Consider the following 72,089-nt stretch of genomic DNA (forward strand, 5'->3'; position numbering starts at 1 on the left):
ACATGGAGGAGAGCAGAGCCACATGGAAGAGAGCACAGCCACATGGAGGCCAGCAGAGCCACATGGAGGCGAGCAGAGCCACATGGAGGAGAGCAGAGCCACATGGAAGAGAGCAGAGACACATGGAGGCGAGCAGAGCCACATGGAGGCGAGCAGAGCCACATGGAAGAGAGCAGAGCCACATGAAGGAGAGCAGAGCCACATGGAGGAGAGCAGAGCCACATGGAGGAGAGCAGAGCCACATGGAGGAGAGCAGAGCCACATGGAAGAGAGCAGAGCCACATGGAGGCGAGCACAGCCACATGGAGAGTGGAGCCACATCGAGGAGAGCAGAGCCACATGGAGGTCAGCAGAGCCACATGGAGAGCGGAGCCACATGGAGGAGAGCAGAGCCACATGGAAAAGATCAGAGCCACATGGAGGTCAGCAGAGCCACATGGAAGAGAGCAGAGACACATGGAGGAGAGCAGAGCCACATGGAGGCCAGCAGAGCCACATGGAGAGCGGAGCCACATGGAGGAGAGCAGAGCCACATGGAGGAGAGCAGAGCCACATGGAGGAGAGCAAACCCACATGGAGGAGAGCAGAGCCACATGGAGGCGAGCAGAGCCACAGGGAGGAGAGCAGAGCCACATGGAGGCGAGCAGAGCCACAGGGAGGAGAGCAGAGCCACATGGAGGAGAGCAGAGCCACATGGAAGAGAGCAGAGCCACATGGAGGAGAGCAGAGCCACATGGAGGAGAGCAGAGACACATGGAGAGCGGAGACACATGGAGGCCAGCAGAGACACATGGAGCGCGGAGCCACATGGAGGAGAGCAGACCCACATGGAGGAGAGCAGAGCCACATGGAGGAGAGCAGAGCCACATGAAGGAGAGCAGAGCCACATGGAGGCGAGCAGAGCCACAGGGAGGAGAGCAGAGCCACATGGAGGTCAGCAGAGCCACATGGAGGTCAGCAGAGCCACATGGAGAGCGGAGCCACATGGAGGAGAGCAGAGCCACATGGAGGAGAGCAGAGCCACATAGAGGAGAGCAGAGCCACATGGAGGCCAGCAAGGCACATGTAGGCCAGCAGAGCCACATGGAGGCCAGCAGTGCCACATTAAGGAGAGCAGAGCCACATGGAGGAGAGCAGAGCCACATGGAGGAGAGCAGAGCCACATGGAAGAGAGCAGAGCCACATGGAGGCCAGCAGAGCCACATGGAGGACAGCAGAACCACATCGAGGACAGCAGAGACACATGGAGGCCAGCAGTGCCACATGGAAGAGAGCAGACCCACATGGAAGAGAGCAGATCCACATGGAGGCCAGCAGAGCCATATGGAGGAGAGCAGAGCCACATGAAGAAGAGCAGAGCCACATGCAGGAGAGCAGAGCCACATGAAGGAGAGTAGAGCCACACGGAGGAGAGCAGAGCCACACGAAGGAGAGCAGAGCCACATGGAAGAGAGCAGAGCCACATGGAGGAGAGGCGAGCCACATGGAAGAGAGCAGAGCCACATGGAGGAGAGCAGAGCCACATGGAGGAGAGCAGAGCCACATGGAGGTGAGCAGAGCCACATGGAGGAGAGCAGAGCCACATGGAAGCCAGCAGAGCCACATGGAGGCCAGCAGAGCCAATGGAGGCAAGCAGAGCCACATGGAGGAGAGCAGAGCCACATGGAGGAGAGCAGAGCCACATGGAGGCCAGCAGAACCACATGGAGGCGAGCAGAGCCACATGAAGGAGAGCAGAGCCACATGGAGGAGAGCAGAGCCACATGGAGGCCAGCAGAGCCACATGGAGACCTGCACAGCCACATGGAGGCCAGCACAGCCACATGGAGGCGAGCACAGCCACATGAAGGAGAACAGAGCCACATGGAGGAGAGCAGAGCCACATGGAAGAGAGCAGAGCCACATGGAGGAGAGCAGAGCCACATGGAGGTGAGCAGAGCCACTTGGAGGAGAGCAGAGCCACATGGAGGCCAGCAGAGCCACATGGAGGCCAGCAGAGCCACATGGAGGCCAGCAGAGCCACATGGAGGCCAGCAGAGCCACAGGGAGGAGAGCAGAGCCACATGGAAGAGAGCAGAGCCACATGGAGGCGAGCAGAGACACATGGAGGCGAGCAGAGCCACATGGAGGAGAGCAGAGCCACATGAAGGAGAGCAGAGCCACATGAAGAAGAGCAGAACCACATGAATGAGAGCAGAGCCACATGGAAAAGAGCAGAGCCACATGGAGGAGAGCAGAGCCACATGGAGGAGACCAGAGCCACATGGAATAGAGCAGAGCCACATGGAGGAGAGCAGAGCAACATAGAGGAGAGCAGAGCCACATGGAGGAGAGCAGAGCCACATGGAAGAGAGCAGAGCCACATGGAGGCGAGCAGAGCCACATGGAGAGTGGAGCCACATGGAGGAGAGCAGAGCCAAATGGAGGATAGCAGAGCCACATGGATGAGAACACAGCCACATGGAGGAGAGCATAGCCACATGGAAAAGAGCAGAGCCACATGGAGGAGAGCAGAGCCACATGGAGGAGAGCAGAGCCACATGGAGGAGAGCAGAGCCACATGGAGGAGAGCAGAGCCACATGGAAGAGAGCAGAGCCACATGGAGGCGAGCACAGCCACATGGAGAGTGGAGCCACATCGAGGAGAGCAGAGCCACATGGAGGTCAGCAGAGCCACATGGAAGAGAGCAGAGACACATGGAGGAGAGCAGAGCCACATGGAGAAGATCAGAGCCACATGGAGGTCAGCAGAGCCACATGGAAGAGAGCAGAGACACATGGAGGAGAGCAGAGCCACATGGAGGCCAGCAGAGCCACATGGAGAGCGGAGCCACATGGAGGAGAGCAGAGCCACATGGAGGAGAGCAGAGCCACATGGAAGAGAGCAGAGCCACATGGAGGAGAGCAGAGCCACATGGAGGAGAGCAGAGCCACATGGAGAGCGGAGACACATGGAGGCCAGCAGAGACACATGGAGAGCGGAGCCACATGGAGGAGAGCAGAGCCACATGGAGGTCAGCAGAGCCACATGGAGAGCGGAGCCACATGGAGGAGAGCAGAGCCACATGGAGGATAGCAGAGCCACATAGAGGAGAGCAGAGCCACATGGAGGCCAGCAAGGCACATGTAGGCCAACAGAGCCACATGGAGGCCAGCAGTGCCACATTAAGGAGAGCAGAGCCACATGGAAGAGAGCAGAGCCACATGGAGGCCAGCAGAGCCACATGGAGGACAGCAGAGCCACATCGAGGACAGCAGAGACACATGGAGGCCAGCAGTGCCACATGGAAGAGAGCAGAGCCACATGGAAGAGAGCAGATCCACATGGAGGCCAGCAGAGCCACATGGAGGAGAGCAGAGCCACATGAAGAAGAGCAGAGCCACATGCAGGAGAGCAGAGCCACATGAAGGAGAGCAGAGCCACACGGAGGAGAGCAGAGCCACATGAAGGAGAGCAGAGCCACATGGAAGAGAGCAGAGCCACATGGAGGAGAGCAGAGCCACATGGAGAGCGCAGCCACATGGAGGAGAGCAGAGCCACATGAAGGAGAGCAGAGCCACATGGAGGAGAGCAGAGCCACATGGAGAGCGGAGCCACATGGAGGAGAGGCGAGCCACATGGAAGAGAGCAGAGCCACATGGAGGAGAGCCGAGCCACATGGAGGAGAGCCGAGCCACATGGAGGTGAGCAGAGCCACATGGAGGAGAGCAGAGCCACATGGAAGCCAGCAGAGCTACATGGAGGCCAGCAGAGCCACATGGAGGCAAGCAGAGCCACATGGAGGAGAGCAGAGCCACATGGAGGAGAGCAGAGCCACATGGAGGCCAGCAGAGCCACATGGAGGCGAGCAGAGCCACATGAAAGAGAGCGCAGCCACATGGAGGAGAGCAGAGCCACATGGAGGCCAGCAGAGCCACATGGAGGCCTGCACAGCCACATGGAGGCCAGCACAGCCACATGGAGGCGAGCAGAGCCACATGAAGGAGAACAGAGCCACATGGAGGAGAGCAGAGCCACATGGAAGAGAGCAGAGCCACATGGAGGAGAGCAGAGCCACATGGAGAGCGGAGCCACATGGAGGAGAGCAGAGCCACATGGAGGAGAGCAGAGCCACATGGAGGAGAGCAGAGCCACATGGAGGTGAGCAGAGCCACATGGAGGAGAGCAGAGCCACATGGAGGCCAGCAGAGCCACATGGAGGTGAGCAGAGCCACAGACAAATCCTCTCATCAAAAAGCCTCACTGTACTGGTCCTTTACTTATTCACTGCAAAGGATCCTGACTGTCCCATAAAGAAGATTTTTGTTGATCAAAGAGACAAACAAAATAACCCACAATTTATAATGTGAGAATAATAATTATAAATTAAAATTCCACCGTGTCTATTCCCTGAGGCATATTTTTTTCCTAACAGTTGGCTGCTGTGTTTCTGTTAAATCTCAGGGCAAAACTAGGTCTAGATAACTGTCTTGTAACTTTCAGGGCAGAGGAAACACTTCACTGTGAAAACATTGGTGCACAGTGAGAAAAGTATTGCAGTTTTATGAACTTTACTATACAACCTTGGAATTAAGTCATACTCATTTGAAAACCATCCAAAAAAGGTTAATTATAAAATTGCTAATTAGATGGGCTGTAATGGTGCACAGGTTTAAACACAGTGGTTAAGAGGGCAGGGGCAGGTGGATCTCTAAGTTCTAGGCCAGCTGTTCCACAGAGAGTGTTTCAAGACTGTCAGGATTACACGGAGAAATTGTGTCTCAAAACCCCAAAATAACAACAACAATAATAATATAAAACTGCTGGTTGAGTAGCTCATTATTGAATATCTAAATGAATTCTAATTTCCTCTTTATTTTCTTAATTTAAAAAGTAGAAAAACCTGTGTTGCTGTCAGTAAAGATGCTTTAAAGTAGTTAGGAAAGTCCCTGGTAGACAGAAAACAGTCAACAAAAAGGAGAAGGATAGAAATGATGTACCTGAGTTTTCTTATCAGCTGTCAAAATCAGTTTATCATTACTACACTGTAACTGGGATTTTTAAATAATCCAACCGACTTGGGCCATTGTTTCTGCCTTAAAATGGTCTGTTGTTTACTTCAAGCCAATGTAATTTAATATATACATTAAATATATATTTATATATAATATATATTAGATATATATACACACATATATTTAAATAATATCGACACTAACCATGCAACCAATTCAACTCTTTCCACAAAGACTATACAAAGTTGAAGGTGAAAAAAACACACGGATAGATACAAGGCCAGGGAAAGCACAAGCTTCAGAACATTCAAGAATAAATGATTGCTAACAGAAGGATGCATCTTAAATTCTGATCCCAACAGTGTCGTGAAGACATGGAGTCTGAAATCAAGGGTCTCTCACACACACGTAGACACACACACTCCCTCTCTCCCTCTCTCCCTCTCTCCCTCTCTCCCTCTCTCCCTCTCTCCCTCTCTTCCTCTCTCTCTCTCTCTCTCTCTCTCTCTCTCTCTCTCTCTCTCCCTCTCTCCCTCTCTCTCTCTCTCCCTCTCTCCCTCTCTCCCTCTCTCCCTCTCTCCCTTTCTCCCTCTCCCTCTTCCCTTTCCCCCTCCCCTTCTCTCTGGCAAGATTTTGACAGGTGCCGTTAGAGAAATAGCATACCATGAACCAAAAGCCAGCAGGGATACCCAGCTTCCCTGGAGCACAGGGGCAGTGTAAAGCTGTAGAAGCACAGCTGAAGAGGAGTGTGACGTGTGATGCCCGCCTTACGCCTGAAGATCCACACTTTTCAGTAGGTAGTAGAAAGGCATTTAGGGTTTGTAGGAGTCAGGGTCGGAGACAAATAGCACAGTCAATCAGAATCTATAGTTGAGTTGGCGGGGACACTGCCTCCGAGGGTGTGGGCATTCGAGCTAGAGCGTGATGCTAGAGCACTGACCTAATATGCACGAGGCCCTGGGTTCCATCTCCGGGAAGCTCATGGTTATGGACACATAACTAAGGCCTTCTGAGGAGGAGCACAGTCAAGCTGCACTTAAGTGAGAGCCACGGGAATAAGTAGCCTCGCACCCTTGCCTGCTCCCCCTGAGGTCCTGCAGAAGCCTCTGCACGAGTGGGACCTGCAGCTGGACGCCAAGAGGTGAGAAGACACGGAAGCAGGAAGGGACAGAGCTCCAGACACCTTGCTCCTAGCTGCCGCATAGTAAGACACAGTGGCAAGAAAAACAGAAATGCCCAGCACAAACCTTGTGGGCAAAAGGAGACAGGCCTCTCTGCCAGGCAGGATGGGATCAGGAGAGAGGCACTAGAGACAGGGCATCTGACAACACGGGCCGTTATCTGAAGGGATATGGCTCGACGCTGCAGGAAAGACACAGTGAGCCGCATGGCAGCAGGAATCTGTGCCTGCTGAATTGCTCACATTTTACCCAAGCAGAAAGCAAGGCCAGCCTCTAATACCCGAGGCCCTCCTGAGGGACCCGCCTCCTTCAGACTCCACCTCCTGAAGGGCTCACAGCCTTCCAACAGCACCAGCAGACGGCGACCAAGAGTTAAGACATCTGGGAGAGACAACTTCACATCTAAAACGCAGCAGCAGCAGCAGCAGCAGCAGCAGCATAAACTAGGAAGCAGAGAGAGTAATAGAAATGATGAGTAAAAAAAAAAAAACAGAGACTAGATCATCTGTGGGAAACGTCATAAATAGATAAACCTGAGGGGTCCTAAAGGATTAGACGTAGGGCGGGAAGACAAGTTCCGCATCCAGAACTTTGAATCTTGAGTTCTCAGAGCTTAAGGTCATCATTAGCAACGCAGCACAAGTGCTGTATTTCAAAGAGCTTGGCCCCTTCAAGCCCTGCACGTAAGCAAGTGACACTCTTGGAGGATGTGCGTGTACACGAGAACCAAATACATGCCAGGACAGAACTCTATGAAAACGCACAGCGATAAACACGGGAAGAGAAGGAACTCAAATCAATTTCAGGCAAACTTTCATCTACAAAAATCTCCCTGGAAATCCTACTTTTAAAAAGCCAGCAGTGTTGCTGGATACGTAGCTCAGTTGGTGGAGTGCTTGCCTAGGGTGCGCAGAGCCTTGGTCTCCATCCCCAGCGCCATATAACCTGGGAGGAGTGGGGCGCATCTGCGATCTCAGCGTTCAGAAAGTAGAAGCAAACGGATCAGGAGTTCCAGGTTATTCTTAGCCATGTGTCCCTTCTGCCAGAGGTAAGGGACTCGTCTCCTTTTGGCAAGGGGATAACCACCGGGATGTAATGTGTGACTACATTATGATAAATGTAAATAAATAAATAACTATATATAATGAAGTAAGGAGAGACAGTGGAAGTATCAATGTTAACTAATAGAGCAACAGAGTCACAGAAGTGAGCGATAAAAAGAATGCATGCAGAACAGCAGGTGCCTGGATGTACAGGGACACCGTGCCTATACACTCTCCCTAATGCTGACGGAGAAAATGGGTCACTCAATCACCTGGAAACAAGCAGCCCTTTTAAAAAACATCGACAAGAGATGATCATCAACATCAACTGATGTGGATTGAGTGTTTGTATCCTCCAAAGTCCACCTGTTAGAACCCTGGGGGTCGTGGTATTGAAGATGATAGCCTTTAAGAGGTAGCTTGGCCCTGAATGCAGAGCCCAGCAATGAAATCCATGCACTTATGAGAAGAATCAGCAGAGCACCTGCCTCCCCTCTCCTCCCTCTGCAGGTAGGACTATCCCCAGAAGGCAGCTACCGACACCTTGTCTCCCGCCCACTGTACTTTCCCAGCACGCCTGTGGTCGTTTGCCAATGGCGGAACTAGGAACTAAGTGTGCTCCCGTCTGCAGAAGCCCAGCTGAGAGCTGTTTGCATAGGCGAGGTTCACAGGACACATCCGCCCCTGCTTCCTGTGTGGTTCCAGTGCGGCCAGCAAGCTTCCTGCTCCCGCAGCCATGTCTTCCTGTTCTCCCATGACGGACGCTCTAGGAATGTAAACCAAAGCGAAACCTTTCTCTCTCAGTTATATTTGGTCAGGGTGTTTTGTCACAGCAACAGAAAGGGCACTCAGCACTCAGTTTTCTCCTGCTAATGCAGATTTTAAATGTGTTGTAAATGTCCACCTGTACAACAATAATTCTGCATATTCAACAGTAATAATGCACAAATCCTATTCATTTCCTAAGATTCCCACAGTGTTACCCAGCCTATCGATAAAGACATCACTGCTGTAAGGTATTCTTGGCAACCCACATCCGCTGATTAGTGCTCCAATACTGAAATATTGTCTGTATTACGGGGAAGTTTAACTACAGCCCGGCTCATAAATTGCATCCCAGCTTGTTGTTTTTCAGTCTTCTATCCTGCTCTAAGCTTGGCCAGGGCAGGAGAGATCTATGCAGGCACTCAACAGTTTATACTTCACCACAGTGAAAGCCCTTGTGGGTTACAGGCAAGGAAGTGACAGTGAGATTTGCCTCTTACAGACTGCCTGAGTCTAGAGGGAAGACATCTGGAAAGTGTCTTTTTATTATAAACATCAAACCAGCTACGAGAGGAAGGAAGAACCTCGGGGAAGGAAGGCCTAAAAAAGGCTAAGAGCAAAAGGTCTGATTTAGGGAAGTGATTGTGTGGAGGGAGAGAAGAGAGAGGAAATCGTACAGAGGAAGAATCAACAGAACGCGATGGCTGCTTGAACGCATGCCAGGGGAAAGGAGCTGAAGAACGCTTAATTAAGTTCTTCGATGCCTCACCTCACACAGGTGTTTCTGATCTTGTTGGCCTGCTTCTCTGCTTCCTGATGGCTGAAGATGTGGTCTTAACCATCTTGGCACCCACAGATAAATATTTAAAGCCAACAGTGACCGAATCAGGCTGCCACACCGCCTTAATGAATGCCTAACCTAAGCTGTCCTCAGTTTTTGCCATTTAAGAGGAACCTAGTTCAATCTTCTGAGATCCATGTGGAGAAGAAAGAGTCAGGCTTGGAGGTGCGCAGTTGTAATTCCAGCCCTGAGGAGGCAGAGCTCGGTAAGCCCCAGGCCCAGGTGTCTCAATAACCAAGATGGAGGCTGGAGACTCAGCTCACTGCTTAGACACACGTGTTGCTCTTGCTAAGGACCTGTGTTCAGTTCCCAGCGCCCAAGTGGTGGCTCACATCTCTCAGTAACTCCAGTGTTGGGGGATACAGAGCTCTCTCTTCCGGCCTCAGAGCGCATCAGGCACGCATGTGGTATACACATGTACAGGCAAGCAAAACAATAATACTTATAAAATAAAATTTTAAATCTGAAAAGAAACCCACAGGTTGAGGAATGACACCTGAGGCTGACCTCTGGCCTCTGCGTATAAGCTCACAGACACAGGCACCTGTACACATGTGCATCTGCAAACACATGAACACACACAATTTTTTAAAATAAATACCTGTAAAGTAAATACCTAGTTCATTTGCCATTTCAGAAGATGACAAACTGATCAAATCTTTTCTGTCATTAGTAATCATTAGCGTTGTTTTACATGGGTATTAACTAGTCATATCTAACTGATACTTTTAAAGATTGTTTTCTTATGTGTGTGGTTTCTCTTCCTGTGTGCAGTGCTGGAGGAGGCCAGAATAGGATGTCAGATCTCCTGGACTAGAATTATAAGCAGTTGTGAACCACGGGCCTCTGAGAGAGCAGGCAGTGCTCTTAACCACTGAGCTCTCTCTCCACCTGTTTCATTGTTATTACTGTTGTTATTTACAGTGTGTGAGTGGAGATGCATGCTTGTTACAGTGCATGTGTGGAGGTGTCAGTGCTCTTTCCACCATGGAACCCAAGAATGGAACTCAGGTTGTCCGGCTTGTGTGGCACGTGCCTCTACCCACTGAGCCATCTCACCAGCCCAACACACCTATTTTAAGCTGAACAGGTTACCTAACTTAAGACCTCTATCAATGCCTCTTCTGGTGGTGTGGAGAGAGATGGGGTCTCCTGGAGCACAGGCTCTTACCTTGTAGTTAAAAATGACCTCAAAGCTCCTGATTCCTCTGCTCCAACCTGCCTCGTGCTGGGATTGTAAACATGCAGACCCACTGCGGGCGTCTAGCAATGTGTCCTGCACAGCAGTGCGCTCAAAAGCACCTACGGTGCTGTTAAAATTATAGACAGCAGAGGTTTTGACTCAGTTGTCAGCTTTTGAAACTGTTGTCTTTGAACGTTGATCATATAAGTCCTCAGGAGCGCTCTTTGAAAATGTGGAGCCCCTGGCCCCGCCCTGATCTCCTGACTAGGATCTGGCCTCATCTTCAGGGGTGGTATGGAGGCATCTGAATATTTTCACATGTTTCACATGGTGTATAGTCAGCCAAGACTTATAAGCATTGCCTCACAGCAATCCTAGGATATGGGTGCCTCGGTTTTTCTGTTTTACAAAGAGATGGAGGCTTAGTCAACCTTAGTTCTGGTAAATGTACTTAGCCTTTCCCCTGGAGAGTTCGCACCACACTCCATACTAAATGTGAAACACACTTGGTATTTGTGCTAAGCATCTGGACAGCAAAGACATTAGAGGCACAGCCTTAGCATCTGCAGGTACAGGCACTGTCTTGGGATCCGCAGGTACAGGCGCTGGCTTGGGGTCCGCAGGTACAGGCACTGCCTTGGGATCCGCAGGTACAGGCGCTGGCTTGGGATCCGCAGGTACAGGCGCTGGCTTGGGGTCCACAGGTACAGGCACTGCCTTTGGATCCGCAGGTACAGGCGCTGGCTTGGGGTCCGCAGGTACAGGCGCTGGCTTGGAGTCCACAGGTACAGGCGCTGCCTTGGGGTCCGCAGGTACAGGCGCTGCCTTGGGGTCCGCAGGTACAGGCGCTGCCTTGGGGTCCACAGGTACAGGCGCTGCCTTGGGATCCGCAGGTACAGGCGCTGCCTTGGGGTCCACAGGTACAGGCGCTGCCTTGGGGTCCACAGGTACAGGCGCTGCCTTAGGGTACGCAGGTACAGGCACTGCTTTGGGGTCCACAGGTACAGGCGCTGCCTTGGGGTCCACAGGTACAGGCGCTGCCTTGGGATCCGCAGGTACAGGCGCTGGCTTGGGGTCCACAGGTACAGGCGCTGCCTTGGGATCCGCAGGTACAGGCGCTGGCTTGGGGTCCACAGGTACAGGCGCTGCCTTGGGATCCGCAGGTACAGGCGCTGGCTTGGGGTTCGCAGGTACAGGCGCTGCCTTGGGGTCCGCAGGTACAGGCGCTGCCTTGGGGTCCGCAGGTACAGGCGCTGCCTTGGGGTCCGCAGGTACAGGCGCTGCCTTGGGGTCCGCAGGTACAGGCGCTGCCTTGGGATCCGCAGGTACAGGCGCTGCCTTGGGGTCCGCAGGTACAGGCGCTGCCTTGGGATCCACAGGTACAGGCGCTGTCTTGGGATCCGCAGGTACAGGCACTGCCTTGGGATCTGCAGAAATGTAGTTTAACTGAGTGCACAGCACTTAGCTGAAAGCTATTTTCTCTCAAACATCTCATGATGGCAATATATGCAGTTCCTCCTAAAACAATTTCTGGCACATATTTTGCACGTGTTTCTTAAAGCATGAATGCCTGGGTGGATAGATGGTTGGATGGATGGATGGAGGGATGGGTGGATGGACGGACGGACCGGTAAGATGTATTATTTCCGTTTTGTCCGTGCTTAGCCCTGTCTTCACCTTCACGTTCCTCTCTCTCCTTTCATGCAGAACCTCCCTGACTCTCCAATATACAGCCTGTGCTTGATCCTGTTCCAGAAGTGAGATCTGAGAAGTCACTGAGGTTCACAAAACACAATTTCCTCAACTACAGCCTCAGCTCCACCTGGGAACTTGGCCCACGTGCAAAGATTTTCCTTCCAGTCTGCTAACGGCACACTGATTAGTCTTCCTTCCGGCGCTGCTAACAGACACGGGCTGTGAGGACCACAGTGGTAGGGCTGCCCTTGGAAGGCTTCTCTTGGGGCAGATCTGGGTCCGGTGCCCAGACAGTAGATCCACAGCTGCTGGTGTGCAGACTCTGTCCTCGGCTATGAGCGGGCAGAGCCGCTCTTTGACCACTACTGTGGGTTGATTTTCCTCCCATCCCATAAACTCCCATCACCTGGAGCCACCTGAGGGCATCTAAAATAGTGCTTCCTGGAAGAACCTGACAGCACAGAATGAAATTACAAACACTTTACCACGGTTCTGTCATTTGAGTAAACCCTAAACAAGCTTGGCGTGGTGCTTAGAAACCAGCCCAGCATGCCTAGCTGTTGACTCTTCTCTCAATAGCCACTAGGTGTCGCCCTCTGCTGCTTATGTGGCTTTCCTTTGGGTCTAAGGCTGGAGTTCGGCTTCCTGTCATGTTCCTGTGTTTTGAGAACTAGCTCAACTTGTTTTCCTTTTTCTTGGCGACTCTGTCAGAAGTTGCGTCCATTTTTACTTTGTCCTGGGGGGAAGTCTGACAACTCCTGGATGCGGCACAGTCGTCTGTGTTTAGGGCTCCACTGGCTAGTTCTACTGTTCAGAGGGCATTTGACTCTTCGCAAAACAGCTCCATAGAATGTGGTTAAACTTAGCCAAGGTTTCTGAAAACGAATACCTCAAGATCTTCACAGAGACACAACAATCATTAAAAATTTTGGAGAAAGGCTGGTCTCACTGACTATCCAAATCAACGTGTCTTTGATCTTCAGATAACTTTTTCTTACTGGGAAAGATTTTTCTATGGATTTATCTTCAAAATGTCTGTGTGTCCAATTTTTCCTCACCCTTTGAGAGCCAGGTCCTGTCATGCTACTCTGTCAAAACCTCAGCAAACCACACTCTACCCTTAACTCCTCCGTGCTCTGTCCTCGCTCTCACCACTGACCTTCCTGTAAGTTAGAAGAGGGACTGTGTCGGTTATTTTTGTATGAGAGGCTTTAGGCATCAGATGTATATGAGAGGGCACAGCAAAGAAACTGCTGGCGCAACCACTCCATTATTCGGGAATTTTATTATTGTTGTTGTTGTTATTTATTTTTATTATTATTTTATTATTATAGCTATGAGAGAGAGAGCAAACAACCAGAAGCATCTAGAAGCGTCAGGAGCAGAGAGAAAAAGCAGGCAGGACACAGCCAGGCCTAGGGGAACAGGGCAGTGGAGAGAACCGTGGAGAAGTCAGGGGAGTAAAAGACAGAGAATAAAGCAGAAATGGGGGCTGCCAGAGTAAGAGATGCACTCTGAGAGCAACCAAGACTAGCGGGTTTAAGGAGGATGAGCAGCTAGGGCCAGGAGACCGGCATGGGGGCTTTGAACCTACGGAAGCCTGGAAGCAAGCATATAGCCACCGGTACATGTCAGTGAAGCCATGCACCCCCTCTGCCAGAGGTACGGGCCGTGTCTCCTTTTGGCACGTGGGATGGTTTCACAAGTTCCCGACTGAAGCTGGCCTTGATCTAAGCAGCAGATGTCCTCCTAGAGTCCAGGTAGAGCTCATTTCTGGATAAGCCGGCAGCCTGAGAGAGACCTAACAACGCCCGTGTTGAGTTTCTACAGTAAACGCTTCGATAGCAGCCCCAGTCTGAGATACTGAGTTATAGGAATGGGAAACAGACTAAGGCAGAAGCCAAACCTATTTGGCTGGCTTAATGGGTTACAGCTACCAGCAATCATGTGACAACCATTTTTGTATGTTCCACCCAGCCTAAATGTTCATCCGCCTGTGGACAAGGATATGCACTTGATCCCTGTGGTCTGGTAAGGATGCCGGGGTGGTCAGGCCTGTTGTGAGAATTCCTCAAACCCAGTCCATCAAGAGAATTGGTCCCCCGCGTATAGCAACAAGCATTGGGATAAGTATGGAGCAGGTGTGAGGTGAATGAATCATCTCCATTTAAAAACTCAGGAGTAGAATTTCTAACTTCACAGACACAAACGCTTTTCCATAAGGTGGAGAAGGTTTTCCCTGGAGTTGATTTGCACAAGTTTGACCATAGCCTGGAAGTTTCTTTTGGACTGTGATGCTCTAGAGATTTAATTGGGTGCAAACTTGAGTAGTTTTCTTCTGTAAAATTGGGTGATTTTTTTTTTTTTTTTGCCTCTGTAGAGCTGGTGTGGGATCCCCTGAGTCAGGGGACACACCTTTACAGTAGAGAAGCACTGGCAGCTAGTGTCGTCCGGAAGTCAGACCCTGTGGTGGGTGAGTCAGGAGAGCAGCTGGGTTTTATCTCCCATGTTGCCTGAGAGGGTGAACAAAGAGAAGAATCATGGGGTGCGCGGGTTGGTACACATGAGCAGAAAAGTTAGTTCCCAGAAGCCTTTGATTTGCTAAGCTCCAAAACTGTCTGTTCCCAAAGTGCGGCTTCTTAACTATCAGGAGAAGAAAAAAGTGAACTTTCTCTGCTCAGCTGAGGCAATCAACAGAGAAGATACGATCTTTTGGAATGCTGGAATGCCTAGGTCCAAATGCCAGAAAGGGCCTGACATGGGAAAGCTTACCAGAGGGGTCCTGGGAAAGCAAGGCAAAGAGGCTCCTCAAGGCAGGAATAAGTTTGGCTTGAGTAGTGAATTAAATACATTCCTTCTCGGCCAGTAAGCAGCCAGACAAGTAGAGCTTGATGAAGAAGCCGGTAGCGCAGTGGCTAGGCCCACGTGAGCCAAACTGAGCTTTTCCACTGCATCCCTAAGTGCTAGGAGAAACAGGAGGACTGTGTCTGTCTGTTTGTTCGTTGTGTTGAGACAGGGACTCACTGTGTAACTATGGCTGTCCTGGAACTCACTCTGTAGACTAGGCTGGCCTTTAGCTCACGGAGATCCACCTCTCTGCCTCCCGAGTGCTGGGATTAAAGGCGTGCGCCACCACTGCCTAGCCTACAGAAGATTTGATAACAGATCAGTACATCATCGATTCCTAAATCCCTGACTGGCATGGTAGTCATAGCGAAAAAGAGATGAAAAGGGACTGAGGAGAGATTTTGAAGTTTTTCTGGTGAGTTGAAGTGAAGGGTGAAGTTACACAGTGCTGGTTGATGTCCCCCCCCCTCCTGTCACCCCCCCTGCCCCTCCCCCCCCACCCCCCCACCCCCCGGCATATGTCATGACCTGGCTACACCGTGGTGGTTGGCGCACACCTCTGCCCTTTCTCATGTTTTGCAACTGGGTTCCATGTTTGCTGCACTGCCCCCACAGACATCCCTCTTTATCTGCAGTGAGTTCATAAACTCCACAGTTCTGAAAGGTCAGGGACACAGCGGTCACTCACTGGGAGCCTTGTGTGGTGAAACGGAAATGCGTTTGCTTTGGACTTGAGCAAGTTACACCTTACTGGGGGTGGGCGCTCCAGTGGTTTTTACTTTTTTAGGGAAATACAGAAAGAAATGGAAATTTTTCTCCAACAAATAACTTTTAGTATGCTAAAGAATGAGCTATAATAAAAGCTGACCAGATGTCTAAGTATAAAGAGATATTAATGACTCCGTGCAGTTGTGTTGGATGAAAAATGCTAATGGAGTCTAAAAGAAGACAGGACAGTAACCAGTGGCCTCACTCAGCTTTATGCATACAAAATGTGTAAACACAACCCAAACAGACTGTTGGCCTAGAACCAAGCCGAGCTTTCCACCCTCTTCACCGGCTTCCGTAAAAACCAGACAGTTGCACAGACAAAAGACACAGAGCCACAGTGGGGCTACGAACAGGGACAACAGTGGCCCTGACTCCACGTCCCTGTGGCACATTCCTCTAAACAACTTGTCTGTGAGCTTTGGGTGTCTGAACGATAGGACCGGTGTCTGTTACCGACGCCTCAGACACCATATGCGGTGCCTGGGTCAAGTCCCAGAGCCGGCATGACCTGGCCATGGGGCGCGCCGTCCTGAGGTTCTGTCTCTGAACTAGGGTTGATGGGAAACTGCTCTGCAGAACTGAGTCTGCAAAGCGAAAGCTGGAGCCACAAGATCTGCATAAACATCCAGAGAGTGAACGGAAGCTATGCCCTTCCTGGTGATCTAGTCAAGGGATCTCACGACAGCTTTCCTTTTAGAGAGGGAGAATAAAGAGCTCTGAGTTCAGTCACATGAGTAACTAAATATCACCTCTGAAGAGGCAGCAACACCTGGAGAGAAAAGTGGCCAAAGGCCAGGTTTCCTCACAGAACCGGAAACCGCAGCTTTGAACTTTGTAACCAAAGTCGGCTCATGGGTGTGTGTTCCTGAGACCCAGCTTGCAAGCTTTCTTCAGAAAGTCTCTTCAGTTAGGGGTGGGGCCTGGTGCCCACCTTTCAGCCCTCACGCTAGGATCTGTGTCTGGCTCCAGCTTGCAGAAGTGTTGTAGATGCTATCAAGATCACTGAGTTCATTTGTGCAACTTCCCAGCTGTGTCTGGAAAACACTGCTTCCCTGGAGTCACCCACCACCTCTGGGTCTTACAGTCCTTCTGCCTCCTCGTTCACAAAGACCCCTGAGCCACTAGAGGGAAAAGGCATGATGCAGATGATCTACTTGGGGCCAAGCATTCTGCAGTTTCTTATTCTCTGTACATTGGCCAGTTGGGAGTCTGTGTTAGTCACCGTCTATGAAGCTTCTCTGATGAGGCTGAGAGAGGCACTAATTTATGGGTATAGCTGTGAGTCATGAGGAGTCATCTTAATACTATGTCCATTTTTGAGGAAAAACAGCATTAGGTGCCCCGCCCCAGGGCCTATGACCTGTCTAGCCGTGGATCTTGGCCCTGATAATAGTGTTGAGTATGGGTTCAGTCTCGTGAAGTGAGGATCCCCAAAGGTCTTATAGAACTGCAGCATGGCAGCGCATGCTGTAACCTTGGCCTCGGGGAGGTTTGCAGGGCCTTGAAGTTCACTGGCCGGTCAGCTTAGACAGTCAATAAGCTTCAAGTTCAGCGAGAGACCCCTGTCTCAAAAAACAAAAAGGGGAGAGTCTTGGAGGAAAAGAAACCCAACATCAATACTGGGTGTCCACATGTACACACACACACACACACACACACACACACACACACACACACACACACACTGAGAGACACTCCCTACACACACACACACACACACACACACACAGAGAGAGAGAGAGAGAGAGAGAGAGACAGAGAGACAGAGAGAGAGAGAGAGAGAGAGAGAGAGAGAGAGAGACAGACAGACAGACAGAGAGACAGAGAGAGAGAGACAGAGAAAGAGACAGAGACAGAGACAGAGACAGAGGGACAGAGAAGAGAGAGTGGGGCGGGGGGAGAGAGGAGTCATGGGTCCTAGCCCCCTTCCAGGGCATGCCTCCAATAACCTAAAGGTCTCTCACAGACCTGCTAATTGGAGATAGCACCAGCCCCTGGTAACACCTTTCTGAGATGAAGTCTTTAAAACACCACCCTTTGGGGCACGCTCCACATGCAATGACAGCACATGGACATGTTCTCACGGAACCCAAGATACCAGACAATTTTACATACAAAGTTTTTAGTGTGTACTTGTAAAAGATGTCAGTCTTAAAACATATTGTGCCTGTGGCAGAAAGCAGGCCAGGGCTCTCGTGCATGGGTTGTTGCCATGTCTTATTCAAGCTGCATAGTATTAAAAGACAGAAAGTGTTCAGTCCAGCGCAGAGCAAATGCCATCTGTCGACAGCAGGTATGTCCCGAGATGTTCCACTACTTCAAAGTGCTCTGCGAGGAGCTCTTGCCCACCTCAGCCCCAGGAGGCTTCCACCAACAGAACTTTCTTCCTGAGTCCTTGCTTCCGAACAGTGCGTGTCGCAGGTTAGGGGCTCCATCTGAGCCTCTGTCTTTACCTTCCGGAGTGACAGAACTGAGTGACTGGCTCTAACACGCTGGTCACACCAAAGCATGTAGAATTTCTTGGGTTTGTTTACAACAATCTACACTTTTATTGAGAAATTAACGAGGCTGCCAAAGCACGAGCTGTAAAGCCATTTTCCTTCGTGGCAGCATTGCTAGGAAGATGGACTCAAAATGCTATTGACTGCAGTGACAGTCAGTTCAAACTCAGAATCACAAAACCAAGACATAACATTTTCAAATCATATAAAGTAACTGGATAAAAACTCCTGGAGGGATCCTACAGTGGTTTCATTTTATCCCCAAGTACATTTCAAAGTCATCGAGGCTGAAATGAGTAACTGCACAAACAGAAACCCTGATCTTCTTCAGGAGTCATTGTCATTAGCTACCTTCTCTAAGGCCGTGGAGGCGTTCTCTGGGAAGTCACTCACTTTCCAGCACCGTCTGTGTCCACGGCTGGAATGCCCATGCCCCGCACAGACAGAAGCTTTGCCTCGTCGGCATCCAGGCAGTGATGTCTTCCAGGGCCCTTGCTTCTTGCCTTCTGGATTATGGCACAAGATAAGCTCTTTCCAGCAAAATATTGGCAATTTAGATATACTTGCCTAATTGTCCTTCTTGACATAGTCAAGCCCACTTTTAACCCACTGTATACCATCCAGGGTAGTGGGGGGTTTCCATGCGTTCCTGGGGGGCTTCTTGCCCCTAAGAACTCTTCAGTAGCACCTCTTGTGAAGAACTGCTTTACTGCAGAAACTTGGGTTCATTTCTTTGTTTTTTTTTCAAGATAAAAAAAAAAGAACGGAAGAAATAAACAACATATGTTATCAGGCTTTTATGATGTTGCCAGGGTAGTATGGACAGTTTTCTAGCAGTGACCACACAAGCACATGTGTATTCTTCACCATATTTATAAAGCCAGCCAACTGGCAGAGGTTGCTTCCCTCCTTCCCTGCTCTCTGCTGTGGGAACTCTGAGGGAGCATTTCTGTGGCTTGTACACACACACACACACACACACACACACACACACACACACACACACACACATATTCTGCTCCTGTGCTAGACCTATTTAGATAAATAATTTTATCAGTTTTATTTACTGTTGTAATTCTAGCACCTCCATTCATGCCTGGCATATAGTAAAAATGCAATACCTATTTATTGAGTGCATTAATTAAAAAAAAATAAAAACAACTTGCCAGGCAGTGGTAGTGCATGCCTTTAATCCCAGCACTCGGGGAGGCAGAGGCAGGTGGATTTCTACAAGTTGAGGCCAGCCTGGTCTACAGAGTGAGTCTAGGACAGCCAGGGCTACATGGTGAGACATTTACTCTATCAATGTCTTGAATTTTTAGCTATTTCCCTAAGCGTTTCTGAACAGTTAAGCGGCAGCCATCAATTGTGTTCTGATCTGGATGGCTCCATCTCCTAAGTATATACCTTTTATTGTCTTGCAAGAAAGTCTGACTAGGAGCCAATGACCTGATAGGAACTTTACTTCAGTGTCAGAGCTGCCAGTGTAATCATGTCTCCGATGGTGGAGACCAAGAGGGTATCTGGATGGACCAATCCCTGCGCAAACAGCAACTCCACAAACAGAAGAAATCATGATTCTTCCTTCGTGGTGACTGGATCCCTGACCCAGTCTGAGGAAGCATGAGGTGGGCGGGCGCCAGTCTTGCAGTTGCTGAGATGGGAGTAACCTTCTTCCCATTCTGAGTTTAATTTACTCTGACTTCAAGATGTTATCTGTGTCAATGGGTCAACAACCATTAGCCCAATGGTTCTCAGGCCAATTGCCAGGTCTACCTCTTAAAGACCAACGTGTATAAATGCCTCGATGACTTGCCAAGGCCCCACCTTATGTGGTTAAGTAGCCCCAAGCTGTTATAGCCCCAGCACTTGCCAGTCTAAACCAAGGATGAAATATAGGAGAAGTGATGAAGCCAAACATTTCTTTCAGTTCTCTTTTCCTTCTGTTTTCCTGAGACAATCTTGCTACATAGCCACAGTGGTCTTGTAGCTGAGAACTTGAAATTCTGTCTCCAGCTTCCAAGTGCTGGGACTGAAGTGTGTGCCACACGGCTCTTCTGGCGTCTTGTTGCTGCTGCCGTTGCTTTGTCTTTAGTGCTGGAAGTGGAACCCAGGGTCTTGGGTTTGCCAAACAAGACAAACTCTCTACCTCTGAGCTACATCACCAGCCCTTGAGGAAGCAAAATACAAAGATAAAGTCAATGCTTCACATCTTGGTTTTCACACTCCTGCCACCTTTGCCTGTCAGTGGCTGTTCTCTCCCATAAGCTTAGAACAGCTGAGAGAGGCAGGGGTGAGGGAGAAGGAGGGAGGGAGAGACCCTTGCCAAGATGTTAATGATAGCCTACTGCTTTATTCACATACATATACACATACACATATACGTAAACATACATTTTAAAATGTGCTATGTAGTGAACTTCTGATTTCTTCTGCCACTGTCTCCTGAGTGCTGGAATTAGAGGCATGTGCTACCACGACCTGTCTATGGGGATTGAACTCAGGGCTTCAAGCATGCTAAGCAAGCCTTATATTGACTGAAGCACTTTCCTCCATACCTCTACACACATTATTTTTAACCAGGAAAATATTAATTCTTTAGTAATGTAGTAATCTTTCCTGAATTCTCTGCTGTAGATTGAATGTTTGCAGCACAGCCCCCGACTTTTACCCCTATTCCTATCCCTACCCTCATATGTTGAAGCCCTAATCTCCAGTGTAATGAGACATGAGGTTGGGCCATTAGGAAATAATTAGGATTACATGAGGTTACGGGGTTGGAGCCCCAGTGATGGGGTTAGACGTCTCGCAAAAACCCTATGTGAATAAAGTAGCATCCCAGCAAGCGTGATGGAGGCTCAGCGTCTTAGAAGGAAGGCCAGAGTGTCCTGCAACATCCGGTGAGCTAATCGAATCATTTAGTGAATTTCATTATATCATTTCAATGCCCTCATTTCAACACCAGATGAAACTTTTTCGGTTACTAAGAGTGGTGGCAACAAAAGATAAAAGAAAATCTGGTTTGTTTGGGTGACCTTTTTATGCACTGTGTAAAGACTGTCCTTGTACCCAGAGAGTACAGGCTAGGCTTCAGTGTTATCATTTTAATGAAGCATTTTCTGCCTCAGTATTTTTTAAAACATTGGTCTCCACCACCTTCTGATTGATTGATTAATGAGCTGACTGGTGTATATAGCAAAGGTGGGAGAGAGAGGCACGGGAGGACTTGCCTACAAGACGCAGAAGACGGACATATGAAAATGGAGGAGAGGTAAAGAAGCACACGGCAGAACATAGAGTGATACAAATGAACTAACATAGGTTAAAAAGAGCCAGTTGGAAACAAGAGGAAGCTAAGCCCAACACTATTATAAATAAAGTCATAGTCAGGGCGGGCATAGAGAACTCCTGTTTACCCCACGGGAGGGAGCCACCCCCTCACACTATTAAGGATACTCTGCTGTGCTTGCAGACAGGAGCCTAGGAGTTTCCTCTGAGGCTCCACCCAGCAGCTGTCCAAAACAGGTGCTGAGACTCACAGCCACACATTGGGTGAAGCATAGGGAGTTTAGTGGGAAAGTAGGAGAGGGGCGGGGAGTTGAGAAAAGGACCTAGAAGTGACAGGAGCTCCACAAGGAGGCCAGCAGACCCAGCTAACAGGGCCCAGAGGGGCCTGTAGAGTCTGAAGCACCAACCAAAGGGCATGCATGGATTGGCCCTAGGCCCCCTCCACAGATGTAGCAGATGGGCAGCTCAGGCTTCGTGTGGGTCCACCAGTAAGGGGAGCAGGGGCTGCCTCTGACATGGACTCTGTTACCTGCTTTTCAATCACTTCTCTCTGACGGGACTGCCTTCCCAGGCCGCAAGGGAAGAGGATGAACTCAGTCCTGATGCAACTTGATGAGCTGGGGTAGGGGTGAGGGTGGGGGGTGCCCCCTTTCCAAGGTATAGGGGAGGGGGGAGGGGAAGGGAAGGAGGACTTGGAGGAGAGGAGGGAGCGGGCTACGACTGGAATGTAAAGTGAATAAATCAATTAATTTTAAAAAGCAAAAACAGAAGAAGGTGGGGGAAGGAAGAAGGAAAAAGAGAAAGGAGAGAGAGGGCAGCAGCCGAAGAGAAGAGCGCAGGAGAGGAAGAGAAGCTGGAAGAAAAGCAAGGAGCAGGGAAGGGCTTGCTCGCGGGACCAGCACAGGTCTGTGTTTTAGGAGGCTCCACTGTCCCCCAGTTTTCCACCTCTGCTTTATTATCTCAGATGGGTGCCCCCTTCACCGTGGGGAGGTGGCTTTGCTGATACCCCTGGCAGGCTGAAGCCACAGAGGATGAGAATGTGCCTTCTCTGGTAACCTCCAAAAGAACATGAGATTTGACCTGTGACCTTAGACCTCTAGGCTCAGCTAGAGCTACTGTTAGAGGCAGGAGGATAACGGTGGGTTTCTGAACATCTGTGCACATCACGAGAGCTCTCCTGCGGACACAGTAAAGTATCAGGGCGTAGTATATGTTGCCCAAAGAAGGCTCGCATGGTTTTATACACAGTCAGCATTGGGAGGGCCACACTGATTGTTTAACAAAATGACTCCGCAGTTTGGCATGTTTTTGCCTAGCATCAAATATTTTATTTATTTATTCATTTGCAGTACTGGGGATTGAACCTGGGGCCTTGCACACACCTAAGCACATGTTCTACCACCAAAATCCACCTTGGTAAGTGTTTCTATAAATCTGTAGGTTTACAGCTGGAAGAGAGAAGGCCTAAAGCAAATTCCATTGTGTTGTAATTCCAGTTTTTTTTTTCAATTTTTAATTTAATTTTTTAAAAATGTATTCGCTTTACATCAAGATTGTAGCCTCCTCCCTCATCACCTACGGCCCCTCCCTTCCTCCCTCTTCTCACACGATAACACTGCCCACGGTGAACTAGCCTTCCCACACCAATCACCAATCAAGAAATTGCACCACAGGCCAGCCCCCGGCAGGAATGTTTTCTTTGTTAAGATCCCTTCTCTCAGATGACTAGACCTGTGTCAGGTAGACACAAAATTAGCCAGCACCATATCTTCATAAGTTTCCTTTTAATTCTGGGCTAACTCCTTAAACTCTGCCGAAAAGAAACATCATAAGAGAAGGGCACGCATTATATACCGTGCACCTATTACGTGTTACACACCACACTGTGTACCGTAACCAACACATCTCAGGCGTGGCTGCTGGTTTAGACTGGCTTGGAAGAGTTGATGGTAATGGCGCAGCTTGGTAATGGCACAAGCATTGCTTGTGGTGTGTTAATCAGGACCCATGATTAGACCAGTGTCCACCCTCAGCGGTCCAGAGCTACCCTGCCAGGGAAGTCACCTGGGACTCCTCTATCTACTCTGTCTTGTTGGCCCCAATGCCAGGGTACATTTACTTCAGGGACTGCCTCACCTAGGAGCAAACCGAGAAACACACCCATGTCACCAGCCTACCCTTTCCCAACCGGAAGCTGAGTGGTTTTGTTAGGAGGCTCTGAGTGGAGTGTGGCTTGCTAGCCTATTGAGAGTCCTCGATGCTAGTCTAAGAATTCTGTGTTGAGCAATGAAACGAAAGGTCAGGAGACCAGTGCTCAGGTGATGTAGGATGAGCTTCTGATGAGCTGTATTTGCAGGTGTGTGAACAACTGTGGGGGCTGAAAATCAGGCCTCAATTACTTTTCCTAATGGAAGAAAAACAGTAAAGAAGCTAGACCCTGTAATGCCCCAGCTGCATTTCATGCCTTGTTACAGGCACACTGGTCCAGGGAAGGAGTTCCTGAAACACCTGAGGGCATGGCATCACCAGATCGAACTTAACAATTATTTTGTGAGAAGTAGATAAACATCTAACTGAATGTGTTTATTTAGAAGGAGGAGGAGGAAGACAAAGAGAGTAGCTCTTTTCTCAAACAGTCTTTAATTCTTATTTAGAAGCATACAACCTTTTCATCACAGAAGTCTGATGTTGATGAAGCAAATGAAACTAAAGCTACTATTAAGAGCTCATCATCATGCCTGGCACGGTGGCACATGCCTTTAGTCCCAACACTCAGAAGCAGAGGCAGGTTCAAGGCCACACTGGTCTACAGAATGAGTTTTAGGACAGTCAGAGAAACCCTGTCTTAAAAAAGAAAAACATCAACATACAACATTCTATACCAATGAATTAAAAGTAACCTTATTTGTGAGTAACAATTAAGGCCTTGAGTTGAGGAGTAGATTCAATCATCTACCTTTTGTTCTATCCTCCCTCTATATTTCCAGATCCCCCTTTCTTTCTTTTCAGCTCCCATCTCCTTACCTACGAAAGAAGATAAAGGAAAAGAGAGATGTCTCTGAGTCCAACCTAGTTTTCTCTCTGTATGAGACCAATAATAACTTATAACCACCTCCTGATGAAAATAAGCATCTGTAGACCAGGAGAGCAAACAGAAACCTACCCAACCCCCCTTAGAGGAAATGGGACATCGTTCTCTTAAGGTTTCTTCAGGCTGATTTAGGGCGAATAATACCTTTGAAGGGGCCCAAATAAAATAGGTTGACTGTTCAGGTAGTAAACTGCCTCTGTCATTTTTTCATTTTGGAAGCTGCTAACCTGCACTTCGGGTTCACTCAGGTAATTACATTTTATTCCTTCTCAAGGATCTGATGGGGTTGAAGACCAGATAGTTTAGTCTTACAATTAAGCTTAGCTGTTTAGGGCTTAAGATGATTGTAGATCTAGATAGATGTTTTAAGTTAATAGAGATGAGATATGATAGATAATGATTTTCACTCAGAATTTTAGACTCAACAAGATAGGAAGATGTTTACTTCAAGTTTACCAAGTACAAATAGCCAAATCACTATGAATGTAACATTTATATAATTCCTGATTGTTTCATGATTCTTCCTGCTGTATGTAGGTTATTTTATTTATGTGTAATAATATAAATGTATATGCTTTAAAAAGCATAATAAATAAAAAATGGGGAAAAAAAGGAGTTCATCCTTATGCAAGATTGGTCTTATAGTTCCAGGCTATTCCTTGTCTCCATAAATAAATCAGGTCAGTTAAGATCTGCTCTATCATTAAAAATGCATTAATTTAGCCAGGCAGTGGTGGCACTTGAGAGGCAGAGGCAGGTGGATCTCTGAGTTTGAGGGCAGCCTGGTCTACAGAGAGAGTTCCAGGATAGCCAGGGCTACATGGAGATGGAGATATTCTCTCTCTCTCTCTCTCTCTCTCTCTCTCTCTCTCTCTCTCTCTCTTTCTCTCCCAAAAAAAAAAACAGACCATTTTATATATTTTTTTGCCTTTAATAGAATTCACTGGAAAACTTAATTATTTTAGTGTTTGAAGATTCAAGGGCACTGAGAAGCAAGAGTTCTTTCTTCTGAAAGTAAATGCAAGGAAGAGATTAGTTATACACACACAAACATACTGAACACATGAAGTCCTCAGTCTCCACAGAATGTTTCCTCGAACATCTGAGTGGAAGCACAGATGCCTTGGAGTGCCTGTTCAAGTCAGGCTGGGACTTGCTCTCAGTAGTGCATGGAGGGGGCCTTGTGCAGTATGCTGTATGAAACGGCTCAGTGGGGGGGGGGAACCCCGGAAGTCCGACCTCAGCAGACTGTCCCCTCCACAGACAGACGTACTTACTAAGAGGGAAGGTAGAGAGGGCTTTAAAACAGAATCATTACTTCAGTGTGAAAGGCTCCTGGAGGGAGGTGTGGTTACAGGGAGCCCAAAGCTACAGTTTTGTCTCTAATTACCCTAGCAGTCCCATTTCAGACTGAGGGGCCGCATCTGCGGCGTGGCTGTGATGTTTACTCAAGTGTCAACTGGGGTTCTCTCAGTTGTTTGGTCAACACCAGGCTAGATATTGCTGTTAATATAAAGGATATCAACCCTGCAATGGAAGCCTTCCCCTACCAGTAGATATTATGACCAACGACAGATTTCCTTAAAGAAAAATTATTTCACCTCAAATCCTCAATACCTAAATTCTACCTGTTGCCAGTTTGCTGGAATGTTCCAAAGACTTGAGACTCAATCTCTGTGATCCTATGAATCACACAGACACACAGGCAGAGGAAGTGCGTGTGCCTGCACATGTACACACACACACAGGCATGCACACACATCTCTTAGTCTATACATCCACTAACAATCATGATAGTAGTCACTTAATTCTCCCAGAAGTCCTGAGACACTGAACATACAATGGCTGGACCCTATGTAAATGGTACGATTTGAGCCAATTTGGCCAGGAAATCAACCCCATTATCTGGAATCTACATCCATCCTGTCAGCTGGACTTGCAGAAAGCTAGACTGTTCTCTCAGAAGCCACCCAGAAGGCGAGAGCTTCATTAGCCCTCAGCCCCTAACATCCAAGACTTGGTTAGTAACTAATGGTTGGCCTTACTTTACACTGCTTGTGACTAAGCAGAGAAAGCCAAGTACGCTGGTTACCCACTACAAAGACAGCCTGCTTCCAGTGAGAACCACCAGCAGCTGCAGCCAACAGGCTGTGTTGTGCATACCTGATCTACAGCAGAAAGCTTCTGGCTAAAACACAGTTTAAAAACTCTAATTGTTGAACTCACAGCCTGTCCATAATCATTTACTCATGATGCAATGCAACGTGCCTAACTATGAAAAATTGGGAGTTGTTTTACTTTGTTTTGTAGCAGAGTGTGTGTGTTGATTCATTAAGGAAAAATGAGAAAGAGCTCTTGTTGCTGGAGAAATAACCCAAAAACTCTGGTTTTAAACATACCTTCCTTTATCTCAATAAACTTACCATTTCAAATAAAAATATGAAAAGTATGAAAAAGTACCATGCGTACAATGTGCTCCTACTATGCAACTATTAAACCATAACAATAAGAGTCACTCAGACACACTTATAAAAACCAATAGAGTTTGCAGCCTCTAGATCAGCCATTGGAAATTAAAAAGAACCCAGAGACAGCAAAGTATTATCAGGATGGGGTACATTTGATAATTAGATTTATTTAAGAAAAGTAAAAAGTATCAAGTACAATCTTTAATCACTAGAATTTAACAGTAGGTTTTCAAATATTTGATTTCTGGCTTATGGTAATTAAATAAAACCTCTCACTTTTAATAATTTTTCAAAAAAAAACCCACAGTTGGTTTGAGGTCATTCATTTAATAATTTGGTTTCACAAAACATCAATACTGAATCATGACTTTGTAAACATGATTAAAATATATCTTAGGCTACCAAAAAAGAAGAAAAAACAAAAGCAACATGATTCCCCAAAACAGCACAATTCTCACTTTGCAATGTAGCAAATGTCACAAATGTAGCAAAATTACCAAGATGATACTAACAGAACCAACCTGTCAGCTAGAAGACAAACAGAAGATAGTCCTTAACAGGGCAGATCTCCCTGGAAGGTTACAGCCATAAAAGTCATTAGTGTACTGTTTTAAAATGTTCACTGGGAAATCCTGCAAATGCTCCTGAAAGGCCTGTCCAGTTATTCAGAAGATCTGTCCCCTTGGATGCAGCTCCTGGTGGCAGCACTGGAATGCCAACTCTGATTCCAACTTCAGGGATGCTGTATCAGCAGTGCACAGAAAAAGAATGTCAGTGACCTCCACACTCCTACCCTGAGAGCCTGAGAACTGCACACTCACCATGTCAGCTGTGTGAAGGGGACACCTTTAAGCCTGACTGTGTGGACACTTTTTCTTGCTTTAATTTTAGTGATGAGGATCAAAGTGGAACTGGGGTGGCCCTAGATTGGGGTTTGTGGTAAATGGATGAAGGAGATGGGAGTCAGGTGTCTATGTTATGCGGACCCAAGATGCTGGAGATGATGCCAAATGCGGTCCAGAAGTCTGAATCATCAAATGTGCTCTGAGAGTCTCATGTTACGTGAGATGATGTTGTGAGGCTTGAGTTTTGGGGTTTCTTTCTTTCTTTCTTTCTTTCTTCCTTTCTTTCGTTCTTTCTTTCTTAGAAGGGTAAAGACCTGCTGATAAGTTGACTTGAGACTGAGGGGCCAATAGATTGGTCATCTTGTCACTCAGGGACTTGACAAACTCATATATGTTGTTTAGGCAAATATTGGGCACACTTCCCTGAGTATGGCTATCTGGTGAGGTCCCTCTTTATAAATGTAACCTCTACCCTCATGACTGGACACATGCTGCCTGAGAAGCACTTACAAGAAGTGTTCAGCATCTTCAATCACCAGGGAAATATAAATCAAAACCACTTTTGAGATTTCATTTTATACCCATCAGCATGGCCAATATCAATAAAACAAATGACAGCTCATGCTGGCGACAGTGTGGAGTAAGGGAAACATTCATCCACTGCTGGTGGGAGTGCAAATTTGCACAGCTGATACAGAAATCAGTGTGGTGGTTTCTCAGAAAGATGGAAATCAATCTACATCAAGATCTAGTTATACCAGTTTTGGACATATACCCAAAGGACATGTCATCGCACCACAAGGACACTTGCACAACTATGCTCATTGCTGTTATATTCGTAATAGCCATAAATTGGGAACAACCCAGATGCCCCTCAGCAGAAGGAGGGATATAAAGGAAATGCTACATGTTATACAATAGAATATTACTCAGCCATTAACAAAAAATTAAATTTGCAGGTAAATGCATAAAACTAGAAAAACATCCTCCTGCATGAGGGTGAGGTTAATTCAGACACAGATATACTATACATTCACTTACATGTGATGTTCACTGTTAAGTCAGTGACATGCAAACTACACACCATATAACCACATAGGTTAGGTAGTGTGTCAGGGCTAGGGGAAGGGATAACTCTCCGTAGCAAGGGGAAATAGGAAAATAATTATGGGTGGTCGGGTGTTGGGAGCTGCAACAGGAAGTTCAAACACGGAGAGGGAAGGGAAAGAAGGGTAAGGAAGGGAATATAAGGAGGAATGGCTAAAATGAAGGGGCCATTTGGGGGGCTGTATGCAAACCTAATATAGGAGATGCTTCCCACAAAACATCTACTGTATATACGACAGTGATCTAGATTGGTTGCCAAATAAAAGGGGAGACAGAGCCCTGACTGTACCTCTCTTGTTACCAAGTGAAGTTTCCAGTGCCAGAAATGGGTTACATTTAATTGAGTTCTTGGCCAAAATGGTCCTGTGAGAACCCCCCCAAACAACCCAGGCTATTGCCAAGGCTACTGATAGCTCTCCATAAACTGACAGCAAGGTCTTATCACTGAAGACAACTCTTACAAAACTCCCCGAATATAGAGAAGTTGAGTTAGTGCCTACCTAGATTCTCCACCTCTACAGACTAAGTATTCATAGCACCGGAAGGTTCTCTGCATGCTGCCAGAAGAGGAAGGTACAAACTCTTTGATCTACAGGGGTGACTCGCCTACAGGATGCACTGGTGCAACAGTGGCACAAAGTTCGTGGAAATAGCCAACTAATAATAACTAACTTGAGTCGAGGCTCACTCCATGAGATGGCACCCATGCCCAGTGCTGTTTGGGTGGCCAATAGTATGTAATTACATAGGGCAGGGACCTAGGGGAAAACCAATTACTACTGTTCTGCTAAAGGAATGTAGCAATAAAATGGCTCCTAGTGACATTCTGTGACACTCGTACATAGTCCAGTGTCCTGCTCAGCCATCAGAGAAGTTTCCTCCTGCTGAAGTCAGGAACAAACACTAGGAGATTCCTGGGCAGACAATATGCACAGTGAAAAACCTTGGAACATTCACCCTGAAGGGGATGTCCTCCATCAAATCCTTCCCCTCGGGGCTTAGGGAACTGTGTAGAAGAGCAGGCAGAGCCAGAAGGGATGGAAGATGTTGAGAAGTCAAGGCCTTCTGGAGACAACAGGGCTGGCATACATAGGGACTCACAGAGACTGGGGCGACCTGCACAGGGCCTGCTTGAGTCTGTACCAGATGGCGTCCTAGACCTGAAAGAAGCGGATGCTCGTGCTTATCCTTAAACCCAGAAGCTAGCTCCACTTGACAGCCACTTGCTAATGAAAGATTCTCATTGGGGAAGCAAACCATTTTTTTTTTTTTTCGTTTTTCGAGACAGGGTTTCTCTGTGTAGCCTTGGCCATCCTGGACTCACTTTGTAGACCAGGCTGGCCTCGAACTCACAGCGATCCGCCTACCTCTGCCTCCCGAGTGCTGGGATTAAAGGCGTGCGCCACCACGCCCGGCCTGCAAACCATTTTTTTAAACTTTACCATATATATGTATATATTATGCCTTCCAGTTTGAGGGTTCTATAAGATTCCTATGTACGCAGAGGAGTATGTTTCTGTGTCTTATATGCATTTCTAGTGCATTTTCTTTGACTTTTTATTCTTTGGTTGTTTTGTCACATTCCAATTTGCTTATTTGGATTTAATTTTATTATTATTATTATCCCTATTCCTTAGGATGCCTGCTTGTTTTTTTAACAAGAGACAAAAAAAAAAAAGTGTGGATCGATCTGGATAGGAGGGGAAGTGGAGATGAACTGGAAGGAGTAGAAGGCGGCGAAACTATAACCAGAATATATTATGTGAAAAATTTATTTTCAGTAAGACAGAACAGATTCCACACACGCATACGCACGTGCACACACACACAAAACTCACCGCTGCCTTTAAAGCTTGACCCAGGTCTTCAATAAGGTCCTTCTCATCCTCGAGGCCCACAGAAAGTCGGATCAGTGTGTCGGTGATTCCTAGGGCAGCTCTGTCCTTCTCAGGCACGGATAAATGGGTCATGTTTGCTCTGGAAGCAAAAGTGAGCAATTTTTATCACTGATTGTGCCAGTCAGTGGAGTGTGTTTCCAGCTCACCATTGGAAGTTACTTTCAGGTCTCTTCCTGCTCCTACTTTGTCAAACTTATCTCTTTGTATCATGATTTTTTTTTTTTTTTTTTTTTTTTTTTTTTTTTTGGTTTTTCGAGACAGGGTTTCTCTGTGTTGCCTTGGCTGTCCTGGACTCGCTTTGTAGACCAGGCTGGCCTCGAACTCACAGCGATCCGCCTGCCTCTGCCTCCCGAGTGCTGGGATTAAAGGCATGCGCCACCACGCCCGGCTCTGTATCATGATTTTTAAACGAAAAGCCAGACTGCTCACAACATTACTTACATGTCATAAAAATGGGCTGAAAAGACAGCAGTTTGGAGCCCAGGCAGGGAAAAGACCAGCAATCCCTTGATTTGGCCATCGAATGAGGCTTTGGCTGGGAATAAACTGCTCCTAGGCTGCTTTTTACAAGAAACGTCCTTCTGAGGGCAGGTTCATGAAAGACAATCCCAGGCCTCCTCCAGCCACCACCTTCACAACAGCAACTCTGGTACAGAAGCCGTGGAAGAAAGGCCGGAAGAATTCTCCAAGCTAGAGGCTAATCATCCTCAGCAGGTGTAAAGTCAGGCTGCCATCGCATTGCGCACAATAAGGAGAACCTGGGAGACACTAGGTGTCCTCTCTCTGTTAGTGGATGAAGGAGACATTAAAGAAAAAGCAGACACACCGACCCAAGCAGTCCAGGCAGGAAGGTTGTGGGAGCTCAAAAGAGGGTCCGAGTATCCCGAGAACCACACAGGGAGGCTCAGTCGCTCCTAACCTTGGTGTGTACTGCTGCCGGTATGCTCTTTCCCTGTGCTCTGCAAGCGAACCAGGAACCCACAGACCCGGGTTGAGTTGTCTAAGTAGAGCACACAAATAGGATCTTCTTTTGTTGCTCTAAGGAAATTTTATTTTCATTTTTATGTACGTGCATAAGATTGGTGGGAGGGCCAAGGATGTGTGTGGAGGTCGGAGGACAACTGTCCCGTGGGTGCTGGGACTGAAGTCATGTAGCCAGGCGTACTCAGCAAGTGTCTTTATCTGCTGACCCATCTTGCTGGCTCTCTAAGGAAGTGTCCAGGTTGTTTTTGTTTTTTGTTAATTTGACACAAGCTAGAGTTATCTGAGAAGAGGAAACCATAGTTGAGAAAATGCCTGCATAACATCGGCCCGAAGGCAAGCCTAGGAGGAATTCTTTTAATTAACAAATGCGCTGGGCCCATCCACATTGGTTATTAATTAGGAGGTGCCATCCCTGGGCAAGTCATCATGAGACATAAGGAAAAAAAAATGCTGAGGAAGCCATGAGAACAGGTCAATAAGCAGAACTTGTCCACGGCCTCTGCCTCCAGGTTCCTGCCCTGTGCGCCTGTCCTGGCTTGCCTCAGGGATGGAGGTGTAATCCAATAGTTAGAAAAGGAAGTAAACCCTTTCCTCCCCACATTGTTTTGGTCCTGTGTTTATCACAGCAACAGAAACCCTGAGACCGGAAGTTTTTACGCATGAACATTAACCTAAAAACACTCTGCCCCAGCAGGTCCTTTCTTCCCTAAGGGAGCAGGCGCATGACCAAACAGTCAGAGACTAATACTCCTAGGAATGAATGCGATTCCAGCCAGCAGGGTGTCTCAACAGGCAGAGACCTTGTCTCCTGATGGCCTGAGTTCTATGACGAAATCCACGTAACACGAGTATGACTCCACAGTGTGTCCTCTGACCCACACACGCCGCTCCCCCACACAGACCTTGCTTACATGCACAACAATAACCTCAAGGGGCCTAGCAGTGTACACGCCTGTAACTGCTGTTCTTGGGAGGCAGAGGCAGGCAGATCTCCATGAGTGTGAAGTCAACCTGGTCTACAGAGCAAGTTCCAGGACTGCCAGAGCTACAAAGTGAGATCCACACAGACAGGCATACAGGCAAAACACCAATGCATATAAAATAAAAATAAATAAAGCACTTGAAACAACAACAAACAAATCCCCACATTCCCTTTCAAAGCAACCTGAGCTGGAAGCCTCTTTCCTTAGTAAACAGACAAAGCTGGGGGTGTGGGGGGGCTTGTGCAAATTCACAGGGTCTCGCTGTGTAGCTCTGGTTGTCTTAGAACTTACTGGGTAGACCAGGCCCAACCACTGTTTTTTGTTTTTTTGTTTTAAATTTAGAAAAGCACCATTGATTTTTTTAAAATAATAAAATAAGACATAATCAAATAAGACAGAAATGAATACAGAATATAACAAAACAAACAAGAGTTAAAAGACTCCAAGAGAAGGCGTAAGAAACAGAGGAGACCCAGGGCTGAAGAGATAGCTCAGTGGTTAAGAGCACTATCTTCTCTTCCAGAGGTCCTGAGTTTAGTTCCCAGCAAGCACACGGTGGCTCACAACCATCTATAGTGAAATCTGATTCCCTCTTCTGATGTACATGAAAACAGAGCACTCATATACATTAAATAAATAAATAAAAAAGAAACAAACCAACTCGTTTGCACACTCAGAGACCCATAAAAACACTAAACTGGAAGCCATAATATATATGCAAAAGACCTATAGGGTAAAGACAGAAAGAGAGAGAGAGAGAATATGTAAATAAGATAAAAGGTTTTTAAAAGATAATTTTAAGTAAAGGGAAAAGCCTTGACACAACATTATTAGACAAGGAGCCTCCAAAGATGCCATGAGTTCATTTCCTGTTGGCCATGTACTGCTGGGCATGCCAGCCGTTACTTTTTAATGTGTAGAAATTACATGTAGCTTCCATCTTTAAAGAATTGCATAAGCATCAGTTAAAATACATAAAGTTATTTTAATCAGGGAATTCTGGAGAAGTATGGACTGTCAGAGTCCAGAGAGGCAAACCTTCATGGACTGAGGACCACCGAAGGGAGACTTTGTCCTATTTAGCTCCAATACATGAGACAAAAACACAAAATTAAAAAATTTTTTAAAAAAAGGAAAGAGGGAGGAGGAAGGCAGGAGGGTAGAGAGGAAGGGAAGAAGAAAGGAAAAGGAGGAGGGAGGAAAGGAATGTAACAGAGGCCTAAAGCCATCCTAGCAAGAGATATACATTGTTTAAAGTTTAATACAAGCCAGGGCATGAACTCAAGCATTTCCCCCACCCCATATAAATAGAGATTAAGAAAGAGTAATGCCCTAACTAGTTTTATGTCACCTTGACACGGGCAAGACTTATGTGAAAGGAGGGAGCATCAATGGAGAAGACGCCTTCATAAGACCCATCTGTAGGGCATTTCCTTAATTAATGATTGACGGGGGAAACCCAGCCCATTCCAAGGGGTGCCACCCTGGGCCAGTGATCCTGGGTTCTATAAGAAAGCAGGCTGAGCAAGCCATGATAAGCAAGCCATTAAGCACACTCCTCCATGGCCTCTGCATCTGCTCCTGCCTCTGGGATCCTGCCCTGTTTGAGTTCCTGTCCTGACCTCCTTCAGTGATGGACTGTGACGTGGAAGTGTAAGCCAGATAAACCCTTTCCTCCCCAACTTGCTTTTGGTCTTCGGTCATGGTGTTTCCTTGCGGCCACAGAAACCCTGATTAATACAGGCACAAAGTGTTTCTAAGGCTATAGAGTTAGCATACGGTATCTGGCTGGAAGGCTTACCCAGTGTGCACACTCTGCTTCCTCTCCATATCACAGGGCTCTCCAGTCACAGTAGTGTTGGGGAGGCCCGGAATGAAGGATGACTAGACAAGCTCAGACCTAAATTTACTTATCCACAATCTGAGGCCTAAGCAACCTTAAACTCAATCCCTAATAAACCAGAAAACGTCCATTTTGTTTTAAAGGAGAAAGCCTTAAAGCAATGAATATTTCCTCCTGTGAGGAGCAAGCTGGTTGCACACGTGAGCGTGCCCTCTTGCGCATACAGACCCTCTCTAAGGCATCTTCCTGAAAGACTGAGGAAGAGCCATGCTATCTGGTGTACTTCAAATCCTGACTTAGATATATCCCTTAAACTGTCAGACTCTCCTTTCAACCACAGACAGGAAGTGTGCCTACACACTTGGAAGTACTTTAATACAGAGCTTCCATGACATGGTCACTGATGAATGGGTACAAAAATACTATGATGATATCTCATGAGAGTTAAGTGTGTGGTGCACGCTTGCACGTCAAGCATTTGAAGGTAGATACAAAAGTGTCGATAATTTCATGCCATCCCTGGCTGTAGGAACAGTTTGAGAACAAACTGAACTGCATGTCCTGCCTCAAAAAAAGGAAAAACAAACCAAAAACCTAAAATCATGTTCACTGATAACAGGTAAACACTAAGAAGCAGTGATGCAGCCGGGCACAGTGGCACACACCTGTGATACCAGCACTCAGGAGGGCAAAGGCAGGCAGATATCTGTGAGTTTGAGGCCAGCCTGGTTTACAATGTGAGTCTAGGACAGCCAAGGCTACACAGAAACCGTGTCTCAAAAAACAAAAACAAAAACAAAACAAAACAAAACAAAACAAAAGAAGAAGAGGAGGAGGAGGAGGAGGATTTTGGTAACAGCTGTAATAAATGGTCACATGGCTTGGGACTCCTCAGCAGGCCAAGCCAGCAGTCAGCAGTAACTAGCGACCTAATATTAATTTTGTCCTATAGATGCAAACGGGCTGCAGGGGTTGTTGGGAACTTATCAGAGGCCTCTGCACTTACTTGCACATGCATTGGAGGCCGCTGCCCACGAATCTGGAGCTCACTGAGGCTGCTGCGATGGATAACCAGCAAGCCTCTGGCAACCCTCCTCTCTCCTCCTCCCCCTGCACTGGGATTACAGGCATGCCCCACCATGCACAGCTTTTTTACATGGCTACTGGGAAGCCAAATTCAAGTCCTCCTGGTTGTGTTGTGACAAGCACTTGACCTCCTGACCTGTTGTCCCAGTCCCAGCCCACACTGTTCCTGATGCAAAGCCTCAGGAATGAAGTTGCTGTGTACTCTTGAGTAACCCGCTGAGCTGGCTGAGTCTGTTTCCCTGACTCTGAGGTAAGCTGCTGAGTGCCTCTTCTCTAAAGTCCTCTGGCTAATGCCTGGGTTATGAGGGTTGTGGAATACCACGTGAGTTTGAGTCTATCTATTCAGATAACACAGCACCATCAAAGATACTATACAAAGACAGATAAGTGGGTTTACTAGTATAGTCAGACCCACTGGGCACAGGGCACATTTTGTATTTTTCCAGGGAACCTTGACAGCTTTTCCAGATTAAAGTTCCTGATATCCCTTTCAAGGCCCAGTGTCAAGAACAGCAGCAGCACAGCACATGGTTACTCCTGTCTCTGGCGAGACAGGGAAAGAAGCAACATTTGAGAAGGGCATAGCTCACCCCTTTACCTAGTCCCCACTGGCTTAGGACTTGGGGGATGGCACATGCCTGTCATCCCTCAGCCTCAGGAAGCTGAGGTGTGTGAATAAAAATTGCAAAACAGAGCTGTGTCTGGCTGTGAACAACAACAAAAACAAAACAAAACAAAACTGGAAGGCACCTGTGTCTACAGAGACTGGAGGAATGACTGGACTTTCAGTACTGTGGGGAGATTGAGATCTTGCTAATTACTTTATATTGGGCTAGTGTTAGGCTTCTGGAACAGCTGTGCCAGGCCCCCCACCCTATCTGAACTAACATCTTGTGATAATAAATAAAAGCTCTTAGAAGCTATTGAGTTAGCAGAATACCAGCTTCCACAAACACAAGGGCTAAGGATGCCGTCAGTAGCATCTTGGTACCATAAAATAGCTCTCACCATCTCCTTGCACCTGACTTTCTGTTGGACCCACCAGTGTGTTTTAAACTTGCCTTGACTTATGACTTTCTTTGTTCTGTAAAACTATATAAAAAAAAGCAAAAACAAAAACAAAAAACAAAAAGCAACAACAACAAAAAAAACATGAAGCTGGTCCCATGAAAGTCTTCACTTACCAGGAGATTGGAATATATGTGAGGACATCCTACTGGGACTCTAGGTAAGAGAAATATAGGAGATGGGGAACTAGAAGGACCCAGAGGGTCCTAGAAACCAACAAGAAGAACATCTTGATGGGTGGATGGGGCCCAGGGGGGTCTGCTCAAACTATTGCACTAACCAAGGGCAATACAATAGTAAACATCGAACCCCTACTCTGATCTACCCAATGGACAGGACATTCTCCACAGTTATGTGGAGAGTGGGGACTGACTCTGACATGAACTCTGGTGCCCCATATTTGACCACTTCCCCTTGGTGGGAGGCCTGGTGGCACTCAAAGAAAGAATAATCAGGCTACCAAGATGAGACTTGATAGCCTATGATCATATGGTGGGTGAGGAGGTCTCCCTCAGTCATAGACCTAGGGGAGGGGAATAGGGTGATAGCAGGAGGGAGGAAGGAATGGGAGGATATAAGTGATGGGATAACAATTGAGTTGTAACCTGAATAAATTAATTTTTAAAAAACATGAAGCTGGTTCTATGTTGGAACATGGACTTTAGGTTAACTTAATCTGCATTCTGGGGCCCATGGTCTTACTCCCTTTAAGATGAGAGAGTTGTAATCTGAATAAATTAATTTTTAAAAAAGCATGAAGCTGGTTCTACATTGGAACATGGACTTTAGGTTAACTTAATCTGCATTCTGGGGCCCATGGTCTCACTCCCTTTAAGATGACAGCCATGGCTTCATGTCAACAGGTGAGGGAGGTACAGACCAACGCAGCAGCTCAGCATGACACACAAAGAAATCAAGGTAAAGCAGTCAACTATTAAATAAAGACCAGGTAAACGGGAAGCTAATAACCCGGAGTGTACTTACGGAAGCTCGGCCAGACTCTCATAGCCTCCCAGGCTCTCAGCCAGAGCAAACACCTAGTAAAGAAAACAGAATTGAGATCTCCTGATAACACAGCGCTAAAATCTAAAAATAAATGGTTTTGAGGAGATTTCTCCAGCCCACCCAGAAGAATGAAGGGTGATGGTCACTATGAATAAACTGAAAATCAGGCAAGATACTATGAAAAGTCAGGTTAAAGTCTAAGGCAATCATTTTGTCAATTAAATGTGTTGCCTTCAGATCTTTAAAACATGAAAAGCTGCTGGCCATCACAGCCAGGGCTGTCATCCTAGCACTCAGGACACAGAGGCAGAAGGATCTGAGTCTGAGGCCAGCTTGAGCAACACAGTGTGACCTTATCTCTGTGAACTTTACAAGGTCTGAGGGCTGTTGCTCAGTGGTAGAGTGCTTGCCATACATGTGTAAGACCTTGAGTTTCATCCCTGCACTGCAGAATCAGTCAACAATAAACTGACAAGAGTCAGCCTCCTGCAGCATCACCCTAGTGTAGACAATACCTACAGAATCTGCAAGCATCAAATATGCTTAAGACAAAACGTGGCTATGGTACCACCCAGGAGGCAGAGACAGGTTAGCTACAAGTTCAAGGACAGCCTTGTCTACAGATCAAGTGCTAGGGTTCTAGGCTATAGAATGAATGAGACCCTGTCTTTTTTTTTTTTAAAGCAACGTTAATAACAAATATATACATATCACACTTAGATTCCCACCTGCTTTAATTGCCTATGGAGAAGGGGAAACTTCTTAGTCCAAGGTTTGCTTTGGTTTGCACATGGCCGTGCCCAAAGTTGCCCATGTGATGTAACGAGGGGCAGGTCCTGCCAAGTGAAGGCTCTAGAAGGGGACTCTCGGGTGCAGCCCTGAGTCATGCTCACTGGATTAGCGGTGCCTGGAAAACATAGGCCCTCCTGCTCCTGCCTTCTTGCTCCCACATGCCCTTTCTACCTCTGCCACATGGACGCTGACAGGTGACTTGGTCCCTTCTGCTGCTGGCACTGTAGACTGAGCGACCTGCCTGTTTTGGGTGAGGTTGGTCCTACCAAAGCTCATGCGTTGGAGCCAAGGTCCTCAGTGTCACATTCCTTTAAGAAGTGGAGCTTGGTGAGTGCCTTTGGGTCATTGAGGGGAGGACAAACCACGACACTGCCAACTCCCATCAGAACAAGCCTGGCCCCAGGGGCCCGCAGCCTTCCTGAGTGGTGACTGCGCTCACGCCCACACGTGATGCCATTTGCCCACCAGGCCCTCAGCAGAGGGCATAAGGAGCCACTTTACTCTGACCTTATGCTTTTGGTCTCGAACAGCCAGTGAAGTAAACTTTCATTATAAAGCAGCCCATGTCTGGCATTTTGTGGTAGAAATGAAAAACAGGCAAATATATTCAGGCTCGGGCATGACAGCTGCAGTGCCGTTCTTACTGTGCTGCCGTGCCTTGTCTCAAGCTTACAGGGTCACATGATCCTCTTGCCTCAATGTCCCAGGTGGCTAGGACTACCTAGCCTAATTTTACTAAACGTCTAAAGTTAACACTATCCTAATCTTAGAGATAGATTTGAGCCAGGAGAACCTTGTTCAGTCTTATGGGAGTGACCTGCAAGCACAAGCCTGGGAGTGAGTTGGAAGCCACAGAAAGGAAGCCTCAGAGGGAAAGCCCATTTTGCGCTCACCTTTAGATGCTTGAGGAAAGTCTCAGCATGCTTCAGAGCACCCTTGACGTAGAAACTGACCATCCCTGGGCACCCCGTGCACTGGCGCTTGGCCAGCTCATGCTGAGGGTGAGAGGGCAGCCCTGCAACCACAAAGTACAAGAGCAGCCTCAGAGCCACACATGCAGCTTCAAGGGGACAAGTGTGCTATCCCCTAAGTCGGCTGCAAGTAGCCTGACAATGGGGCTGTGCTGGTCTCTCGCCCGCGTCCAGCACTAGGGACACCTCCTCTATATCCTCCCATGCCATCATGTGAGCTTTCTTCACTCCATCAGCAATTGCTCCTTTCACTCAAGGCCTCTGCATCTCTGGGCTCCGTTGTGAATTGCACCCTTCTGTAATTCCTTCATGAATGTATTTTAGGAACAACACTGTCTTTGTGAGTACAAATCCAGTTATTTTTATTAACATTGATTCATATTCCTAGGAAACATCCAGGCCCAACAGTTGTTGGATGCCTCTGTGAATACCTGGCCACAAACATCTACCAAGTGCTACCCACTACTTGGGGCATAGATCAGAGCCTTTCTCTCTACCTGTATCCAAAATGTGCCTCAGCAAGCAGTGTTTACCAGATGCCATGTGGAGATCTGAGCTCATATACACTTCTACTTTGGCTTATACAATTTCCTTGAAGATGGAATCTTAACTACATTACACTCAAGATCCCACAGCTACAGAATCTAAGAACAAGGCTGCACAAGCCCATGACAGCTTGACTGGTAACATAAACTGAATGGTAACAGTGAGCCTGCTCATCTACCTGAAAATGGTGTGAGTTGGAAAGCCTGAACAGAGTCCTGGTACAGCAAGTCTCAGTGGGACAAACTTATGTCAGATTATAGTGTGAACGAGTGTTGAACAAGTGGATAGCAGGCAGGGTTGTCAGCCAATCAACCAGAATTATGCTGTGACTGGGGTGTACACACAGGGATAAAAACCACCACAGAAGCATCTGGCATGAGAAACTGTTCTTAGTACCTGACATCCATTGCCTTCAGGACAACATTTTTTGTTTGGTTGGTTGGTTGGTTTGGTTTTCTGAGACACATTTTTTTTTTTCTGTGTAACAGCCCTGGCTATCCTGGATTCACTCTGTAGACCAGGCTGGCCTCGAACTCACAGACACCCACCTGCCTCTGCCTGCCTCTGTTTCCCAAGTGCTGGAATTACAGGCGTGCACCACTGTGCCCAGCTTGACCAGGCCAGCGCCTTGTCCATCCACTCTCCACCATGCTCATTCCAGGGCCTGACGCAGAGTGACAATAACTAGACGAGAACGGAGACTCACAAAGAATGACCCATAGAAAGTCTTCCTCTAAACAGAGATGGTGGAAACTCAGGCTCACATACCAGGATAAATAACCTTTTCTACCCGGGGATCAGACTCCAGGAATCGGGCCACTGCCATCCCATTCTTGAAGTGTTTCTCCATCCGAACCTGCAGAGTCTTCAGGCCTCGGCAGCAGAGGTAGCAGTCAAAAGGGGAAGGAACAGCCCCAAGCGCTGCAGAGTGAGCAGATCTTGGGTTAGCGCGAAGGCACCCACGGGGCTTAAGGAATCCTCTCCTTCTTCTTTTTCAATATAGTGACTCAGAAGAATCTAGCTATGAAGCTCAATGTTTGTGTGTGAGGAAGAAATTGTACTGGAAGCATGGAATAGAAACTAAAGAGCACTTAAGAGGGCTGCGCTTTAAACCAGAAAAGTGGATATCCATAACTAGGGAACAAAGATGAGGCTTTCAACCATGAGGAGATGGAGGGTCCTGGACAATTCAATGGTGCGACACTCCGCAAAGTATGGGCACTTAATGTCTTTGAGATACAAGAAGGAGAAAATCTGCAGTGTGATCATGATTGTTGCTACACAATCCACTGACTAACAACTTACCTTATTTCCCCTTTTAAAGATTTTATTTTTATTCTAAGGTGTGTGTGTGTGTGTGTGTGTGTGCTCGCGAGAGAGAGAGAGAGAGAGAGAGAGAGAGAGAGAGAGAGAGAGAGAGAGAGAGAGAGAGAGCCTGCGCATGTGAGTGCAGTGCCTACAGAGGCCAGAAGAGGGAGTCAGACCCCCAGAGCTGGAGTCACAGGTGACTGAGCCTGACAATGGGTACTGGGAACTGAGCTGGGGTTCTCGGCAAGAGCAGCTCCAGCTCTTAGCTGCTGCGCCACCTCATTCCTACTAATTTGTGAAGCAGTCAGTCACTCCCCCCTCCTCAACCCCTTTACTTTAAGAGCAATTTCTAGAAGGGCATTTTAAGTTTTAGTTCCAGCTGTCTGTTACCTGTCAGAGTGCTGTGATCACCTCTAGTCAGGGCAAATGGAACAAACTGCCAGGAAAGGTATTTAATGTATAGATAGATATACGCTTAGATCTTGAGTGCTACAAGTCAGCTGCTATTCCAGATGCTCACGTACATGAACGCCAACATCTCAGTGGTTAAAACAATCCACTGACCCTCAGAAAGTCATGGGTTTTAACAATTTTCTTAAGAAAAAAAAATCACTCCTAAATAATGTCACAAAGTTATAAAATCTTGCTGTGCTGTAACACTATTTCTTTCTTTCTTTGTTTATTTGAGACAGAGTCTCTCACTTTGTAGCTCTGACTGGCTTGAACCTCACTAGGCTCCCGACATAAAAGCTTGCTATGCTGTAACTCTGTTTGTTTGTTTGTTTGTTTGTTTGTTTACCTGAGATAAGGACTCACTGTATGAGACCTGACTATCTTGAAACACACTATGTAGACCAGGGTGGCTTCAAACTCAGAGGTCTTCCTGCCTATCAAGTAGTGGGTACAACTATGTTTCTATAACCCTTTTCCCTTCTCTCTCCCTAAATGTATTACAATATTTTGTGGAAGTACAAATATCAAGTGTAACCTCTGATGGCTTAACAAGAATCCAGGCTTAGGGGACTGGAGAGATGGCGCAGGTCAAGAGTGTTTGCTGCATGAGAACAAGGGCCTGGCTTAGGATCCAAGCCCCCAAGCAGAAAGCTGGGCATGGCTGTGTGCACCTGTGACACCAGTGCCATGCGGGCCGGAGCCAGCAGGGTCACTGGGGTTTAGTTGCACACGCACACACAGACACACACAGACACACACACACACCACATACGACATACCACAGAAAGAAACCCAGGCTTTTGACCACTTACAATTCTGCAGGAAACGAAGTCGATTGTTGAGGTCATCAGAATTAACAGACACTAAGCCCATGACAACATCGCTATGGCCTAAAATGTAACAAAAACATCACCATGAACAACAATTTGTGCTTTATTTTTCATTTCATAATTCAAAACCATGAAAAGAAAACCTCTAAGCTAAAGGTGTTGTCTTTGATCATATATGTGAACTTTATCCAGTTTTATAGCAGTGATATAAAGTAGTAAAATAAAAATCATAAAAAAAAGAGTCAGTATCTCCAAGCTGGCAGCAAAATGGAAGCATAATACCTCCAGTAAACCCTGTGAGCCATGAGCACAGTTTTGTCTATGAGAAATGAAATTCTGGGTGTGGTGGTGATGCATATTTTCACCCCAGCACCTGGGGGATAAACATAGGAGATCACAAGTTCAAGGCTAGCCTTGGCAAGTGGTGAGTTCTAGACTAGCCTTGGCTACATTAAAATCAAAGCACTTCTTGTTATTTACTTCCAACACAAATAACAAATAAATCCTACACAAGCCCTGCCTACCGCCATCTTTCTGTGGAGAAGAATGTTTAAGATGTAAGCTCTGCTTATCTTACCGTTCATGTATTTTGTGGCAGAGCACATACAAATATCAGCACCCAGAGCCAAAGGTCTCTGAAAAAGACAAACAGATGAACAAACAAAAAACAGACGTGTTACTTCTAACGAGAAGCGACCTGCAGGGCACCGTCCTGCCCACTTGCATCGCTGTCTTCAACCCCAGATGCCTCTGTCTCTACCCTGCTGTGTGAGAAGCAGCACTTCTTTGATTTTTCTAACATCCTGAGTCTGCCCCTACAGTTCCTTCCACAGAGAAGCTCCAAGAACAAAAAGGAAGACAAAACAAATGAACCTGGCATGGGGTGGGGTGGGAGCTGGGCTCAGCATGTGATGGGGCACAAGTTGCACAGAAACGGAAACCAACAAGGTATGTCTCCCTAAACCAGCTCCTTTACAGTGTTGGTAGCACAGGTTGTGTGGCCCTGAGTCTGTTGTCCGCAGTAGAGACGGCTACATTTATGACTCATTAAACACACGGAGTACTTTATGGACCCATCCAGCAATTTTTGTGCCAAGTGAGTACAAACTACTTTGCTTAGATTCTTAACCATTGAAACCTTACTAAGTACAAGGTGTTTGTTCATAATTGGTTTGCCAAGCTCTTGACCCCTAATCACTCTTTAATTGTACTAGCTTTGACAAGTATAAAGTCCCAAAGAAACCGGTTCACTCAAGAGAGATGGCTCAGTGTTTTTAATTAAAAAACTGTTGCTGCCAATAATCAACCTACATCTTAAAGCACATGGATACACACATACTTAGATGCAGATGCATATATATTTTGTTGTTGTTGTTGTTGTTTTTCTTCAGACCAAGTCTCTCTGGGTAGCTCAAACTAACTTAAAACATTCATGGCTCTGGATGGACTGTCTGTGCCCCACTTCACATGTTGAAACGCTAACTCCTGGTGGCTGAGGAAGGGTTAGAAGAGATAAGGAGGCCAGGTAACTTCTCTTACCTGCGATAAAGGACCCCATTGCTTCTCAAAGGTGTAGACTCTCTGAGTCTACCCACCATATTTCTGTCTGGAGTGTCTATTCTTAGCGATTCTGGCCTGGCAGATATGTTTACTCCTAGCTAGCTGAGGCTTACTGTTCCCAGAAAAATCTCCAATGGGACAGTAACATAGTTTTGAGATATTAACTAATTTTTTTAAGTTCAAATTTGATTCTTTGCCTAATCAATAATAGTTATATCTCATAAGTTTGGTAACAACTATCTTATAAAGTAGTCCCTTTTCCGATTACAGATAACTGTGTGTTAACACTGTGTGTTAATCACAGCAAAACCCTTTATTTCATTTACCTGGAAGTACGCAGACATGAAAGAGTTATCTACAACCAAAATGATATCTCCACGCTTATGGACGATTCGAGCACAGGCTTCTATGTCAGTCAGCTTCAAAGTTGGGTTTGTGGGCGTTTCGATCCAAACAAGCTACAGTAATTCAGCAAACAGCATTATGTAAAAATATGCCACACATTACACACACCTCACATACAACAACGCGGAAGGCAACTTCTTCCTATGCTGGCAAGGCTTGGGCAATGAAACTGGAATGGCCAGGTCTGCATCTGCGCCTCCCCTACGAATTCCTGATGGGCCTTTGCTCCCCAAGTTCCCTTCTTCCTTCCTGGAGTTCCTCATCTGCATAAAAGGGTTGATGATATCCAGCTTACAGAACAACTGTTACACCCAAATCAGGTTATATATATCTAATAAGAAAAAGTCGATTTTGTAATTATCCCAAAGGCATGTGTCTGGAGCTTCTGTTCTCAAAGACAAATAGTGTAGATCTTACAAAAATATATCTTCGCTCTGGGAAAGTGGCTCAGTAAAAACTGTGCCTAGCATGCATAAAGCCTGGGGTCCCTCGCACCTCAGCAACCAGGAGGGGCCAGGGTGGGGATGGAGGTGACCGATGCCTATATTCCCAGCATTCAAGTAACAGAAGCGGAAAGATCACAAGTTCAAGGTTACCATCAGCTACACAGACAGTCTCGGAAATAAGCAACTCTATACATCCTAGAATTTGCATCAATGAGAATTATGCCCAGGATGCCAAAGGCACCTTCAGAGTTAACTAGCAACAAACACTCTAGAAACTCTGAATTTGAGGATGTGCATTAGTCTGAAGAAAAGAAGAAGCAGCGCCTTGATCTACCACCATCCAGCCATGAGGTGCACCTTCAACAGTTACTGAAAAGACCAAATAAGAACTCTGTTAAGTAAAGTGCCTCTGCTTTGAACTGTATTAGCTCTCTCTCAGAAGACCTAATGGCTGTGTATTGCCTGTAAAAGACAGACAAGATGTCTGGTTCAATACATTCCCTGGTCTAGAAGTTTACTATTAAAAAGTACTTTACATTTTCTGATTTAACTAAAAAACTATTTTAAAAATGACTTGTGGGTAAGAATAATAAATTCTCATCAAGTTAATTTAAAATTAACAAAATGAAACCAAGTAACTAAAGTACAGAATAAGTTTTATGCGGACTTTAAAATTTGACCACAGGGGCTGGAGAGATGGCTCAGTGGTTAAGAGTACTTGTTCATGAGAGCAGAGTTTGATTCCTGGCTCCTACATGGTGGCTTCCAACCATGGTAGAATTCCAGTTCTAAGGGACCCAATGCCCTCCACATGTAGTAGGGACACACATGGTGCACATATGTGCATAGAGACAACCACCCATATACATAAAACGAATAAATATAATGTGTGTGTGTGTATATATATATATATACACACACATATAAAGGTATATGTATATACATGTAAATCAAGCAAGCCAGCAATTGAAATTATATGGACAAAATTCATCATACTTATGATCTGGTTTTGTCCTTTAGGAAGACTCACACTAGCTATTTGAAAAAGCTTTTTCTCTCAAGCAAGATTAAAAACACAGCTTCCAGCTGGGTGTGGTGGCACACGCCTTTAATCCCAGCACTCAGGAGGCAGAGACAGGTGGGTCAGTGTGAGTTTGAGCCCAGCCTGGTCTACAAAGTGAGTTCAGGACAGCCAAGGCTACACTGAGAAACTCTGTCTCAAAAAAAAAACAAAACAAAACAAAAGCCCACAACTTCCTTGAAAACAAAGCTTCCTCAGTGCGAGCTGATTCAGGGCTAATCGAGAAGGGATCCTCTGTAGGAAGAACTCCCCTTTCAGCATTCAGTGCTACACGAGCGTGGGTACAGTCTAATGTCTTCATTCTTAGCAGAGCTGGAAAGGCTCACTCACAGAAGACACTGGCTGTTCACTGCTGCAGAATTTAAACGAGGTTCTCAAATATTACATCTGCTATTCAGGCACAGATACCTTCCACGGCCCACAGTTCTCAGGGCTGAGATCAAAGCCAAGGGACCGGGGTGGGGAGGGGTAGCGGGGAGGTCTAAAGCCTGAGAACTATGTACTCTTGAATTTAAATTTTCTTAAAAAGAAATTAGACCCACACTAGCTTCTAACAGAATTCACATTTTAAAAAAAATTAAACTTGTTACAACACTGATGTACCCTTAAAAGACAGGGGTCACTTTTTAAAGGCCGTGCCATGCCTCTGTACAACTTTCACTGGAACAGAGAGTTAAGAAGCAGACTGTGCTGACTAACAGCAGTCCCTGGTTAATGGTGCCTGGCTCATCCATGCTCCGTGCTCTTTGTATGTACACAGTGTTGAACTAAACCACACGATGTGAAACTTACAAGCCTGGTACCCCCCTTTGCTCTTGAGTTGTCATGGGGATTTATTACAGAGACGCTTTTCAGGCACCTCCCACCCTCCTCACGGTGGCCGCTGTCTCTGCCAGTCTCTCTCCCTTTCCCCATCTCATTCTCATACTTTTAAAAAGAGAGTTTACTTTTAGTTGTGGGAACATGTGTACGTCTGTGTGTGGGTCTGTACATGTAAATGCAGGTGCCCCATAGAGACCAAAGGCGTCAGAGCCCCTGGAGCTGAGGTTACAGGCAGTTATGAGCCATCCAGTGTAGGGTGTGGGGAACCAAACTCACACCCCTTGCAGGAGCAGCACATGCTCTTCACCCTGAGCCATCTTTCCAGCCTTTCGTTCTCACTCTTAAAGATCCTCTCTGGGCTTCACATTTATTTACTTATGTCCAATGTGCATTCAGTGTTTTGCCTGTGTGTGTATCTACCTGTATACTACATACGTGCATGGTACCTTCAGAGGCCAGAAGAAGACACTGGATCCTCAGGGATGGTTGGGAACCACCAAACCTTGGTCCTCTACAAGAGCAGCAAGTGTTCCTAACCGCAGAACCATTTTTCCAGCCCCTCCTCTGCAGGTTTTAAAAGGAAATCTCTCCTTCCTTTTAAGGCCCTGTTATGTGGCTTTTAAAAATACATTTACCATTTTCTGTCTAATGCTCTTTTTCTCCTTCCTATCTCAAGGCCTATGTGGGATTCCACTTCATAATTTGTGTGTGCTGTCTAGATAATTACACTGTCAAGCCACAGAGACTCTAGCCCATGTCAATCTCAATGTTTCCAACAGCTTCAATAGATGTTATTTGGATTTAAATTACATCCTCTAGAGGATGTAAAACATCACAGGAAATGGTTCGAGAGATGGCTCAGTGGTTAGGAGTAGTGGCTGCTCTTCCAAAGGTCCTGAGATCAATTCCCAGCAACCACATAGTGGCTCATAGCTATCAATACTGTGATCTGATGTCCTCTTCTGTCATGCAGGTGCACATGCAGATAAGAGTGCTCATATAAATAAAATAAAATCTTTAAAAAAATAAAGCACAGGAAAACAGGTAAAATCAAAAGCCAGCTGGTTACCTTGGTTTGTGGTGTAATTGCTGCCTCTAGCAATTTGGTTTTGGAACAATCCACAAAAGATATCTTCAGTCCAAATTCAGATGCCACCCTCCTGAAGTACCTGTTGGTGCCTGAGGCAGAAGACAGATAAAATGCAGAGAACACAATGTCAGGAAGTGTCTGCTCTTGGCAAACATGCACACTCCCAAAATGAGAAGAACTCTCAAAAAAAAAAAAAAAAAAGCAACTGAAAACAGACTGAGTGTAGCTAAGCAACCTGGTTTGATGCCCACAGGTTTAAATGCAGCACACTTGGCACACCCCAATCGCTCACATGCAGCACACTTGGCACACCCCACAGGCTCACATGCAGCACACTTGGCACACCCCAATCGCTCACATGCAGCACACTTGGCACACCCCACAGGCTCACATGCAGCACACTTGGCACACCCCACAGGCTCACATGCAGTACAATTGGCACACCCCACAGGCTCACATGCAGTACACTTGGCACACCCCACAGGTTCACATGCAGTGCACTTGGCACACCCCACAGGCTCACATGCAGTGCACTTGGCACACCCCACAGGTTCACATGCAGTGCACTTGGCATACCCCACAGGCTCACATGCAGTGCACTTGGCACACCCCGCAGGTTCACGTGCAACGCACCTGGCACACCCCACAGGCTCACATGCAGCGCACTTGTCACACAGATTCAAATGCAATGCACTTGGCACACAGCAGCAAGAAGCGGAACCATTCCTTGAACTCCCCTTTCTTACTATTCCAACATGGAGCAGCTTCCTGACACAGCATCTTCTGTAGAAAGCTCTGCATCCATATGCAGGTATGTTTAAGACAGGGTCTTGGTGCCAAAGTCCCAACTGATCTACCACACAGTTCCTGCTCAGGAATCATTACAGAATGAGGAGCGGGTGGAAGTTTGCAGTGAGGTTGCATTTCTGAGAAATGTCAGGAGAAGCTAACCCATGAAGTCTCAGCAACATGGTTGCCTAACTAAGACCTGAACAATGAAACCAACAGGCATGCTAACATAGGGAGGGAAAAACCATGAAGCCTCAACCCTAGACAAAGAACTACAGACAACCAGAGAATGCTGAGGGCAGGAAAAATGGTCTTCCCCAGACAAGAGCCCCCCAATGGGTTATTCAATACCCTGATGTAATAAACACATAGGTAACAGTACATGGACCAAGCAAGTTATATTTATGTATTTAGGAACACACCACACACACACACACACACACACACACACACACACACATACACATGCACACACACACACACACACACACACACATCAATAATCGAAGAAAAAGAGGCCACAAACCTGAGAGAGCATTCGTGTGTGTGTGTGTGTGTGTGTGTGTGTGTGTGTGTGTGTGTGTGTGTGTGTGTGTATGAGATACGTGGAAGGGAAGAAAAGGAAAAGGATGTACTTATAATTTCAAAAATATATATTTAAAAGCATAGAGTCTCCTGTAGCCCAGTTGACCTCAGACACACTATATAGCCCAAGCTGGCCTATTCATGGCAATTCTCCTGCCTCAGCTCCCAAGTGCTGCAATCACAGGCACAAGCAAGTGTTAGCAGTTCCTTCATAACACTTGAGTCTAAAGCAAATGACTCATCACTGCAGAGATGCACAGATCTAAGCCTCTGGCCACCAAGCATGGCAACCTGAGCTTGGGATCAGGACCACACTGTGGAAAGCAGGACCTGACTCTCAGCAACTGTTCTCCTATGGCATTCATGGGCATCATGTGGTACCCAGTGCATGTGTAGTATGTACAAGGACCAAGGCTGTGGTGTGTCTGAAGGCTGATCAAGTCCTACATCCTTGTTCTAGCATCTTAAACACAGTTCTTATCAGATAATCTCTTATCTTACTATCTAGATAATCTTCTGGACCACAGAATCTGAGCCCCATAGAGATGCCTGCCAAACCTTTGAAAGAACATTGTCTCTGAAAACTGGCCATGGTGCTCATGAAACACAAGGCTACCAGCTGGCACACCCTGGGCATGAGAGATCACCTACCTCCATACACTTCATCCATGCAAATGACTTCATCTCCTGCTTTTAAAAGATGGGTAATGGTCGTGGTGGCAGCTAGCCCCGAAGCAAAGGCCAAACCTACCATAAAAAGCAAATTCAAGTAAGCTGAGAAGGCCCAAAATGTTAGCAACGACCTATTGCCACTCGTACTGTGGTTCCCCTAGCTGCCTGAGCCCTTCCTGCGGCTCTCAGAAGTCCTCCAATTAATGACACAACAGCCCTTCCTGTTTCAAAATGAAACCTTTAAAATATTATGTACGTATTTAGACGGACACACACACACACTAAATATTGAGACCTTTTCTCTTCACTATTGGGATCATTTAACATCATTTATATTGAAAATACAAAGATGGGGCTGGAGAGATGGCTCAGAGGTTAAGAGCACTGGCTGTTCTTCCAAGGGTCCTGAGTTCAATTCCCAACAACCACATGGTGGCTCATAACCACCTACAGTGTGATCCAGTGCCCTCTTCTGGCCTGCTGGCACACATGCAGGCAGAATACCATATAAATAATAAATAAATGTTAAAAGAAAGACAATACGAAGATGACTTAACCAGAGCTCACTCCCCAAGTGTTGGCAAGGGTTTCGGGCTTGGCGAATGAGCCACAGTGACAGGCTGAGTGAAGAGTATAGTAAGTGCTGCCTTCTGCTCTGCCCCTGTCTACTGCTAACTAGCAAGAACATGCTTACACAATCAGCATAAGAATGCTGCCAAGGGATTCACTGTCTGAGGAAAATGGGAATTTGCATACAAGGATCTCTCCAGGCGCAGTTGCGCACGCCTGTAAACCCAGCAGAGACAGGCAGATGCCTGTGAGTTCAAGGCCAGCCTGGTCTACAAAGTGAGTCCAGGACAGCCAAGGCTACACAGAGAAACCCTGTAAGGTGATCTCTATTTTCTGCCTTCTATGCCTCTGTGGTCCCTAGACACCTAAGGAGAATCCGTCTTTCACCACAGATGTGACTTACTGTGCTTTGCCCCATCCAAGGCGGCCACTGCTTTTTCCAAGCAGTTCCTTGTGGGATTTCCAGAACGGCTGTATACAAAACCCTGAGAACAAGACGCAGAGGAGGGAGAGGAGGAACAGGACTTATTATTCATCGTCTTAAGAGCTTTCGGTTATTTTCAGATCTCAGTGAAGACATGGTCACAGCTACAGGCCCATCCCACCATTATTATTTTCTGTTATCTAGCCATGGAACACCTTAACGTAAGACAGAAGCGTAGCATTGTTGGGCTGTGGCAGTATGGAGAGGCTCAAAACATGACCAAAGTGGAGCTGAAGAGATGGTTCAGTAATTAAGGGTGTTTGCTACTCTTTCAGAGGACCTAGTTCAATTCCAAGCAGCCACATGTCAGTCCACTATGTCTGGAAATCAGTTCCAGAGATCTGACACCTTCTTCTGGCCTCCAAAGGCTCTGCATGCATGCCCAGACAGACAGACATGCAGGCAAACCACCTGTACACACAAAATAGAAGTGAGTAAATTGAGTTAGAATGATGTACCTGCCGCACAGGGGGTGATAGTGGTGCACACCTTTAATCCCAGCACTCGGGAGGCAGAGGCAAGAAGATCTCTGTGAGTTCAAGGCCAGCCTCCTCTACAAAGAGAGTCTAGGACAGCCAGGGCTACACAGAGAAGCCCTGTCTTGAAAAACCAAAAACAAACAAACAAACAAACAAACAAATAAAAAAGAATGGTGTACCTGCCACTTGGTGCTAGTAGGGAAAGTCAATCTGGGGTTGAGGGGGGAAATGCACATGTCTAATTGCACAATTGTGAGGGTGAAAGTGGATAACATGGATTCACTGCATATCCCTCAGCAAATTCGGACCAGCAGTTGGGGAGCCGCTCTTAACACTGGAGTGACGGACGTTGCAATTATGTTAGTCTCACCCTCGCATGAATCTAACACAGGTCCATTCTGCAGACAAGAGGGTTGAACAAGCCATTCAAGTGCTCAGGGGTCAGATCTTAACCCAATTTTTAAAAAAATGACTCAAATCAAAGGCAGGAAGCAGTTCTCAGGGAAGATCGCCCTGTGTCAGGTTCCCTTTAAACTTAAGAGTCATATAATCATTTTACCTGGCCTTGTGACCTACTTGGAGAAAAGTGAAGGCAAATGTAAGACCTGGGGTGTATGAGGGACAAAGCCAATTCCAGGATCTAAACTGCTGTGGTCATACATACCTGCAATCCCAGCAGAGACAAGCTTGAGTCCATGAGTTCAAGGCCACCTGAGCTACTTAGAGACTGTCTCAAACAAACAGAAACATCCTACACTTTTCTCCCCTTGGCTTAGGCAGCATACCACTACTTACACCCTTGTTTCAGACCCTGAAGCTTCTAGTATTAGTAAGAATAATTTCAAGAGATTTCCCCTATGTTAAATAAACACATAGTTTACAGGACTCCTGCAGTCTTCAACGCTCAACCGCTGTCCCTGGCTGCTAAACTCACCAAACTTCCCTTCAAATGCTTGGCTGCTACAGCAGCCCCATACTCTCATAAATATTCATACGCTCATAAATATTCATAAGCATGCAGATATTTAACCTCCCGGGAGGCGAACTTGGTTCCCTGGCAAATCACCTTGTGCATCCATGGCTTTTCAGATGGAAGTAAAGATGTCTGATCCTTCGCATTGCTGCAGTGCTATCATCTTTTGCAGATTCTGGCCACATACTGGATCTAACTGCCCGCTGCCGCTTGCTCTCTGAGCCATTTAAACACTACTCTCACACTGAATGCTCAGTTGCTACACACTGTTCCATACGGACAGCAAGCCTACAAAGGAGGGCCACACTATGTGCTTGGAGGAGCTGATGTACGCATTTTGGATGCAAACCATCTATGAGGAGAATCCCGACCTGCTGTAGAGATGCCCTTGGGACTTCTCACACAAAACAGGGCTGTCGGTAAGAACTTTATCTGACTTAACACACAAAGGCAGCTTCCAGAGCGGCCAACACCTGAAAACGTGCAGCAATTGCTCTAACTGTCGTCCTCGGAACCCGAGGCAATTTTTAATGCACTAAGACCTATGGTAGTAAGCCGTCCAAAAGGAAGATGCAGGAGAGCCACAAGGCTGCGTCTTAACAGGTCACTTGTGTTTGAGTCTGGGCCAGTTTCCTTTTCTGTAAAAGGAGTTAATGTTCACCCTCTGGTCCGGCTCTTGTGGTCAGATGGGAACAGTAAGACATGAAAGCTGCAAACACCAACGCACCTCTGAGTAATGAGTGTGCGCCACAGAGTTTACAGCAGCGGCAGTTTGTGTAGGGTGTTCTATGGTTTGTCCAGGCTGGAACAGGGCCAGTTCAAGGCTTGGGTGGGTTTAATAGCTTCCTCTAGGTTACCCAGCCGGAAGAGCTGATGTAAGAATTAAAAACCCACGGGCTCTCAATCACAAAGCCACCCTGCTCACTTAGCTCAGTGATTGTCAATGTTCTTAATGCTGTGACCCCTTCAGTACAGTTCTTCATGCTGTGGTGACTCCCAACCACTAAGTTAATTTTGTTGTCGCTTCTTAACTGTAATTTTGCTACTACTACAAATTGTAATGTGAATATCTGATGTGTGTCCCCTATGGAACGGTTGTTAACTTAGCTCGGTTATAGTGCAGCCAGGTGCAGAAGGGTGGGGTTCTAGATAAATTAAAGCCCAGAGTCATTGCTCATGAGCCTTGGTAAACCCTACATCTCAGCTATCTCAATGTGAACACTAAGACCACGCTAGGATCCTTCTTGTGAACACTGAATGTCTCTACATACAACACACACAGGCTCTAGGTATGCGTTTGGTACATAAATGGTCAGTAGCTATTAACCAAATATACACTATTGAAACTGATTTTAATTCTAAGACTTGTGTGTGTGTGACAGAGAGAGAGAGAGAGAGAGAGAGAGAGAGAGAGAGAGAGAGAGAGACAGAGAGAGAGAGAGACAGACAGACAGACAGACAGACAGACAGACATAGACGCAGACAATGTGTAGGTCAGAGGAGACTACAGGAGCTGGTTGTCTCCTATCATATGGATTATGGGATGGAACTGAAGTGGTCAGGTCTTGTAGCAAGCACCTTTACCTGCTGTGATAAAACAGCATGACCAAAAGCACCTTGGGGAAGAAAGGGTTTATCCTACTTCAATGTAACAAAGGAACCCGGAGGCAAGAGCTAATACAGAGGCCGAGGAGGAGTGCTAAGAAAATGCTGCCTGCTTACAGCTTTATCTTCTGGAGGCACTTTCTCAATTAAGGCCACCACCACCACTGCCCCCCCACCCCCCGCACCTCTCAGATGTATAGGTTGTGTCAAGTTGCTATACAACTAGCGCTCCCGCGGTCCACCCAGCCCTGCCTGGCCACTCACGGAGGACTGGCCCGGAGAGTCCTGCTTGAACGTGGTGGCCAGCGAAATGGGCATCACCACTGCACGCGAATTCCACTGCTCGGGCTCCTGTCCCACGTGGATGGCCTGCGTGGCGAAGTGCGGGAAGCTGGGCAGGAAGCCGCTCGAGGAGGCGTCCTTCTGCATGCTGGCGCGGGGGAGAGCAGGACTTTGGCACCTGGAAGACCACCGGAGCCAGGCCGAGCTTCGCTTATATCCAAGGCGGGGAGGGGCCAACGCGGCCAATCACCCCTGGTCCTTACGCAGCGCCCTTGCCCATTGGTCGGTGGTGGAGGCGTTACCCGGAGCGGTCCTGCCCCGCCTACCAGTGGCACGGAGCAGCGCCCACGTGGGTGCGTCCTGCTGGGACCTCAGCAGCCAACTGCAGCAGCGAGCCCAGATGCACCCTTTCTTCACACGACGGAGAGGCAGCTGCGGGCCTCCTCGGGCAGCTTTGTAGGGCCCCAGAGTGCTGGCATAAGGCCCAAGCTTTGCTCCCAAAAGACTCAGCCTTGACCTAATTTTACACCTTGTCTGGAAACTGGCTAGTTTAAGGCGTTTCTGTTCCTTGGAAGTTGAACCTAAAACTCTGAAACAGAATTTAGAAGGCATTGAGGAATAAATAACTTTTTAAAAAAATAAGCAACCATTTTAAAAAGGCTATAAAGAGCAAAAGTAGCCTGTTTGCCTTTCAGATTAGCAGATTAGCAGTATACACTGCTGGAGGCCCAGGGGGGTAAAGGGGATAGTATCTGATTAATATTTCTCCTTTTAAAATATGTTCTCAGTCTGAATACATTTCAACCACTATGTTTTTTTTTTTAAGTTTATTCATTTTATGTTTGTGCACCACAGGTATGCCTGGTGTCTACAGAGGTCAGAGGGGATGTTAGATCCCCCGGAACTGCAGTTATAAACAGATGTGATTGATTTGTGGACGCAGAAATCCAAACCCGGTCCTCTGGAAGGTCAACCAGTGCTCTTAACATCTGAGCCATCTCTACAGCCATGTGGTACATTTTGATGTGGCCACACAGAACCCGTGGGGCCAGAAGGGCCCGGAACAGTTCCGATGACTCCAGCTCTACGTATCGTTGACAAGTCTTGGGATACACAAACATGGGCGTTCATTCGTGCACTTGTCTTTTCATTGTGTGTGGTGCACCTGTGGCGGTCAGAGGGCAGGCTCCTACCTAGCTGGGAGGAGGGGCTCTCTGCGCTGCTTACCCCAGGCCAGCTGACCCAGGAGCTTCAACTGATTGTCCTGTCTCTGCCTCTTACAGTAGGATGCTGGGATAGAGGCGCCAAAGCACAAAGGGGGATGCAAGGAGGTAGGGGGTCGGGGGTGTCAAACACAGGGGTCAGGCTGTGTGGAAAGCGTTTTTACCTATTGAGCCATCTTCTCATCTGACATTTTCTTTAGTGAAACTGTCATAAAGTGTTCTTTGTAAAGAGGCCCCTACACAGACTCCCTGAACAAGCCCCTGATACAGTGAGAGGAGACTGCGCAACGACATCTCAGGATTTACAGTTCTCTTTTCCTGGGCATGCCCCTTCCACTCCCCCCGCCCCCCCCCCATCTTACTTGTGAGCGTAGGTGATTCTCACTCTCAGCTAGAGTGATGGAAATCCGTAGCTGCTTCCAAGCCCGGCTAGCTAGCTCGAGGATGGACACCTGAAAGCCGAGGAGCAAAAGACCAGAAGAAAACTGGCGTAGTCTCCCATTTCCAACACAGCAAAGAAAACTGCAAAACTGTGAATTCAGGAGTGCCTACTGTTCTGTACGATCCTTTAAAATATGTATGATTTGGCATCTGAAACGATCATAGTGGCAGAAGCCATGGGTCTACAGGGGAAAATAAATTTCTTTACATTTAATATGCATAAAGTAAAATAAATCATACCACAGAGAGAGGGGGAGGGGCTTTTTGAGTCAGGGTGTCACACTGTAACCCTTGCAGACCTCAAACTCACAGGCATCTCTACAACATCCAACTAGAAAAAATGTTCTAAGTAAATGAGTGATGGCTGCTTTAAATACAGTGAATGGCCTCTGAGCTGACTTTTCATTTAGAGCTCCTTGTAAGCACCATGAAGTTACCACAGCACCACTAAACTGTGACTTCCTCTCAGGTATGGGATTTGGGAAGGTCACATGTTCCTTCCTTCCTTCCATTTTCGTGTCGTATGTTTTATATTTGGGTGTTGTAGAGATGGCTATGAGTTTGAGGTCTACAAAGGTTACAGTGTTAGACTCAATATATATATCAGGAAAAGAAACACTATATTTTTAATAGGAAATAATTAAAAATAGCTCTTTTTGTTTGTTTTGTTTTTGTTTTTTTGAGACATGGTTTTTCTGTGTGTAGTCCTGGCTGTCCTGGAACTCACTTTGTAGAACAAGCTGGTCTCAAACTCACAGAGACCCGTCTGCCTCTGCCTCCTGAGTGCTGGGATTAAAGGTATGTGCCACCACACCTGGCTAAAAATAACATCTTCTGAGAGTAAGAAAGTTGAAAATATTAGTCACCCACTGACTTCATATTGAGAGACTCTGGGAAGGCTGGCAGGCTTTGTTTTCCTACTGATTACAGAGAAGGTAAGCACCACGACACGATCACAGTAGATGGATGAAGAATCCAGAGTTCAAGGTCATCTTCAGTTAGCTACTGGCGGGTTAGTTCCAGGCCAGCCTGGGATACATAAGACCCTGCCCCAGAGAAGAAAAGAAAAGAGATAGAAAATAGCCGAAGATAACCGTCTAAGTGTCTGACTTGTGGGGAGAGGGGCCATCCCATTGTGTACAACACACTAGCATCGAGTCCAGGATCCCTGGTAGGCTCTTCAAGCTATGTGGTGACAGATCTGAACTGGGTCCACTGCCAGGCATTTCCTCTCTGAACTGTCACCATCTTGTGTTTGTGTGTCACTCTCTAAAATCTCCACTCCAGAACTTCCTTTTTCAGTCTCTTCTTGCCATCTTTACAGAGAAGGTGATGTGAGTTGACTCAGTTTCTCCACTGCGTCCCACTTCCCTGACCCTATTGGTGCTTTTCTTCTATGGACAGACAAGCTATATATCCACCACAGTAATTACACCATGGAACTCATTGCTAGGGGCTTAGAGTTAGGTGGCCTGTAAAGATGCTTGTGGTGGAAGCGTGGTTCCTGGTGTGATGAGCCTTTTAAGAAGTAGGGGTGAAGGTGAGGTAACTGGATCGTTGCAGGAAGGGTGCTGCCCAGAAAGGAAGCAGAAAGACTTTCTTCTTTGCATCCCAGTCTTGGTCTTGCTCTCTGCTTTGATGTGTGATATTTTCCCCAAGTGCACATACACTCATCCTTTCAACACTGTCTGCTTTCAGCAGATTGGTCCATGCCCCTGTTGAGCCTGTGAGGCGCCAGAGTTGTGAGGTCAATAAACTTTCACATGCAGTAGGCAGCCTCAGGTGTGCCATTGCAGCATTAGAGAACAGACTGACTTAGCTGCCTCATATTGAGCCTCATCTAAGCATTCTTACCAGTCCTTTTAGGGAGTACCAGAGAGTAGACATTGCACCCGCTCCACACTGAGTCCGGGGGAGCTCAAAGGCTTGGCACCATTTTCCCAGGAGTACAACGTAAATGGAGTGTCTGACCTCCACACCCCGTCCTGCCCGGCTCTCTCCCCAAGCTTTTGATACGTCCTCGTCTGCCAGCCAATAATGTATTCTCAGGACTCATCCTGCAGGGTCAGAATAATTTCTCAAAAATGTAGGGTGTGGTCGGTTTGGTTTTTTTGTTTTTTTAATCAGAAAAACACTCTCAAGTCCACCACACCAAGAAAGACATTCTGTGACTTCTCTGTCCAAACAGCTCCATATGTGTGTGGTGTGCCAAGAACGGCAACGCGGTCATTCTTCATCTACACTCACCCACTCATTCCCTTGCTCATTAACAAACTCTTATGCAGTCCCAATTGTGGGCAAGCAAGATGGCGCCTCCTGACTCAGGTGCATCCCACGGCCCTGGTTCTTTACTGCCTCTGTTCTTCCATCAGAAAGGACTTTGAAAATTAACCCGCAGGACCCACAGCGGGAGGCTCTGCCGAGAGCATCAGGATCCCTCAAGATGGATTAATGTTCCTTGACCTCTAATCCGGAGTTCTTCTGGTTGTGCTGTGTCACTGCCTCTCTCCTCCCCACCCTGTGCTGCATTCCTTTCCTTGAGGACGCCCACATCTGCCCATAGTATTGTCCTGGGATTTCTTTTCAACTTTCCCCCCAGATGTTCTTGGGTTCTCTGTATCTTAGCTCAAGCTTCTCCTCTGGTAAAATCTGTCTGAAGCTTCCGTTCCCTGACTTACCAGGCCTCCATCATTCTTACTGTGCTTGCTTGTCTGGATGTCCCTTGCTTGCCTATACGTTCTGGGGGAAAAAGAAAAAGAAAAGAAAAGAAAATTTGTCTTCATGTCACTAACACCCAGCTCGGACTCAGGCACAAGCTCGATGTTCAACAATATTCTCTAACTGCCAGCATAAACTTCACAAAACTAAAGAATTACTGTGACTTAGTTTTTGTCCTTGGAAAAGCTGGAAAATAAATAGTAAAAGTGTACCGTGTTGCCTAATTGTTGACTGTTCTATTTGTTTTAAGTGGCCCTGATCTCTTAGTAAGTAAACGTGTAACTAACTTAACAATGCATGAGAATATTAGAGAGACCCTGTTATGCCCCAGAGAGTGACTTTTTTTTTTAACTAAAACTTTGAACATAGAAAGTAATAGATATGGCCAGCATTGTGGTGACACCTTTAATCCCAGCACTCATCAGGGAGGAAGAGGGAGGTGGATCTCTGTGAGGCCAAGGACAGCCTGGTCTATAGAGCAAGTTCCAGGACAGCCAGGGCTACAGAGAGACCATGTCTTAAAAACAAATCAAAACAAAACAAAAACAACAACAAGAACCAAAAACGAAAGTAGTAGCTACAACAACATTAGGGGCTCACTAAGAAGAGCAGACAAGGAGAAGAGAAGGAAGCCTGTGGTCACAGGTCAAAGGAGAGGGACAGCCAGCCACTTCTTCATCTGTCCCTTCTGGCTGTCACTCGCCATCTAGAGCACTGTTCCCTCCTGACTGAGGTAAGACAGAAAGATAGGGAAGAGTAAAGGGTCTGGGGGAGCGAGAGTAGCCCTTACCCCAGGGTCTGGCTAAGTCTGTCTCAACAACTAAGGATTAAGAATTCCAGTGCTGTGATGTTTAGCTGTGTAGTGATAATATTGCTCTTATGTGGTGGCATTTTAAGTGGGAAATGTTTTCACTGCAGGAAAGAACGCTGAAGGCCCGAGTGCGCATCATCAACTAGGGCCGTTTCCTCTCCCAGGAACAAACCTGACCTTTTCTTGGCCTCTCACAGTAAGCCCCACATCATAAAGGAAGGTATTCATCAATGTGCAACTTCTGCAACCCGTGCTTCCTTCTTTCATTTTAAATTAAAATCACCTAATTGTACTGAACTTGAAAGTAAAAACAGCACCCAGTTAAATTAAGCAAACAATTGCTTGTCCAGCCAAAAACCCTATACACCTCAGGAAACTTCTTTGCAGCTAAAAAGTCATTCTGTAGCCATAGAGCTTCACCTAGGATTTTACATTCTCACTGTCAGTTACATATTTTTGCTGTTGTTGAAACAGGGCTTCACTGTGTAGACTGGCCTGGAACCTATTTGGCAGGCCTGGAACTTATTTCTGTAGACCAGGCTAACTTCAAACTCAGAGAGATCCACCTGCCTCTGCCTCCCAAGTGCTGGGATTAGAGGTGTGCACAACCCCACCTACCAAAATGACATTTTTATTCAGTTAGGTACTACAAAAAAAATTTCTTCTAGAGCTGAAACTAGGGAAACAACTTTTGTATCCTCTCTTATGACTCATGTGTCCTTTTGCCCACACTCCATTTTTTTCCTCATCACCTAATATTCCGTTTCTGGGCATGTTTATCTTTATCTTGTCAGACTATAACCACAGCTGAGGTACCTCCAGAGACTACTGTAATCTTGCCTTTCACAAAGGAGTGAAAGGGGCTTCTTGGTCATCTTTAAGTCTTAAGATAAAACTTTCAATCCACCAAATGGTACACGTGGCAATTGCCAAGGCACCTAAGTGGATGCTTCCTCCGTGAGGCTGACATCCTCAGTGTGTGTGACTCTCTCCCTGCCTATTAACTCCTGTGTTTAAATCTCCCTTAAGATAGTTGTGATCAGCTCCAGCTCTGCATCATTCTGCCTGGGCCTGAGCTACTTTCTGCAGCAAAATCAAGGATGATCTAGTTCCTGGAGAGAAGACTCCTCAAGGGAAGGGAGCTGCCTAGGCTGTGCAGGGGTGCAGGGCTGTCTCATCTCCTCAGACATGAGCTTGTTTAATCATCAGCAAAGAAAACCTCTTTACTTAAAGAGCGTCAGGTAATTTCATGCAATTGAACTTAAGCACTATTGAGTTCCTAGTGCAGTGTTCTTTCTTACAAACAGGCCTGGAGGTAGGCCTGGGGGACTGAATCCTGTCTGGGCTATAAAGCAAGTTCAAGACTACCTGGAAATCTTACTGAGGCACCGCCTCAAAATAAAAAGTAAAAAGAAGGCTGGGCACATGCTCAGTGGTAGAGCAGTTGCTTACCCTACACAAGGCTCTGGTTTAGTGCCCTATGGTACATGAAGAGATAAAAGGCAGGTTCCCTCATTTATAACTGTATGCTTATAGTGTAAAAATCCTCTAATCTTTTGTCTTGTTTTGTTTTTGAGATGGAGTCTCATGTAACCCAAGCTACCCTCAAATTCTTAATCCTCTTGCTTCCGTTTCCTAAGGGCCGAGAATACCACTGTGTGTCACCACACGTGGCTGAAAATTGCTTTGCTACAGAACATTCTTTGTGACTAGATCTATTCCCAAGACACCTCATATACCAACACTGGCGCTGAGTCCACTGCTCCACTTATCTGATGGTAAATAGTCATTTAATAACAGACCCTCAAGACTTGAACTGAGTGGTTAGGACAGTTAGTGATTCCTGTAGAATAGATAGAGTGATTTCACAGAACCTCTCACTTACTATTTACTGAAGACAGTGCCGCCCCCCCCCCACCTGGAGTTACATGGGGGGGGGTCTGTGAGCTGCCATGCGCCCCCCCCCTGACCTGGAGTTACATGGGGGGGAGGGTCTGTGAGCTGCCATGCGGCCCCCCCCCTGACCTGGAGTTACATGGGGGGGGGGGCTGTGAGCTGCCATGCGGCCGCGCCCCCTGGACCTGGAGTGGAGAGCTGTGAGCTGCCATGCGGATGCTGGGAACCAAACCCTGGTCCCCTGCAAGAGGAGCAAGTGCTCTCAAGTGCTGATACATTTCCCAGCCCCAGTCATCCTTAACGTAACAAATGAGATTATGCTGGGATCTGCTTCCCCAGCTAATAAAAAGCAGAAGAAGATGTGGTGTCAATCTCCCATTTCTCTGGGTGTAGGAAAGGGCACACAAGGCCTTACTGATAGACGCTCAGGAAGAGACTTTAAAGAACATCATTAGACAATCCCCATTAAAAATGAAAATACACATCTGGGCAGTGGTGGTGAACCGTCTGCCCTCCAGATGCAGAGGCAGGTGGATTTCTGAGTTCAAGGCCAGGCTGGTCTACAGAGTGAGTTCCAGGACAGCCAGGACTACACAGAAAAACCCTGTCTCAAAAAAAAAAAAAAGTAAAAATACAGGGCTGTACTCAGTTGGTAAAATACCTGCCATGCCACACAGGCATGAAGACCTGAGTCCAAGTCCTTCAGAATATTGGGTGTGGTGGCACATGCTTGAAATCCGAGAGTTGTGGAAGCAAAGACAGGAAAAATCCCTCGTCCTTGTTAGCAGCGTGTATAGCCTACTGGGCTAATAATAGCTAAGGAGACAGCCTGTCTCAAAAGCAAGGTGGCAGCTGGAGAGGTGGCTTAGTAGTTAAGAACACTGGCTGCTCTTCCAGCAGACAGAGATGAGATTTCCAGCACCCACACAGCAATCTACAACCACCCGCAAGTCCAGTTCCAGGGCGTCTGACACCTCTGGCCCCTGTGGTCACTACATGAACACAGCTGCCCTGCTGTCCAAGGCCGCAGTCTATCGAGTCTGGATTGCTCCGAGCTCTGTGCTAAATGGAGCTCCCTCACCCCTGCCCCAAGCAGGGCCTCCTACTCTCTGCCTGACCTCATCTGGAGAGCGTGTTTAGGCACAGATGCCTCTAACCATATGTGGAATATGGCCTTTGATTCAGTTCCCTGCTAAGGGTCTCCCTGTTGTGACCACAGGATAATTAGGTACTGTGCTCCTGTCCATATGGTGGGACTGTGCTCCCAAATAAAGCATTCCTGGCACAAGCTCCAGCCAACAGTGTACATCTATCTACACTAAGAATCTCCCACTCCCTCACCAAGAGCTATTTGCCTTCGTTTGCCCCAAATAAAGCTGGACAGCCTTGTTGAAGCTGGTCCTGGAAAGTCATTCTGTCATGCTCACAGGCCATCCATCCCCCTGCCTCATCCTTGGTCATCCCTTCTGCTCCCTTTGCCCTCAGGGATGGTGGCTAATGATCCCTGGTGGGGAGGGAACCCCACACTGCACATACATATAGGTAAAACATACATACACATAAAAATAAGTAAATTAAGCAAAAGCAGCAAGCCCTCAAGTGTTCAATTATCTTTCCAGGTCCAATATGAAGTTGTTTATCCCAATAAAGAATTATATGGGGGATGGAGAGACCGCTCAGTGGTCAAGAGCACACGCTGCTCCCCCTGAGGGCTTGAGTTTGATTCCCAGCACATCCATTAGGCGGCTTATAACTGCCTGTAACCATAATAAAAAAATAATAAAAATAAAAAATTTTTAAAAAGAATTATATAAAAGATGATCCTAACCCAATACCTAACTGCCCAGTGGTTCCTGAGTGGAATTTCTTTGGGAGGAAAAACAGAAGAGTGGACACAGGGAGAGCTAATTTTGAGGAAGTTATCAAAGATGAGAAGGTCCTTCCTGAAGGGAATAATCCATGACAGACTTACCAACAGCTGAGTTAGGCACCTTTCCCTCCCCTTCCCTCGGGAATCGGGAACAGGCACCTGCCAGTCACTGGATCGATCCTAGGGTATCAATACGAGGTTGTTTGCACATATTCTGTAAGGGTCCAGCGGCCACGGCCCATTCTCTCCACACTGTCAGGTTAGGACTTTGACATAACCTAGCTAGATCCTGTTAGCTGTGGAATCTGCCCTGAAAGCCCTAGAAGGTGGACTTGGAACACCATGCTTTACAGATATTTTACAATTGAGGACCCCCTGGCAGTCAGCCTAGGCTTGCACAGCACACCTGCTGGTCTGGAACTGGAAGTAGGTCAAGGTTTTTTTCTTTAGAGCATATTTAGCTCAAGCTATGTTGCTATGACCATCTTGTAAACACATTGGCTCTAGCCCAGGGAAATTTATGATTAAACTTTCCTGAGTAATAAGCAGGTTATGCTGACCGTTGTTTGGAAAATAATGATTTTTGTTGTATGTTTTCTTGTGGGTTACAGACCTTTTTGTATTTCCTTGTTGCTATGTTCATTTTTGACTGCCCTAGTGACTGTAAAGATGAAAAAAAATATGATGTCATTTGTAATGAAAAAAATGAACTTCATTTCAATAAAATACTGGGATTGGCTCATGGAGTGAGTTAGTTAGTTAGTTAGCTAGAAGGCAAGGGCAAGCAAGTAACAGATGTAAGGGAGTAAGCTAGAGTGAGGTGAGGAACAGCAAGAGGGACAGATAGATGGGGAATGGCCAAAAAGGCAAGAAAGTAACAGACATGGGGGGGAGGACAACAGGAAGAGAGAGACATGGGGAACAGCAGGAAGAGAGAAAGACAGATGGGGAACGAGCAAGCAAGGAGATAAAAAGATGGGTAACAACAAGAGACAGATAGATACACGGATAGATAGGTAGTGGATGGATGGATAGAGGGATAGATGATATTTAGATAATTAGATAGATAATAAATAGATAATAGCTAGATAGAAAAATAGATAGGTAGGTAGGAAGGAAGAAAGAAAGAAAGAGAAAGAGAGAGACAAGAAGCTAGTAAGCAAGCAAGGAGCAAGGAGACAGACAGCATGCAAGACAATGATTAGTTGGACAGACAGACAGCAAGCGAGACAGAGACAAATAGAAGAGTTCTCCTGGGATTTAAGACCTTCAGCGTGCACCGCATGTGCCTGAGTCTCCAAGTCTTTCCTTCTCCTCCGCTCCTCAACCTCTCCTCAGCAATTAGATCCTCTAGCTGGTTGCTCAGCTGACATATGGCGTCTCTTAACGAGCTGTTCACCGCCTGCGCGGTCCTCCCTAGTGCGCATCCTCCTCTCTCCTCTCCTGTTTCCGGTCCTGGAGCTGGCCTTGGGGAGTAGCCTCGGTGAATCTTGCATCTGGCCTAATCTGGATATTAGGAACTGTAAGAAGTCCTCTCAGAATCTCATGTATAATTCAAGTAGAATTTCTTCTCTATCATAGGTGAAGGACCAACCTTTCAGTTAATTTTGGGACTTTTAATTATCCTATTATTTGGAACACATTGATAAATTTCCTTTAAATTGGCTCTTCTATTTGTGGGTAGTAGTGATCACCAGTGGCTGGAGCTATTTTTTAATTTTTATTTGGTTGCCAACAAGGCTGATGAATCTTTTTTATTTCAGCACACTGTCTACTTCTGGTGGCGTTTGTGTGGCTCTTGATGTGTCCTATATATTCCGTATGCAGGAAGACTCACATTTCTTTATGTGGAACATATAAACAGACACATGCTTAATGGGACATATGTGTGTATTAGCACCTATGCATATATTAAAATAAAGATGGGATATTTTCTGTTATATTGACTCTTTTATACTTAAACGTGCGTGCGTGCGTGCGTGCGTGCGTGCGTGCGTGCGTGTTGTTGACATTTCTCTTTAAGCATCAAAGGGCTCTGGTTTCCCTGGAAATTCTCGCCTCTCAGATTCCTACTGATGGCTTAGGAGAAATCAGACCAAATCACTGAAAGGAAATATTAGAAAGAAAAGTCTCAACCACAGGAAGAAAGTGGAAGCAGACACAGAGAGACACAGGGCAAGGGATTGAAGCGTGCAGAGAAGGTATTGGCTTACATGAGTTTGGTTTTTGTTTTTCACTTGTCAGAGACAAGTGTGGCTTGTTGATGGGAGATTCTGAAGAGGTCAAGCTCACTAGGCAGGCATCTATGGCAGTTCTATAACCAAAATGCTCTTAGACCTGCCTCAACAATAAGGAGGATAGGAGACCTCCATATTCTAGATGATTGTGACAGGTTGAAATATACACCTGCACAAAGGGAGGGCTGGAAAGACGCCGCAGCCAAATCTTGCATTAATGGTCACGTTAGAAGCCAACACTGAGGGAGAACTGAGTGGACACACTAGCCAACACTCTTAATTGGACATCTGATGTGGTTATAAAATACAACCTGAAAGATTTATAAAAATTACTTCCTTCGGTACTTCTGAACAAGAAACAATGTGGTGATGCTACTGCTTTTATCATGTGAAGAGTTATGTGCTGTCTCTGGCTTGTAGTGTTTTCAGAAACAAAAGAGCCACATATGTGCTAAAGACCCCTCAAGGTTGATTGATATCAATGAACAATTTTGAAAAGTTGGAATGATGCAGATCCAGAGCCAGATTATTTGGTCCCTGTCTTAGTTAAGCTTTTGGGTTGTGAAGACATGCCATGACCATTGATAACAATTAAAAATAAAACATTTAATTGGGGCTGGCTTACAGGGTCAGAAGTTTTGTCTATCATCATTATGGTGGGAAGCATGGCAGCACACAGGCAGACATGGTGCTGGAGAAGGAATTGAGAGTTATATTTCCAGATAGCAGGAACAAGAAGACAGAGACACTTGGCCTGGTTTGAACAATTGAAACCTCAAAACCCACCCCAAGTGACACACTTCCTACTCCAACAAGGCCAGGCCTCTTAATTGTGTCATTCTCTGGTGACCAAGCATTCAAACCCAGGAGTCTATAGGAGTTATTCCTATCCAAACACCATGGTCGCCTTAACAGCCATTCACCGCCCACCTTTGGTAATTATCAGACAACCTTTGTAAGGTATAAATTTAGCAGATGACTAGCTTCCACTAACCACAAAGCAAAACAAGCCATTAGACAATCTCCAAAACCCACAGCAGCACTTCCCCCCACTTTGCTATAGCTGCCTACTTGATGTCTCTATCAATATATTTATTAAATGCATGGATTTATGACTTTCTTTTCTTAAAGTTCATCGATGTTAGAAACTGCCATTCAGAGAAACACAAATTGATGTTCCTACCTAGTTGCTCAGAGCAACTCTCTCCTCTCCCCTTCCTGGTGAGAACTATGCTTCCCATCAACAGGTTAATTGGTAAACCAGCCTGCCTCCATCTTAGGCTTGAAAGCCATCTTATAGTCAAGACAAACTCGATTCGTTCCTGTTTATGATGAATCTGTTTCTCAAGCATTGGGCTATGCCCCACCTGTGATCTTAACTACAAATGGTTCTGTACTGTCTGTTCCAGGAAACCAAAAGCAAGTCTTTGTTCCAAAAGGTTATATGGCTGGACAATAGTGGTGCACACCTTTAATCCCAACACTCGCAAGAGGCAGAGGCAGATGACTCTCTGTCAGCTCAAGGCCAGCCTGATCTACAGAGCGAGCACCAGGACAGCCAGGGCTATATAGAAAAGCCCTGTCTTTAAAGACAAACAAACAAACAAATAAACCAAAAGGTTATTATGACCACTTGTTGTTATTACTACCTTGTTACGATTGCTTGTTGTGACTACCTTGCTATGATTACCTTGCAACCATGTTTTTTGTTTGAAGAGGTTTTCATGGCCACTTGTTATGCTTATGTTCTGCTCCTGCAGCCCCACCTGCTAGCCTGACAAGTTCCCCATTTGGAACCCTCTGAGTCCTGAACCATAAAAACCCTTATCTCACCCATGTCTGTTGGGGGTTAGTCTGGTGCTCTGTATTTTAATGCTAATTATTAGCCCTCAAGATCTGGTCCCTGCTCAGCACATTCTCACCTATATCTGTCCTTATTGTGTAAACCTTGCTCCACCTAATTTAAAGCTGATTGGTTATAAAGAAATGCTGAAGGTTGGGATTTGGTAGAAAAGGGGGTGGAGTTTTGGGGTTGTGAGGCTGAGGTCAGGGGACACAAGGAGAAGCTGCAGGGGAGGAGGAGAATGGACGGATTCCAGAGGGGATGATAATGCAAGTACCTGGGACCTTGGCTGGGAGGAAGATAAACTGATAGTGGGATAGTAGATTAGTTATTATGTTCACCTCTGTGTTTAATTTTGAATGTATCAGTCTTAATATGTGGTTATTTGGAGAAATAATTGATTAATGAGTAAATAAGGTTTTACTAAATATAAGAATGAATATTAATTATTAATATTCACCAACACATGTCCAATCCTCTTGAACCTCACTCTTTGGAAAGACAGCCCATGTACACAAATAAAAAAAATTGCTTTAATTAATTTGGCCACGATGTTTGGGTTGGTGGTGTTTCTCCTTGTATCTGTGGGGTTAACATTATACAGACACATACATTTCTCATAAAAGTCAGAAATACTTGTTTTTAGAATAAGATTTATCTTGTCTAGCCTGTGTGTCTGTGAACATATTAAGGCATTTAGCAAAACTTTGCTTAAAAATAGCTGATAGAGGGTTAGTGACATGCTCAGCAGGTGAAATAGCCGATAGAGGGTTAGTGACACGCTCAGCAGGTGAAGATGGGGACTGTGACTTTGATCCCTGGAACACTCCTGGCGACAGAAGGGGAGAAAGAGTTGTTTGTTTGACCTTTTGATCCAGATACCCCAGGATGGTGGAAAGCAAACAACCAAAACCTTTGTGTGTGTGTGTGGTTTTGAACTCAGTTCATTAGCCTTAGTGGCAAGCACCTTTACCTGTTGAGTCACCTTGCTGGCTCATAATTTGGATTCTTAGCCACATCAGAATGAAATTAAGGAGTGCTAGTCCATAAAAACATGGTTTTGTGTGGTAAATTCAGTGCCTGAGTTATGATTTTACATCACCACTGCTTGACTAAAAGTAACTGTGTTGTTTGTGGAGTTATTAGTTTTCTACACATCCAGACCTTTTTATGGTCATATTCAACCTAAAGCAAAACACTGCTAGCGGCCCCTCCTTCCCTCCCTCCCTATCCCAGGAGTCCCATCCGTCCCTACACCTTCTCAGGATGTAAAAGTCGGCTGCTGACTCCTGGTGTTCGCCAGCCCAATATAATGGGGATTAGAGTTATGACACAGTTCTGCTGTTGTGAGAACTTGATCACACCTTCTACTCAGAATGAGTCCTATTGGCTCACACTAATCAGGCCACCCACTTCACACCCAGGAAGGTGAGAATGCTGCTGCTTCTGCCTCCTGTGTCCTTGATGGGGATTGACTGAGGAGTAGCTCCACAGTTGGGAAACGCTGAAGGGCTCACTAGGACACCAGTGTGGGATTTGAAGGGTTACTCTTGAGACTTGCCTGAGTTTGTTATGTTACTTCTAAGTGGAAATAAAACAAAAAGTCTTAAATAATATATGTATACTTGGGCCTAAAGCAGTACTCAACTCTACCCTAATTAGACTGGGATTTCTCTTTTTTCTAGACAGGGTTTCTCTGTGTAGTCTTGGCTGTCCTGAACTCACTTTGTAGACCAGGCTGGCCTTGAACTCACAGAGATCTGCCTGCCTCTGCTTCCCGAGTGCTGGGATTACAGGCGTGCACCACCATGCCTGGCTCAGACTTGGATTATTTAAGGAGTTTATATTCAATATTTTAGCATGGTTCAGTCATCTTGGCACACTGTAGATACTTCAGCATTTAATGTTTTAATTGATTAGTTCAGCGCTTTCTTTCTCAATAGCAAACATTTGTTATCTGTGAGGCACTGTTCAGAAACTGAGGGAGGGTAAGAGCACAGGGACATGGCACAGGGAGGGGTTGTGCCCTTCACTCTGGAGTCTTCCCCTAGCTGAGCGTCAAGAACTAATTCCATCACACCTGAGAGGACTTTCTATTAAGGTTGCCTAGGGAGAACACATCATGTGGAGGTATTACAAATAAGGAGGTTAAATCATAGTGAACCAAGCATAGGGCTTGAGATAGGCAGCGCGTGGCTCTTCTTCATGTAAATTTAGGAATGACCACTGTCAGCTGACTGCTAAAGTACTTAAATGTGACTCTTGAGAAGCCCATTTGGTTACTTTCCCTAAGTAATATGTTAAACTCTTCTTAGTAAACTCCCAATTGTGCTTTCATTGCCTGGTCTGGATTCTTTGCTGTGGTGCAGTTACAGATTCCTGCTTCAGAAGAGCAGATGTCTTTGCAAATGCACCCAAGGTTGCTGCAGATGGCAGCAGGGGACACTGCATCTGGTCCCTGACACCAACACTAAGTATAGCCAGCTGCTGACAGAACTTGAGGGACAAGGGTATGAGGCGGCACATGGAAACTGTAACAGGAAACAACTCACAAGGCTGCGTCCTGCTAGCAGAGGTGATTTCTCCCAACGGTTCCCAATGTCTCTTTCCCTGCCATCCACCTCTTTGATACCACAGCAAACTCCTGTCACTCATTTTTAAAAATAATTTTCTGGGAGCATAAAACAATCATAAAGTGTATCAAAACTGCTTCAGAACACACAGGTAGTAGTAGACTTAGTATTAATTTTTAGCCAGTAATGAGTACTAAATATTCCTATCTGGGCAGTTATGATAGAATTCGGGGGGAAAATTGTTCATCTGGTTGCAAAGCATGAATACTGTTTTTTTAATTTATTCAGATTACATCTAAATTACCATCCCATCACTTGTATCTTCCTGTTCCCCGCTCCCTCCCTCCCTCTTTCACCCGCAGGAATACTATTAATCTTATGCTACTGTGTTTGTGACTGACATTCAGAATAAAAGGAGACACTAAGTTTCATGTTAGTATGAAGCTCGCTGTAATTCCCTGATCCAAAATTTTACGCCAAGTTAACAAAAACCAATATGCAGAGAAGAGTAATAATGTAAACTAACACTGAAATGGCAATGCGCTCTAGCCACCCAAACAGTGCAAGGACAGGCACAGAGGCCCGCCAGGACAGGCAAGTCAGCTGCGCACATGAAGGGTCGGCTTTCAGGAAGTCCTTTAAAACCTTAGTCAGCCATCACTTTCTCCACATAGACTTTTAAAAATGGTTTTATTTATTTTTATTTTATGTGAGTGGTGTTTTGCCTGCATGTATATCTGAATAAGGGTGTTGCATCCCTTGCCAGTTGTAAGCTATCATGTGGGTGCTGGGAGCTGAACCCCAGCTCCTCTGGAAACGCAGCCAGTTTGCTCAACTGCTAACCCACCTCTCCACAAAGACTTCCTGATAATTTAACTTGTATGCCAATATCAGACTAATCATTTCCTCTCTTATGTCATACTGGGGTGTTACAGAACTTCAGATCTTGTATGTTTCTTGTACTGAATATTTCCATATTACTCATATTTTGATGTCATTTCCTATAAAAGTAGCTTCTATTTGCCTGGCTCACCTGGTGTCTGGGAGGCTGACTGCCTCCTGCTAACCGAGGCCTGGAAGTTTCTAGCCTCCTGCTAACTGAGGCCTGGAAGCTTCTTGCCTCCTGCTAACCGAGGCCTGGAAGCTTCTAGCCTCCTGCTAACCGAGGCCTGGAAGTTTCTAGCCTCCTGCTAATCGAGGCCTGGAAGCTTCTAGCCTCCTGCTAACCGAGGCCTAGAATGTTTTCTGCCTCTCAGACTTATTGGGTAATAAGTTTACCTTTACTTGTTCTGAGCTCTGGTCTGGCTGGTTTAACTCGGCTGTTCTGGCTCAAACTCCTCTGCCAGCTGACTAATTTAATTTTGCTTCTCTCTCGGCCCAGAATTGCTCTGCTTGGCTGCAAACTAACTCAGCAATCTGCGCTCATCTTCTGGCTTCCCATTTCCTTGCTTGTTCTGTCTTCACCTGAGTTCTCTCTCTGCAACCCATCTCTCCAATACTGTCCTGGTAAAACTATCTCCTCTTTGTGAAAAACTGCTTCTTAAGTAGCTTTCCTTTCCACTCTCTTCTCCTGAGAGTTGGGTGTATCCTATTCAAATCTTTTCTGATTCGTCACCTTTCCTGCCACTCAATTAGACATCACTTCCAAACATGGGTGCTTCCTTCTACAAACTAACTTTACCTTTGTTTGGGATTAAAGGCATGTATCACCATACCTGGATCAAAGCTTTTCTCTACCTGACTTGCTCTATACCAGGCTGGCCTTGAACTCAGATGTGTTTGTCTCTGTCTTCTGGATTAAAAGCATGTTTGTATTAAAACTTCCCCCCTTTCTGCTTAAGCTAAAAATTTTACAATAGAAACAACTGTCAATCCCACACACAGTCTTCCAGTCTGAACGTCCTTATGAAGTTCCACGTGGCCACTGATGGGATGACGCTCCATAACTGCAGTCCTGGTCATTTGTCCTGCAGCATCCAGGGTTTCCAGGCTGCCAGTCTGATGAACTGCCCACTCCTCTTCAGCTGGTTTGTTAAGCTGGCTCCCCGCAGCAGGGGGACCTGCTTTCTGCATCATCTGTACTGCTGTCTTTCCGCATCTCTTCCTTGAGTTAGACCAGGCTGGCCTCTAACTCACAGAGATCCACCTGCCTCTGCCTCCCTGAGTGCTGGGATGAAAGGTGTGCAGCACTGCACCCAGTTTGCAGTCTGGTGTCTTTTAGCTGATCTTATTTCCCTTTCCTGTTTC

General features: G+C 46.4%; 1 protein-coding gene and 1 long non-coding RNA gene across 2 annotated transcripts in view; both read right to left on the reverse strand.

Moving 5' to 3' along the window:
• The window catches only part of LOC311582838, a 10,659-nt gene extending 4,269 nt beyond the window's left edge, over positions 1-6,390 (reverse strand). The window contains exon 1 of the long non-coding RNA XR_014774265.1: positions 6,242-6,390. This is a non-coding gene — a long non-coding RNA (uncharacterized lncRNA). The remainder of the gene's footprint in view (positions 1-6,241) is intronic.
• Positions 6,391-26,815: 20,425 nt separating this feature from the next.
• On the reverse strand, positions 26,816-54,439 carry CTH (cystathionine gamma-lyase). Its single transcript, XM_084757070.1, has 12 exons — positions 54,213-54,439; positions 50,811-50,892; positions 49,817-49,912; positions 47,771-47,880; positions 44,274-44,405; positions 42,965-43,022; positions 42,370-42,447; positions 40,565-40,717; positions 39,173-39,294; positions 37,467-37,519; positions 30,459-30,597; positions 26,816-27,410 (listed from the first exon to the last, which is right to left on the reverse strand). The coding sequence occupies exons 1-12, from the start codon at positions 54,375-54,377 to the stop codon at positions 27,402-27,404; spliced, it is 1,197 nt and encodes a 398-aa protein (XP_084613196.1). The 5' UTR covers positions 54,378-54,439; the 3' UTR covers positions 26,816-27,401.
• Positions 54,440-72,089: the final 17,650 nt, after the last annotated feature.

This window comes from Acomys minous (genome assembly GCF_964271855.1).
Source record: "Acomys minous genome assembly, chromosome: 14".
NCBI classification, from domain to species: domain Eukaryota; kingdom Metazoa; phylum Chordata; class Mammalia; order Rodentia; family Muridae; genus Acomys; species Acomys minous.

What these genes read in the sequence shown, in the direction of transcription:
- CTH (XM_084757070.1), bottom strand. Translation starts at nt 54,377, where the DNA reads ATGCAGAAGGACGCCTCCTCGAGCGGCTTCCTGCCCAGCTTCCCGCAC. An exon ending in CAATTACACCACAAACCAAG is followed by an intron (nt 44,406 to 47,770) that starts GTAACCAGCTGG and finishes GAATTACTGTAG; the next exon opens with CTTGTTTGGATCGAAACGCC. An exon ending in AGAAAAGGTTATTTATCCTG is followed by an intron (nt 39,295 to 40,564) that starts GTATGTGAGCCT and finishes TTGTGGTTGCAG; the next exon opens with GGCTGCCCTCTCACCCTCAG.